Source organism: Stegodyphus dumicola, chromosome 11 (genome assembly GCF_044657685.1).
Source record: "Stegodyphus dumicola isolate Sdum_Otavi_A_Nest chromosome 11, ASM4465768v1".
In the NCBI taxonomy this organism is placed as follows: Eukaryota; Metazoa; Arthropoda; class Arachnida; order Araneae; family Eresidae; genus Stegodyphus; species Stegodyphus dumicola.
Window position 1 is genome coordinate 87,908,638 of NC_140778.1, and position 72,089 is coordinate 87,980,726.

The 72,089-nt window shown below is 32.8% G+C and overlaps 7 non-coding genes across 7 annotated transcripts; all 7 read right to left on the minus strand.

Moving 5' to 3' along the window:
• Positions 1–3,322: 3,322 nt before the first annotated feature.
• LOC146994188 (U4 spliceosomal RNA) lies at positions 3,323–3,463 on the minus strand. Its single transcript, XR_015044177.1, has one exon. It is a non-coding gene; the product is annotated as a U4 spliceosomal RNA (small nuclear RNA).
• Positions 3,464–11,366: 7,903 nt separating this feature from the next.
• LOC146994189 (U4 spliceosomal RNA) lies at positions 11,367–11,507 on the minus strand. Its single transcript, XR_015044175.1, has one exon. It is a non-coding gene; the product is annotated as a U4 spliceosomal RNA (small nuclear RNA).
• A 7,893-nt stretch (positions 11,508–19,400) lies between these two features.
• On the minus strand, positions 19,401–19,540 carry LOC146994190 (U4 spliceosomal RNA). The gene has a single exon (XR_015044181.1). It is a non-coding gene; the product is annotated as a U4 spliceosomal RNA (small nuclear RNA).
• Positions 19,541–27,433: 7,893 nt separating this feature from the next.
• LOC146994191 (U4 spliceosomal RNA) lies at positions 27,434–27,574 on the minus strand. Its single transcript, XR_015044170.1, has one exon. It is a non-coding gene; the product is annotated as a U4 spliceosomal RNA (small nuclear RNA).
• A 5,269-nt stretch (positions 27,575–32,843) lies between these two features.
• Positions 32,844–32,984, minus strand: LOC146994192 (U4 spliceosomal RNA). The gene has a single exon (XR_015044171.1). It is a non-coding gene; the product is annotated as a U4 spliceosomal RNA (small nuclear RNA).
• Positions 32,985–40,908: 7,924 nt separating this feature from the next.
• LOC146994193 (U4 spliceosomal RNA) lies at positions 40,909–41,049 on the minus strand. Its single transcript, XR_015044176.1, has one exon. It is a non-coding gene; the product is annotated as a U4 spliceosomal RNA (small nuclear RNA).
• A 7,952-nt stretch (positions 41,050–49,001) lies between these two features.
• On the minus strand, positions 49,002–49,142 carry LOC146994194 (U4 spliceosomal RNA). The gene has a single exon (XR_015044180.1). It is a non-coding gene; the product is annotated as a U4 spliceosomal RNA (small nuclear RNA).
• Between the last annotated feature and the right edge of the window lie 22,947 nt (positions 49,143–72,089).

Sequence of the window (72,089 nt, forward strand, 5' to 3'; positions counted from 1 at the left end):
CAGTATATACCATAGAATTATAGCAAAAATAAGAATTATTATAAAGAAGAATGCATTTTAAACCTATCGAAAAATAGTACCCATTGTAAAGATAATTAAATATCTTCAAAGTATATGTACTTCACCCCAAAAAGTTCATTCCAAACAGTTGCTTAGTACAGTCAAAAACAAAAATTCTCCAGAAAAGCCCCTGATTACTCAGGTTCTCTAAACTAGAAGATTTATCCGATAAGAACACAATAATAGATTGGTAAAGGCCCTCACGGGTCGTACACCGCTTACAAACGTGATGGTCTATGGTCTACATGTTTTTGCAAGACACTGAGGAAGGAGGACACTCAGCCGTAGTACCTACGAGGAGAAAGTTATGCCAAAGTTTTTATGCTACAGATGTGTTAAATTTTTTTAACGATGTGAAAGTTATGCTTCAGATGTTAAATTGCTATTTTGCCGAAGTTATGCCACTGTTACATACTGCCACATTGGATGTCATTCAACACTTCAAGTGTACAGGTTTATTCCAATATTTGGAAAAAAATTTTTTTTTTTTTTTTTTTTTTTTTTTTTTTCACTTTTAGGATTCCTACTAAGGACAGTTATCGATACGTAAAGACTTCACGGTCGTATACCTATTGAATAAGCGAAGACCTAAGACCTAAGAGATGGAATATCCCATTGGGCGGGGCGCGCGTCACCGACCGACGGCAAGAAAGAGTAGGCACGATCTGGTTTACTTTAAAACTGAAACCTATGGCGTTTGTATCACATAATTGTTTTTAATTTTTAAATGTGATGCGCTGTATAGTGATGAGATTATGAAAGTCACAATTTTTTTTTTTTTTTTTTTTTTTTTTGTCAAATACGATTTAATATATCTCATTAAAGCACGTTTTACTGCATTTCCTGCATTTTTTCACTCGTAATTCTTGTACAATAGGTAAAAACTCTAACCACAAATTTTATGAACTTAATTTTACGTAAAAATAAAGAAAAATTAAATAAGATTGATAGTACGTGACGCTTTGAAATAAATAAGGTAAAATTAAACAAGATCTGATAATTTAAAAAAAAAATTTAATGAACATTTTCAGGCAGTGATTTTCAAAACTATAATTACATTACAAAATGATCATTTATTTGATTATATCGTCATTAAATTATTAACATTAAAGTATATTATTTATTTTAGTAATTTATAAAATTCGGAGCATAAAATTTTCAGAGCATAATGAAGGAAAAAAAATAGATAAAATAAAACTTAGAAGCAATCAGATTTTATATTATGCCCAAAAGGAACCTTTTTTACTCGTTCTGTGTGTTACCTATATTTACTGAATATCATGTTCTTCGCCCGTAAACCACATACATTTGAAAACAACATATGTTTGGAATTTCCGCACTGGAGATAAAAATATTATTTTCCATTAAGTGTTACCATTGCTCGCTGTGAACACATTGAATTTGTTAATCAAAAATTCGTTAAAGTTTTACAAAATATGAAACAGATTAAAACAAATTCGAAATACGGCCGTCCAGATGCCCATGTTCGAGTGGAGGATTACATTATTCAAAATTTGATGGCTCTAGATACTGTCCTTTTTGTCAAAGTGTAAGAAACATACGTGTATTCATGCAGATTCCTTCATTATTTAAATTCTTTACATATAATACAAGGCGATAATATTTGGTAACAACAATTTGCAAGGAGACACGGACACTTATAGTAAAACAGCGCAAAATGCAGTTTCGATACTAACAGCCTTTCTAGGCGACCGCCGCTTTGGGTTAATAAATTAAATTAACAGTAAATAAAAAAAAAAATCTTATGCAGAACTAAAAGTAAATTTAAAAAAATAGTCACTATAAAATACAAGCAAAAATAATTATTACGGTTAAATACAATTTTAATATTAGAATTAATGTATAAAAATTTTTAAGGCATCAAAAGTGTTTATCACTATGAAGTATTATGAAAGATAATTGAAATAAAATTCCTTTATAGAAATTGTGCTATAATACTCACCTACAGTTTTAAAAAAGAAGCACAATTTAGAATTTTAAACAAAACTTTCAAAAATTCGTTTTTAAATATTTTAGTACTTTTTACTTATTTACACCAATAAAAAGCCTAAAAATTGCAAGAGAAAATTGCTTGTTTGAAATTTTCTCTTAGTTCAGATTTAAAATATTATTTCCTAAAAGAAGTAGTTACAAATTTCCTTACAGCATACGAAAAGCTAAAAAAATATCCAACACTGAAAGCATGCAATAGCTTTATAATTATTTGAAACGTTAATTATGCTTGATAAATATGCTAAAGTTTTAAAAATCAATCTCAATTTCAAAAATAAAAATATATAGAAATTCTAATTTGTGAAATGAGGCGCTACATACAGCTTTTTCTTGATAATTATACACGCTGCAATAGGCAACCAATGTTAAATTTCTGCTAGTCGTCCCTACTCCTCCGGATGTGATCAAGGTGACAGCCGGCAACGCCTCAGACGAGGGAGAAAACCCGTTTGGGTTTGTCTATTTCTTATAAGGTCCATGCTTGATACCAGATGACGTTTATCAGTTGTTCCCATAAAGTAAGCCCTTACACGACGTGGCTTATTTCTTCCCCCCGCGTCACACTCCTCGTACTACGATAGCAGCCATCTCCATGTATTCTTTCTGTTGATCAAGCACCCAAAATACTTTCCCCTTTTCTGGAACATACTTTTAACATAAACGTTGATGTTATATATATGGTTTCCTTAAATTCAGGGCGACATTTCTCACACAGTTTCTAGTTATGGCGTTAATTATATTTTCCTTACGTCTTTCATGCTCTTGGAATAGACACACAAAAATTTAAGTTTGCCTTCGCAGTTTCCTAATGTCGGTTAAGCTTGCAAATACAATCAATTCTGCATTTGAAGCTTTTATTTATGTACTTGTTAAACGCGAAAACCTGCAAGTACTTCACCTCAAATTGAAAATCTAGCAAAATGTCCGTCAAATGAAAATGAGCGGAATCTAATTCTTCAGATAAATAACTGTATATTCGTATAAATTAAAACTAAAGTAACAAAATTTTGTTTCTAATCAGCATTCATGTATGACTTTATTTCAACAATTAACCATTAAAATCAAAATAAAATGATCGTAAAATTCAATCCTGTCTTCTTTCATGATTAAGAAGCTAAATTTGAATTTCTTATGCTAACAATCCTCAAATAATAAAGAAACAAGGAAAGTAACTCATCGTTTTAGAAAAACGACGACAGTGCGAGATCATTTCTCATAGTCATCATAACTCTACTGTTAAATTAAAAAACCCCCGAAAGGGATCCCAAAAATTGCCTGAGCCGACGGTATTACACGTCGACACGGCGGGGTATTGGGAAAAGTTTTCAACTAGCAATAGTCACGCCTCGGGAGAACCTCACTGGCTATGACACTGCCTCTGCGCAAAGCTAACAGGAACATGTCTATTGGATTTATCAGTATACCTTTTTTGTATTTAAAAAGCGGGAGCGTTCTTTAAAAAGCGTTAGCTTGCTTTCCCTATTCTTATCAACTACTATTAATAGATGTAATCGACTTGGTTATAAGGAAATCAGATAGTAAGAGAGCATTTTTTCTGTTAAATTTGTTAGTCTCTAAATATTCGCTTCGTATCAGAAATGGAGTATGGTTATTCTTTTTTGGAATAAACATTTTCGCTAGTTACACTAAATTAAAGGATACTCAGTTCACAAAGCCTGCATTATTACATTTAATTTATGTGTATTAAAAAAATTAATTTGCCAACCTACCCAACTAGTTATTAAATATTCCTTCAATTTCAAGCAGTTTTTTGATAAAAGTTCGGATATTCATATGCGTGAACTTATTTTATTTAATTTTATCATGGAACAAGTATTCTGTCTAAATATTCCATGTGTAATGTGAATATAAGCCAGTTTTTCTCAGAAAGTTCTCCACCAAGGCATCCTTCCCCTAGCAGATAACGTTTGTGTTCTTTTGCTATTCGAATAACCTAATCTATTTAAATATCCACACTTGTTCTCTTTTACACAAGGTAAACATAGATGTCTTCAGAAAATATTGGACACTCATCAACTATTAATGTTAAAGGTTTAAGCAAAAACTTTAAGCATAATAAAAAAAAAAAAAAAATGCAAGAATTGAACTTACAAATAACACAGAATTTTGTATTTTTCATAATACATTTTTCTTCCTGCATTATATGAATTCTCTATTAACCGTTTTTGTGTAATAATTTTCATTATGGATTACATAATATGCATCTCTAAATGTGCTAAGAAATTGGGACTGCCACTACCCACAGACGCCTACTCCTTAAAGTGATTACTGATCATAATTTCTGAAGGAATAAGCAAGTTTCTGAGTGGATATTTTGGTATCAATACTGTAAATAACTACTTCGTAATATAAAAGAATATTTTTTTCTGCCATAAAAACTCTTTTTTCATATATAACTTCTCATTTATACTTTACTGAAACATAAACTTTATCTTAAATCAGCTCACTGCAATTTTTCTTCCAGAATTTTTGCGATATCGCAAAATTACTCTTTTTTAAAATGATTATAATAACTCTTCTAGCGATGACAAATCGATTGCGACAAATATTATCAATAAATTTCTCTCTGTTTATACATGCATATATGTATTAATACATATATGTATGTATTCATATAGTATAAGTTTCAAGGAAGCCTATAAGAATATAAAATACGAGATTAGCAAATAAATAAAATACGATCGACTGTAATTACAGTTTCAAGATTTTCCTTCAGCATTTAATTCTTAATGATTTATTTCTCTGATAGTGTTGATTTATATATAGTTAGCTATTTTAATCTTATTATATGTTTATTGCGTCTTGTATTTTTCATTTTGTTCATGGTTTTCCTTTCCTTAGCCTGGCAAATTTCTGGCATTGCCCCTTCCCCATAAGTTCTACGCGAAGTTTCTATAATTGATTCATTACATTACTCGACTTTTTATACTTACCTTTTCATTTCCTATCAGTGCAGACTAACGTGATAGATTGACTACAACGATTACAATTGTTAATAAACAGTTATGATTTCATGATAACGTTTGATTAGAGAGAGGATGCTGAAAACATACTTAGACTCCGCCCATACTTTTGAACCTGAGATTTGTTTCGTTTTCTACGTGACATGTATTTATTTCTTGCTGCATTTTTATACGTTAATCAACAGTTTGGTTTATTCTCATTGCAAACATAATCCATTATTTACTTTAGCTTTATTCATTATAGTATTTTTTAACTGGAAGTTAATGCAGAATTCTTTCAATTCACGATTCCTCTTGCTGCGTTTACTATTCGCGACTTTGCACTTGATGCTTCATAATGGATTATTTATTTGACAATGTCCAACAGCATTATGTCCTTAGTAAGCAATTCCAGCACATCGGAATCCACCAATGGTTAAACGAGAAACTTGTTAAAATGTGATTGTTCGACCCGGTCTCAAGTCTCGCGAAAAAGGCTACCTGTATCCTGTATGGTCGTTTTTCGTGGTTTACTTCATGTGTAATGTAGATAGAGACCAATTTTCCTTAAAAACCTTTTCACGAAGGCATTTCTCTCTTAGGCAGATAGCTCTAGTGTGTTTCGAAACCAAACCATCTCCTAATAGTAGTATGTGTAAATGGAATTATGTGCAAACCAAAAACCCAAAATGATAGAAATCGTTTCTTATAAGCTCTGGGATTAAATAATTAAGTTTTAATTTAAGAAGTTCTGTGTCCCCTAATTTCTTTTATGACACTCAAACCATTTTAGAAGAGAACTAAGAAAGCAAAGAAGATAATCTAAATCGAATTTCACTGCATATGTTTTTGAAATTACTGAACAAAATTGATAATTTATGTCTTATACGTTTCTTTTTATGTGCTTCTATATGCGTGAATAGGGCTTTGTACGTGAGTTTATTTTGCATATATTAAAGTGTTGTTGAATTACAATATTTGAAATTATTGAAAATAAAATAATTCATTTGCAAACTTATTTTGGTTACATTATTTGTTAGGATTAATTTGTAATTTCATTAACATAATATTATTATTAAATTTATATATTAGCAGCCCTTTTACTTAATTTTTTTTTAATTTTATTTTTTATGCCTATTTGAATCTTGGAAAAAAAAAATAAGGACAAGAAGAAGAAAGAACTTTACATGCGAGAAGTTTAGTATGCAAATCAATAAGGTTCGTCACAAAATTTCAGCATCTGTAAGATGATTGTCTCCATAATAGTTTGGAACTAAGAACTGTCTATCGAAATACATAACAAAAGATTCAGTAACAGCCTCCCAGAGGAGAAATGTTGCTAACCTTCTCCTTGCACATTCCATGTATTCTTGTGATATTGACTCTGACTGAAGGCATAGGTTCAGTACTGAAGGGACCAGGTTCAATTAACTTCTTACGAAAGATCACAGCTGCATTTTATGTTTATTCGTAACGAAGATTTGCATAAACACCTCAAAACTGAAGATATAAAATCTCACATCAAAAGGATAAATAATAATCTTTCCACTAAAGCAGTCAGTAACAACACCATACACTACGCAGACAACTTTAAATTACTTAGCAAAGATTTCAACTTAAGACCATATGTCACTCATCTATTTAGGTTTGACATTTAATCTTACCATAAGCTCACATCTCAGTGCAACACCAACACAGATCAACACAGATATACAGGGTTATCCAAATTTAAGTTCCCCAACTCCGAAGCCTGTGCAGAGTGTTGTATGGGTTATAATGTGATACGATACTGCAATCATCTGTAATTCTCTAAATCCGGATCTTGCTATTCAAAAACTACAAAATGCAACAAATTAGCTTTCTCCATGGTATAAAGAATGGAAGATCAAAATCAACGCAGCCAAATCAACAGTTATAATCTTCAGAAGAACCCACTCAAAACGCACATATAATGACATAAAATTTGACAACAATATCATTCCTCGAAAAGCAACAACGAAGTATTTAGGAGTTTTCCTGGACGAAAAGCTCACATTTAAAGACCATATAATAGAAGTAAGAAATAAAGCCCTCAAAGCATTAATGTCAATATATCCACTCATAGGAAGAAATTCACCCCTAAATATAAACACAAAAATAATCCTCTACCTACAAAGTGTTCGCCCTATTCTACTTTACGCAGCACCGGCATGGGCACTCGCTGCAAAAACAATCAAGAAATTCTGCAAAAAATCCAAAATAAAGCTCTCCGATTAATAACAAACGCACCATGGTTTGTAAGAAACTCCACTCTGCATAGAGATCTAAAAATCAAAATTTTAAATTCTGAAATCCTCATCCATTCACATAACTTCTTTCAAAACCTAGACAATAGCAATCATGATGTACTCAAAAAATTAGGAAAATATGACTATACAGTCTCTCAGCCATTTAAACGACCCAGAACCATCTACCACAACAGCAAATGGTGAAAAAACAAGAAGAGCTCCGTAGCCGAGCTGTAAAAACCATTACCACTGCGCTTCTCGTAGCATCCAGGGTTCGACCCTCAGCGGAACCTTAAAATGCAAAGGACTTGTAAATATTTTAAGTATCAAATTTTTAGCATATAATCAAGAAAACCTTTTATCTTGGATCAAATGCAATTATGTACATAGAATAAAAAATTTTATAGTTATACTCATCATGTCAAGAGTTAGTATAAAAAGAATTATTGAAAAGAAAAAAATGCACCTTATTTACTCAAGAAAAATGCACTCAAGAATAATGTAAAAGACCTATTGTAAAGAAAAAATGTACCATATTTACTAATGCGACGTACCGTGTTGTAAAAATAAATTACAAATTACCGCAAAAATGTATTTGTATAGGAAATAAATGTACAGTATATACCCAAGAATTATAGCAAAAAGAATTATTATTAAGAATGTACCATATTTATAATGCAACGTGCCGTGTCATAAAAATATATTACAAATTACCGCAAAAAGTATTTTGTATAGGAAATAAATATACAGTATATACCATAGAATTATAGCAAAAATAAGAATTATTATAAAGAAGAATGCATTTTAAACCTATCGAAAAATAGTACCCATTGTAAAGATAATTAAATATCTTCAAAGTATATGTACTTCACCCCAAAAAGTTCATTCCAAACAGTTGCTTAGTACAGTCAAAAACAAAAATTCTCCAGAAAAGCCCCTGATTACTCAGGTTCTCTAAACTAGAAGATTTATCCGATAAGAACACAATAATAGATTGGTAAAGGCCCTCACGGGTCGTACACCGCTTACAAACGTGATGGTCTATGGTCTACATGTTTTTCCAAGACACTGAGGAAGGAGGACACTCAGCCGTAGTACCTACGAGGAGAAAGTTATGCCAAAGTTTTTATGCTACAGATGTGTTAAATTTTTTTAACGATGTGAAAGTTATGCTTCAGATGTTAAATTGCTATTTTGCCGAAGTTATGCCACTGTTACATACTGCCACATTGGATGTCATTCAACACTTCAAGTGTACAGGTTTATTCCAATATTTGGAAAAAATTTTTTTTTTTTTTTTTTTTTTTTTTTTTTTCACTTTTAGGATTCCTACTAAGGACAGTTATCGATAGGTAAAGACTTCACGGTCGTATACCTATTGAATAAGCGAAGACCTAAGACCTAAGAGATGGAATATCCCATTGGGCGGGGCGCGCGTCACCGACCGACGGCAAGAAAGAGTAGGCACGATCTGGTTTACTTTAAAACTGAAACCTATGGCGTTTGTATCACATAATTGTTTTTAATTATTAAATGTGATGCGCTGTATAGTGATGAGATTATGAAAGTCACAATTTTTTTTTTTTTTTTTTTGTCAAATACGATTTAATATATCTCATTAAAGCACGTTTTACTGCATTTCCTGCATTTTTTCACTCGTAATTCTTGTACAATAGGTAAAAACTCTAACCACAAATTTTATGAACTTAATTTTACGTAAAAATAAAGAAAAATTAAATAAGATTGATAGTACGTGACGCTTTGAAATAAATAAGGTAAAATTAAACAAGATCTGATAATTTAAAAAAAAAATTTAATGAACATTTTCAGGCAGTGATTTTCAAAACTATAATAACATTACAAAACGATCATTTATTTGATTATATCGTCATTAAATTATTAACATTAAAGTATATTATTTATTTTAGTAATTTATAAAATTCTGAGCATAAAATTTTCAGAGCATAATGAAGGAAAAAAAATAGATAAAATAAAACTTAGAAGCAATCAGATTTTATATTATGCCCAAAAGGAACCTTTTTTACTCGTTCTGTGTGTTACCTATATTTACTGAATATCATGTTCTTCGCCCGTAAACCACATACATTTGAAAACAACATATGTTTGGAATTTCCGCACTGGAGATAAAAATATTATTTTCCATTAAGTGTTACCATTGCTCGCTGTGAACACATTGAATTTGTTAATCAAAAATTCGTTAAAGTTTTACAAAATATGAAACAGATTAAAACAAATTCGAAATACGGCCGTCCAGATGCCCATGTTCGAGTGGAGGATTACATTATTCAAAATTTGATGGCTCTAGATACTGTCCTTTTTGTCAAAGTGTAAGAAACATACGTGTATTCATGCAGATTCCTTCATTATTTAAATTCTTTACATATAATACAAGGCGATAATATTTGGTAACAACAATTTGCAAGGAGACACGGACACTTATAGTAAAACAGCGCAAAATGCAGTTTCGATACTAACAGCCTTTCTAGGCGACCGCCGCTTTGGGTTAATAAATTAAATTAACAGTAAATAAAAAAAAAAAAATCTTATGCAGAACTAAAAGTAAATTTAAAAAAATAGTCACTATAAAATACAAGCAAAAATAATTATTACGGTTAAATACAATTTTAATATTAGAATTAATGTATAAAAATTTTTAAGGCATCAAAAGTGTTTATCACTATGATGTATTATGAAATATAATTGAAATAAAATTCCTTTATAGAAATTGTGCTATAATACTCACCTACAATTTTAAAAAAGAAGCACAATTTAGAATTTTAAACAAAACTTTCAAAAATTCGTTTTTAAATATTTTAGTACTTTTTACTTATTTACACCAATAAAAAGCCTAAAAATTGCAAGAGAAAATTGCTTGTTTGAAATTTTCTCTTAGTTCAGATTTAAAATATTATTTACTAAAAGAAGTAGTTACAAATTTCCTTACAGCATACGAAAAGCTAAAAAAATATCCAACACTGAAAGCATGCAATAGCTTTATAATTATTTGAAACGTTAATTATGCTTGATAAATATGCTAAAGTTTTAAAAATCAATCTCAATTTCAAAAATAAAAATATATAGAAATTCTAATTTGTGAAATGAGGCGCTACATACAGCTTTTTCTTGATAATTATACACGCTGCAATAGGCAACCAATGTTAAATTTCTGCTAGTCGTCCCTACTCCTCCGGATGTGATCAAGGTGACAGCCGGCAACGCCTCAGACGAGGGAGAAAACCCGTTTGGGTTTGTCTATTTCTTATAAGGTCCATGCTTGATACCAGATGACGTTTATCAGTTGTTCCCATAAAGTAAGCCCTTACACGACGTGGCTTATTTCTTCCCCCCGCGTCACACTCCTCGTACTACGATAGCAGCCATCTCCATGTATTCTTTCTGTTGATCAAGCACCCAAAATACCTTCCCCTTTTCTGGAACATACTTTTAACATAAACGTTGATGTTATATATATGGTTTCCTTAAATTCAGGGCGACATTTCTCACACAGTTTCTAGTTATGGCGTTAATTATATTTTCCTTACGTCTTTCATGCTCTTGGAATAGACACACAAAAATTTAAGTTTGCCTTCGCAGTTTCCTAATGTCGGTTAAGCTTGCAAATACAATCAATTCTGCATTTGAAGCTTTTATTTATGTACTTGTTAAACGCGAAAACCTGCAAGTACTTCACCTCAAATTGAAAATCTAGCAAAATGTCCGTCAAATGAAAATGAGCGGAATCTAATTCTTCAGATCAATAACTGTATATTCGTATAAATTAAAACTAAAGTAACAAAATTTTGTTTCTAATCAGCATTCATGTATGACTTTATTTCAACAATTAACCATTAAAATCAAAATAAAATGATCGTAAAATTCAATCCTGTCTTCTTTCATGATTAAGAAGCTAAATTTGAATTTCTTATGCTAACAATCCTCAAATAATAAAGAAACAAGGAAAGTAACTCATCGTTTTAGAAAAACGACGACAGTGCGAGATCATTTCTCATAGTCCTCATAACTCTACTGTTAAATTAAAAAACCCCCGAAAGGGTTCCCAAAAATTGCCTGAGCCGACGGTATTACACGTCGACACGGCGGGGTATTGGGAAAAGTTTTCAACTAGCAATAGTCACGCCTCGGGAGAACCTCACTGGCTATGACACTGCCTCTGCGCAAAGCTAACAGGAACATGTCTATTGGATTTATCAGTATACCTTTTTTGTATTTAAAAAGCGGGAGCGTTCTTTAAAAAGCGTTAGCTTGCTTTCCCTATTCTTATCAACTACTATTAATAGATGTAATCGACTTGGTTATAAGGAAATCAGATAGTAAGAGAGCATTTTTTCTGTTAAATTTGTTAGTCTCTAAATATTCGCTTCGTATCAGAAATGGAGTATGGTTATTCTTTTTTGGAATAAACATTTTCGCTAGTTACACTAAATTAAAGGATACTCAGTTCACAAAGCCTGCATTATTACATTTAATTTATGTGTATTAAAAAAATTAATTTGCCAACCTACCCAACTAGTTATTAAATATTCCTTCAATTTCAAGCAGTTTTTTGATAAAAGTTCGGATATTCATATGCGTGAACTTATTTTATTTAATTTTATCATGGAACAAGTATTCTGTCTAAATATTCCATGTGTAATGTGAATATAAGCCAGTTTTTCTCAGAAAGTTCTCCACCAAGGCATCCTTCCCCTAGCAGATAACGTTTGTGTTCTTTTGCTATTCGAATAACCTAATCTATTTAAATATCCACACTTGTTCTCTTTTACACAAGGTAAACATAGATGTCTTCAGAAAATATTGGATACTCATCAACTATTAATGTTAAAGGTTTAAGCAAAAACTTTAAGCATAATAAAAAAAAAAAAAAAAATGCAAGAATTGAACTTACAAATAACACAGAATTTTGTATTTTTCATAATACATTTCTCTTCCTGCATTATATGAATTCTCTATTAACCGTTTTTGTGTAATAATTTTCATTATGGATTACATAATATGCATCTCTAAATGTGCTAAGAAATTGGGACTGCCACTACCCACAGACGCCTACTCCTTAAAGTGATTACTGATCATAATTTCTGAAGGAATAAGCAAGTTTCTGAGTGGATATTTTGGTATCAATACTGTAAAGAACTACTTCGTAATATAAAAGAATATTTTTTTCTGCCATAAAAACTCTTTTTTCATATATAACTTCTCATTTATACTTTACTGAAACATAAACTTTATCTTAAACTCAGCTCACTGCAATTTATCTTCCAGAATTTTTGCGATATCGCAAAATTACTGTTTTTTTAAAATGATTATAATAACTCTTCTAGCGATGACAAATCGATTGCGACAAATATTATCATTAAATTTCTCTCTGTTTATACATGCATATATGTATTAATTAATACATATATGTATGTATTCATATAGTATAAGTTTCAAGAAAGCCTATAAGAATATAAAATACGAGATTAGCAAATAAATAAAATACGATCGACTGTAATTACAGTTTCAAGATTTTCCTTCAGCATTTAATTCTTAATGATTTATTTCTCTGATAGTGTTGATTTATATATAGTTAGCTATTTTAATCTTATTATATGTTTATTGCGTCTTGTATTTTTCATTTTGTTCATGGTTTTCCTTTCCTTAGCCTGGCAAATTTCTGGCATTGCCCCTTCCCCATAAGTTCTACGCGAAGTTTCTATAATTGATTCATTACATTACTCGACTTTTTATACTTACCTTTTCATTTCCTATCAGTGCAGACTAACGTGATAGATTGACTACAACGATTACAATTGTTAATAAACAGTTATGATTTCATGATAACGTTTGATTAGACAGAGGACGCTGAAAACATACTTAGACTCCGCCCATACTTTTGAACCTGAGATTTGTTTCGTTTTCTACGTGACATGTATTTATTTCTTGCTGCATTTTTATACGTTAATCAACAGTTTGGTTTATTCTCATTGCAAACATAATCCATTATTTACTTTAGCTTTATTCATTATAGTATTTTTTAACTGGAAGTTAATGCAGAATTCTTTCAATTCACGATTCCTCTTGCTGCGTTTACTATTCGCGACTTTCCACTTGATGCTTCATAATGGATTATTTATTTGACAATGTCCAACAGCATTATGTCCTTAGTAAGCAATTCCAGCACATCGGAATCCACCAATGGTTAAACGAGAAACTCGTTAAAATGTGATTGTTCGACCCGGTCTCAAGTCTCGCGAAAAAGGCTACCTGTATCCTGTATGGTCGTTTTTCGTGGTTTACTTCATGTGTAATGTAGATAGAGACCAATTTCCCTTAAAAACCTTTTCACGAAGGCATTTCTCTCTTAGGCAGATAGCTCTAGTGTGTTTCGAAACCAAACCATCTCCTAATAGTAGTATGTGTAAATGGAATTATGTGCAAACCAAAAACCCAAAATGATAGAAATCGTTTCTTATAAGCTCTGGGATTAAATAATTAAGTTTTAATTTAAGAAGTTCTGTGTCCCCTAATTTCTTTTATGACACTCAAACCATTTTAGAAGAGAACTAAGAAAGCAAAGAAGATAATCTAAATCGAATTTCACTGCATATGTTTTTGAAATTACTGAACAAAATTGATAATTTATGTCTTATACGTTTCTTTTTATGTGCTTCTATATGCGTGAATAGGGCTTTGTACGTGAGTTTATTTTGCATATATTAAAGTGTTGTTGAATTACAATATTTGAAATTATTGAAAATAAAATAATTCATTTGCAAACTTATTTTGGTTACATTATTTGTTAGGATTAATTTGTAATTTCATTAACATAATACTATTATTAAATTTATATATTAGCAGCCCTTTTAGTTAATTTTTTTTTAATTTTATTTTTTATGCCTATTTGAATCTTGGAAAAAAAAAATAAGGACAAGAAGAAGAAAGAACTTTACATGCGAGAAGTTTAGTATGCAAATCAATAAGGTTCGTCACAAAATTTCAGCATCTGTAAGATGATTGTCTCCATAATAGTTTGGAACTAAGAACTGTCTATCGAAATACATAACAAAAGATTCAGTAACAGCCTCCCAGAGGAGAAATGTTGCTAACCTTCTCCTTGCACATTCCATGTATTCTTGTGATATTGACTCTGACTGAAGGCATAGGTTCAGTACTGAAGGGACCAGGTTCAATTAACTTCTTACGAAAGATCACAGCTGCATCTTATGTTTATTCGTAACGAAGATTTGCATAAACACCTCAAAACTGAAGATATAAAATCTCACATCAAAAGGATAAATAATAATCTTTCCACTAAAGCAGTCAGTAACAACACCATACACTACGCAGACAACTTTAAATTGCTTAGCAAAGATTTCAACTTAAGACCATATGTCACTCATCTATTTAGGTTTGACATTTAATCTTACCATAAGCTCACATCTCAGTGCAACACCAACACAGATCAACACAGATATACAGGGTTATCCAAATTTAAGTTCCCCAACTCCGAAGCCTGTGCAGAGTATTGTATGGGTTATAATGTGATACGATACTGCAATCATCTGTAATTCTCTAAATCCGGATCTTGCTATTCAAAAACTACAAAATGCAACAAATCAGCTTTCTCTATGGTATAAAGAATGGAAGATCAAAATCAACGCAGCCAAATCAACAGTTATAATCTTCAGAAGAACCCACTCAAAACGCACATATAATGACATAAAATTTGACAACAATATCATTCCTCGAAAAGCAACAACGAAGTATTTAGGATTTTTCCTGGACGAAAAGCTCACATTTAAAGACCATATAATAGAAGTAAGAAATAAAGCCCTCAAAGCATTAATGTCAATATATCCACTCATAGGAAGAAATTCACCCCTAAATATAAACACAAAAATAATCCTCTACCTACAAAGTATTCGCCCTATTCTACTTTACGCAGCACCGGCATGGGCACTCGCTGCAAAAACAATCAAGAAATTCTGCAAAAAATCCAAAATAAAGCTCTCCGATTAATAACAAACGCACCATGGTTTGTAAGAAACTCCACTCTGCATAGAGATCTAAAAATCAAAATTTTAAATTCTGAAATCCTCATCCATTCACATAACTTCTTTCAAAACCTAGACAATAGCAATCATGATGTACTCAAAAAATTAGGAAAATATGACTATACAGTCTCTCAGCCATTTAAACGACCCAGAACCATCTACCACAACAGCAAATGGTGAAAAAACAAGAAGAGCTCCGTAGCCGAGCTGTAAAAACCATTACCACTGCGCTTCTCATAGCATCCAGGGTTCGACCCCCAGCGGAACCTTAAAATGCAAAGGACTTGTAAATATTTTAAGTATCAAATTTTTAGCATATAATCAAGAAAACCTTTTATCTTGGATCAAATGCAATTATGTACATAGAATAAAAAATTTTATAGTTATACTCATCATGTCAAGAGTTAGTATAAAAAGAATTATTGAAAAGAAAAAAATGCACCTTATTTACTCAAGAAAAATGCACTCAAGAATAATGTAAAAGACCTATTGTAAAGAAAAAATGTACCATATTTACTAATGCGACGTACCGTGTTGTAAAAATAAATTACAAATTACCGCAAAAATGTATTTGTATAGGAAATAAATGTACAGTATATACCCAAGAATTATAGCAAAAAGAATTATTATTAAGAATGTACCATATTTATAATGCAACGTGCCGTGTCATAAAAATATATTACAAATTACCGCAAAAAGTGTTTTGTATAGGAAATAAATATACAGTATATACCATAGAATTATAGCAAAAATAAGAATTATTATAAAGAAGAATGCATTTTAAACCTATCGAAAAATAGTACCCATTGTAAAGATAATTAAATATCTTCAAAGTATATGTACTTCACCCCAAAAAGTTCATTCCAAACAGTTGCTTAGTACAGTCAAAAACAAAAATTCTCCAGAAAAGCCCCTGATTACTCAGGTTCTCTAAACTAGAAGATTTATCCGATAAGAACACAATAATAGATTGGTAAAGGCCCTCACGGGTCGTACACCGCTTACAAACGTGATGGTGTATGGTCTACATGTTTTTCCAAGACACTGAGGAAGGAGGACACTCAGCCGTAGTACCTACGAGGAGAAAGTTATGCCAAAGTTTTTATGCTACAGATGTGTTAAATTTTTTTAACGATGTGAAAGTTATGCTTCAGATGTTAAATTGCTATTTTGCCGAAGTTATGCCACTGTTACATACTGCCACATTGGATGTCATTCAACACTTCAAGTGTACAGGTTTATTCCAATATTTGGAAAAAAAATTTTTTTTTTTTTTCACTTTTAGGATTCCTACTAAGGACAGTTATCGATAGGTAAAGACTTCACGGTCGTATACCTATTGAATAAGCGAAGACCTAAGACCTAAGAGATGGAATATCCCATTGGGCGGGGCGCGCGTCACCGACCGACGGCAAGAAAGAGTAGGCACGATCTGGTTTACTTTAAAACTGAAACCTATGGCGTTTGTATCACATAATTGTTTTTAATTATTAAATGTGATGCGCTGTATAGTGATGAGATTATGAAAGTCACAATTTTTTTTTTTTTTTTTGTCAAATACGATTTAATATATCTCATTAAAGCACGTTTTACTGCATTTCCTGCATTTTTTCACTCGTAATTCTTGTACAATAGGTAAAAACTCTAACCACAAATTTTATGAACTTAATTTTACGTAAAAATAAAGAAAAATTAAATAAGATTGATAGTACGTGACGCTTTGAAATAAATAAGGTAAAATTAAACAAGATCTGATAATTTAAAAAAAAAATTTAATGAACATTTTCAGGCAGTGATTTTCAAAACTATAATAACATTACAAAACGATCATTTATTTGATTATATCGTCATTAAATTATTAACATTAAAGTATATTATTTATTTTAGTAATTTATAAAATTCTGAGCATAAAATTTTCAGAGCATAATGAAGGAAAAAAAATAGATAAAATAAAACTTAGAAGCAATCAGATTTTATATTATGCCCAAAAGGAACCTTTTTTACTCGTTCTGTGTGTTACCTATATTTACTGAATATCATGTTCTTCGCCCGTAAACCACATACATTTGAAAACAACATATGTTTGGAATTTCCGCACTGGAGATAAAAATATTATTTTCCATTAAGTGTTACCATTGCTCGCTGTGAACACATTGAATTTGTTAATCAAAAATTCGTTAAAGTTTTACAAAATATGAAACAGATTAAAACAAATTCGAAATACGGCCGTCCAGATGCCCATGTTCGAGTGGAGGATTACATTATTCAAAATTTGATGGCTCTAGATACTGTCCTTTTTGTCAAAGTGTAAGAAACATACGTGTATTCATGCAGATTCCTTCATTATTTAAATTCTTTACATATAATACAAGGCGATAATATTTGGTAACAACAATTTGCAAGGAGACACGGACACTTATAGTAAAACAGCGCAAAATGCAGTTTCGATACTAACAGCCTTTCTAGGCGACCGCCGCTTTGGGTTAATAAATTAAATTAACAGTAAATAAAAAAAAAAAATCTTATGCAGAACTAAAAGTAAATTTAAAAAAATAGTCACTATAAAATACAAGCAAAAATAATTATTACGGTTAAATACAATTTTAATATTAGAATTAATGTATAAAAATTTTTAAGGCATCAAAAGTGTTTATCACTATGATGTATTATGAAAGATAATTGAAATAAAATTCCTTTATAGAAATTGTGCTATAATACTCACCTACAATTTTAAAAAAGAAGCACAATTTAGAATTTTAAACAAAACTTTCAAAAATTCGTTTTTAAATATTTTAGTACTTTTTACTTATTTACACCAATAAAAAGCCTAAAAATTGCAAGAGAAAATTGCTTGTTTGAAATTTTCTCTTAGTTCAGATTTAAAATATTATTTACTAAAAGAAGTAGTTACAAATTTCCTTACAGCATACGAAAAGCTAAAAAAATATCCAACACTGAAAGCATGCAATAGCTTTATAATTATTTGAAACGTTAATTATGCTTGATAAATATGCTAAAGTATTAAAAATCAATCTCAATTTCAAAAATAAAAATATATAGAAATTCTAATTTGTGAAATGAGGCGCTACATACAGCTTTTTCTTGATAATTATACACGCTGCAATAGGCAACCAATGTTAAATTTCTGCTAGTCGTCCCTACTCCTCCGGATGTGATCAAGGTGACAGCCGGCAACGCCTCAGACGAGGGAGAAAACCCGTTTGGGTTTGTCTATTTCTTATAAGGTCCATGCTTGATACCAGATGACGTTTATCAGTTGTTCCCATAAAGTAAGCCCTTACACGACGTGGCTTATTTCTTCCCCCCGCGTCACACTCCTCGTACTACGATAGCAGCCATCTCCATGTATTCTTTCTGTTGATCAAGCACCCAAAATACCTTCCCCTTTTCTGGAACATACTTTTAACATAAACGTTGATGTTATATATATGGTTTCCTTAAATTCAGGGCGACATTTCTCACACAGTTTCTAGTTATGGCGTTAATTATATTTTCCTTACGTCTTTCATGCTCTTGGAATAGACACACAAAAATTTAAGTTTGCCTTCGCAGTTTCCTAATGTCGGTTAAGCTTGCAAATACAATCAATTCTGCATTTGAAGCTTTTATTTATGTACTTGTTAAACGCGAAAACCTGCAAGTACTTCACCTCAAATTGAAAATCTAGCAAAATGTCCGTCAAATGAAAATGAGCGGAATCTAATTCTTCAGATCAATAACTGTATATTCGTATAAATTAAAACTAAAGTAACAAAATTTTGTTTCTAATCAGCATTCATGTATGACTTTATTTCAACAATTAACCATTAAAATCAAAATAAAATGATCGTAAAATTCAATCCTGTCTTCTTTCATGATTAAGAAGCTAAATTTGAATTTCTTATGCTAACAATCCTCAAATAATAAAGAAACAAGGAAAGTAACTCATCGTTTTAGAAAAACGACGACAGTGCGAGATCATTTCTCATAGTCCTCATAACTCTACTGTTAAATTAAAAAAACCCCGAAAGGGTTCCCAAAAATTGCCTGAGCCGATGGTATTACACGTCGACACGGCGGGGTATTGGGAAAAGTTTTCAACTAGCAATAGTCACGCCTCGGGAGAACCTCACTGGCTATGACACTGCCTCTGCGCAAAGCTAACAGGAACATGTCTATTGGATTTATCAGTATACCTTTTTTGTATTTAAAAAGCGGGAGCGTTCTTTAAAAAGCGTTAGCTTGCTTTCCCTATTCTTATCAACTACTATTAATAGATGTAATCGACTTGGTTATAAGGAAATCAGATAGTAAGAGAGCATTTTTTCTGTTAAATTTGTTAGTCTCTAAATATTCGCTTCGTATCAGAAATGGAGTATGGTTATTCTTTTTTGGAATAAACATTTTCGCTAGTTACACTAAATTAAAGGATACTCAGTTCACAAAGCCTGCATTATTACATTTAATTTATGTGTATTAAAAAAATTAATTTGCCAACCTACCCAACTAGTTATTAAATATTCCTTCAATTTCAAGCAGTTTTTTGATAAAAGTTCGGATATTCATATGCGTGAACTTATTTTATTTAATTTTATCATGGAACAAGTATTCTGTCTAAATATTCCATGTGTAATGTGAATATAAGCCAGTTTTTCTCAGAAAGTTCTCCACCAAGGCATCCTTCCCCTAGCAGATAACGTTTGTGTTCTTTTGCTATTCGAATAACCTAATCTATTTAAATATCCACACTTGTTCTCTTTTTCACAAGGTAAACATAGATGTCTTCAGAAAATATTGGATACTCATCAACTAGTAATGTTAAAGGTTTAAGCAAAAACTTTAAGCAAAAAAAAAAAAAAAAAAAAAAAAAAATGCAAGAATTGAACTTACAAATAACACAGAATTTTGTATTTTTCATAATACATTTCTCTTCCTGCATTATATGAATTCTCTATTAACCGTTTTTGTGTAATAATTTTCATTATGGATTACATAATATGCATCTCTAAATGTGCTAAGAAATTGGGACTGCCACTACCCACAGACGCCTACTCCTTAAAGTGATTACTGATCATAATTTCTGAAGGAATAAGCAAGTTTCTGAGTGGATATTTTGGTATCAATACTGTAAAGAACTACTTCGTAATATAAAAGAATATTTTTTTCTGCCATAAAAACTCTTTTTTCATATATAACTTCTCATTTATACTTTACTGAAACATAAACTTTATCTTAAACTCAGCTCACTGCAATTTATCTTCCAGAATTTTTGCGATATCGCAAAATTACTGTTTTTTTAAAATGATTATAATAACTCTTCTAGCGATGACAAATCGATTGCGACAAATATTATCATTAAATTTCTCTCTGTTTATACATGCATATATGTATTAATTAATACATATATGTATGTATTCATATAGTATAAGTTTCAAGAAAGCCTATAAGAATATAAAATACGAGATTAGCAAATAAATAAAATACGATCGACTGTAATTACAGTTTCAAGATTTTCCTTCAGCATTTAATTCTTAATGATTTATTTCTCTGATAGTGTTGATTTATATATAGTTAGCTATTTTAATCTTATTATATGTTTATTGCGTCTTGTATTTTTCATTTTGTTCATGGTTTTCCTTTCCTTAGCCTGGCAAATTTCTGGCATTGCCCCTTCCCCATAAGTTCTACGCGAAGTTTCTATAATTGATTCATTACATTACTCGACTTTTTATACTTACCTTTTCATTTCCTATCAGTGCAGACTAACGTGATAGATTGACTACAACGATTACAATTGTTAATAAACAGTTATGATTTCATGATAACGTTTGATTAGACAGAGGACGCTGAAAACATACTTAGACTCCGCCCATACTTTTGAACCTGAGATTTGTTTCGTTTTCTACGTGACATGTATTTATTTCTTGCTGCATTTTTATACGTTAATCAACAGTTTGGTTTATTCTCATTGCAAACATAATCCATTATTTACTTTAGCTTTATTCATTATAGTATTTTTTAACTGGAAGTTAATGCAGAATTCTTTCAATTCACGATTCCTCTTGCTGCGTTTACTATTCGCGACTTTCCACTTGATGCTTCATAATGGATTATTTATTTGACAATGTCCAACAGCATTATGTCCTTAGTAAGCAATTCCAGCACATCGGAATCCACCAATGGTTAAACGAGAAACTCGTTAAAATGTGATTGTTCGACCCGGTCTCAAGTCTCGCGAAAAAGGCTACCTGTATCCTGTATGGTCGTTTTTCGTGGTTTACTTCATGTGTAATGTAGATAGAGACCAATTTTCCTTAAAAACCTTTTCACGAAGGCATTTCTCTCTTAGGCAGATAGCTCTAGTGGGTTTCGAAACCAAACCATCTCCTAATAGTAGTATGTGTAAATGGAATTATGTGCAAACCAAAAACCCAAAATGATAGAAATCGTTTCTTATAAGCTCTGGGATTAAATAATTAAGTTTTAATTTAAGAAGTTCTGTGTCCCCTAATTTCTTTTATGACACTCAAACCATTTTAGAAGAGAACTAAGAAAGCAAAGAAGATAATCTAAATCGAATTTCACTGCATATGTTTTTGAAATTACTGAACAAAATTGATAATTTATGTCTTATACGTTTCTTTTTATGTGCTTCTATATGCGTGAATAGGGCTTTGTACGTGAGTTTATTTTGCATATATTAAAGTGTTGTTGAATTACAATATTTGAAATTATTGAAAATAAAATAATTCATTTGCAAACTTATTTTGGTTACATTATTTGTTAGGATTAATTTGTAATTTCATTAACATAATATTATTATTAAATTTATATATTAGCAGCCCTTTTACTTAATTTTTTTTTAATTTTATTTTTTATGCCTATTTGAATCTTGGAAAAAAAAAATAAGGACAAGAAGAAGAAAGAACTTTACATGCGAGAAGTTTAGTATGCAAATCAATAAGGTTCGTCACAAAATTTCAGCATCTGTAAGATGATTGTCTCCATAATAGTTTGGAACTAAGAACTGTCTATCGAAATACATAACAAAAGATTCAGTAACAGCCTCCCAGAGGAGAAATGTTGCTAACCTTCTCCTTGCACATTCCATGTATTCTTGTGATATTGACTCTGACTGAAGGCATAGGTTCAGTACTGAAGGGACCAGGTTCAATTAACTTCTTACGAAAGATCACAGCTGCATCTTATGTTTATTCGTAACGAAGATTTGCATAAACACCTCAAAACTGAAGATATAAAATCTCACATCAAAAGGATAAATAATAATCTTTCCACTAAAGCAGTCAGTAACAACACCATACACTACGCAGACAACTTTAAATTGCTTAGCAAAGATTTCAACTTAAGACCATATGTCACTCATCTATTTAGGTTTGACATTTAATCTTACCATAAGCTCACATCTCAGTGCAACACCAACACAGATCAACACAGATATACAGGGTTATCCAAATTTAAGTTCCCCAACTCCGAAGCCTGTGCAGAGTGTTGTATGGGTTATAATGTGATACGATACTGCAATCATCTGTAATTCTCTAAATCCGGATCTTGCTATTCAAAAACTACAAAATGCAACAAATCAGCTTTCTCCATGGTATAAAGAATGGAAGATCAAAATCAACGCAGCCAAATCAACAGTTATAATCTTCAGAAGAACCCACTCAAAACGCACATATAATGACATAAAATTTGACAACAATATCATTCCTCGAAAAGCAACAACGAAGTATTTAGGAGTTTTCCTGGACGAAAAGCTCACATTTAAAGACCATATAATAGAAGTAAGAAATAAAGCCCTCAAAGCATTAATGTCAATATATCCACTCATAGGAAGAAATTCACCCCTAAATATAAACACAAAAATAATCCTCTACCTACAAAGTATTCGCCCTATTCTACTTTACGCAGCACCGGCATGGGCACTCGCTGCAAAAACAATCAAGAAATTCTGCAAAAAATCCAAAATAAAGCTCTCCGATTAATAACAAACGCACCATGGTTTGTAAGAAACTCCACTCTGCATAGAGATCTAAAAATCAAAATTTTAAATTCTGAAATCCTCATCCATTCACATAACTTCTTTCAAAACCTAGACAATAGCAATCATGATGTACTCAAAAAATTAGGAAAATATGACTATACAGTCTCTCAGCCATTTAAACGACCCAGAACCATCTACCACAACAGCAAATGGTGAAAAAACAAGAAGAGCTCCGTAGCCGAGCTGTAAAAACCATTACCACTGCGCTTCTCGTAGCATCCAGGGTTCGACCCTGAGCGGAACCTTAAAATGCAAAGGACTTGTAAATATTTTAAGTATCAAATTTTTAGCATATAATCAAGAAAACCTTTTATCTTGGATCAAATGCAATTATGTACATAGAATAAAAAATTTTATAGTTATACTCATCATGTCAAGAGTTAGTATAAAAAGAATTATTGAAAAGAAAAAAATGCACCTTATTTACTCAAGAAAAATGCACTCAAGAATAATGTAAAAGACCTATTGTAAAGAAAAAATGTACCATATTTACTAATGCGACGTACCGTGTTGTAAAAATAAATTACAAATTACCGCAATAATGTATTTGTATAGGAAATAAATGTACAGTATATACCCAAGAATTATAGCAAAAAGAATTATTATTAAGAATGTACCATATTTATAATGCAACGTGCCGTGTCATAAAAATATATTACAAATTACCGCAAAAAGTATTTTGTATAGGAAATAAATATACAGTATATACCATAGAATTATACCAAAAATAAGAATTATTATAAAGAAGAATGCATTTTAAACCTATCGAAAAATAGTACCCATTGTAAAGATAATTAAATATCTTCAAAGTATATGTACTTCACCCCAAAAAGTTCATTCCAAACAGTTGCTTAGTACAGTCAAAAACAAAAATTCTCCAGAAAAGCCCCTGATTACTCAGGTTCTCTAAACTAGAAGATTTATCCGATAAGAACACAATAATAGATTGGGAAAGGCCCTCACGGGTCGTACACCTCTTACAAACGTGATGGTCTATGGTCTACATGTTTTTCCAAGACACTGAGGAAGGAGGACACTCAGCCGTAGTACCTACGAGGAGAAAGTTATGCCAAAGTTTTTATGCTACAGATGTGTTAAATTTTTTTAACGATGTGAAAGTTATGCTTCAGATGTTAAATTGCTATTTTGCCGAAGTTATGCCACTGTTACATACTGCCACATTGGATGTCATTCAACACTTCAAGTGTACAGGTTTATTCCAATATTTGGAAAAAAATTTTTTTTTTTTTTTTTTTCACTTTTAGGATTCCTACTAAGGACAGTTATCGATAGGTAAAGACTTCACGGTCGTATACCTATTGAATAAGCGAAGACCTAAGACCTAAGAGATGGAATATCCCATTGGGCGGGGCGCGCGTCACCGACCGACGGCAAGAAAGAGTAGGCACGATCTGGTTTACTTTAAAACTGAAACCTATGGCGTTTGTATCACATAATTGTTTTTAATTATTAAATGTGATGCGCTGTATAGTGATGAGATTATGAAAGTCACAATTTTTTTTTTTGTCAAATACGATTTAATATATCTCATTAAAGCACGTTTTACTGCATTTCCTGCATTTTTTCACTCGTAATTCTTGTACAATAGGTAAAAACTCTAACCACAAATTTTATGAACTTAATTTTACGTAAAAATAAAGAAAAATCAAATAAGATTGATAGTACGTGACGCTTTGAAATAAATAAGGTAAAATTAAACAAGATCTGATAATTTAAAAAAAAAATTTAATGAACATTTTCAGGCAGTGATTTTCAAAACTATAATAACATTACAAAACGATCATTTATTTGATTATATCGTCATTAAATTATTAACATTAAAGTATATTATTTATTTTAGTAATTTATAAAATTCTGAGCATAAAATTTTCAGAGCATAATGAAGGAAAAAAAATAGATAAAATAAAACTTAGAAGCAATCAGATTTTATATTATGCCCAAAAGGAACCTTTTTTACTCGTTCTGTGTGTTACCTATATTTACTGAATATCATGTTCTTCGCCCGTAAACCACATACATTTGAAAACAACATATGTTTGGAATTTCCGCACTGGAGATAAAAATATTATTTTCTATTAAGTGTTACCATTGCTCGCTGTGAACACATTGAATTTGTTAATCAAAAATTCGTTAAAGTTTTACAAAATATGAAACAGATTAAAACAAATTCGAAATACGGCCGTCCAGATGCCCATGTTCGAGTGGAGGATTACATTATTCAAAATTTGATGGCTCTAGATACTGTCCTTTTTGTCAAAGTGTAAGAAACATACGTGTATTCATGCAGATTCCTTCATTATTTAAATTCTTTACATATAATACAAGGCGATAATATTTGGTAACAACAATTTGCAAGGAGACACGGACACTTATAGTAAAACAGCGCAAAATGCAGTTTCGATACTAACAGCCTTTCTAGGCGACCGCCGCTTTGGGTTAATAAATTAAATTAACAGTAAATAAAAAAAAAAATCTTATGCAGAACTAAAGTAAATTTAAAAAAATAGTCACTATAAAATACAAGGAAAAATAATTATTACGGTTAAATACAATTTTAATATTAGAATTAATGTATAAAAATTTTTAAGGCATCAAAAGTGTTTATCACTATGATGTATTATGAAAGATAATTGAAATAAAATTCCTTTATAGAAATTGTGCTATAATACTCACCTACAATTTTAAAAAAGAAGCACAATTTAGAATTTTAAACAAAACTTTCAAAAATTCGTTTTTAAATATTTTAGTACTTTTTACTTATTTACACCAATAAAAAGCCTAAAAATTGCAAGAAAAAATTGCTTGTTTGAAATTTTCTCTTAGTTCAGATTTAAAATATTATTTACTAAAAGAAGTAGTTACAAATTTCCTTACAGCATACGAAAAGCTAAAAAAATATCCAACACTGAAAGCATGCAATAGCTTTATAATTATTTGAAACGTTAATTATGCTTGATAAATATGCTAAAGTTTTAAAAATCAATCTCAATTTCAAAAATAAAAATATATAGAAATTCTAATTTGTGAAATGAGGCGCTACATACAGCTTTTTCTTGATAATTATACACGCTGCAATAGGCAACCAATGTTAAATTTCTGCTAGTCGTCCCTACTCCTCCGGATGTGATCAAGGTGACAGCCGGCAACGCCTCAGACGAGGGAGAAAACCCGTTTGGGTTTGTCTATTTCTTATAAGGTCCATGCTTGATACCAGATGACGTTTATCAGTTGTTCCCATAAAGTAAGCCCTTACACGACGTGGCTTATTTCTTCCCCCCGCGTCACACTCCTCGTACTACGATAGCAGCCATCTCCATGTATTCTTTCTGTTGATCAAGCACCCAAAATACCTTCCCCTTTTCTGGAACATACTTTTAACATAAACGTTGATGTTATATATATGGTTTCCTTAAATTCAGGGCGACATTTCTCACACAGTTTCTAGTTATGGCGTTAATTATATTTTCCTTACGTCTTTCATGCTCTTGGAATAGACACACAAAAATTTAAGTTTGCCTTCGCAGTTTCCTAATGTCGGTTAAGCTTGCAAATACAATCAATTCTGCATTTGAAGCTTTTATTTATGTACTTGTTAAACGCGAAAACCTGCAAGTACTTCACCTCAAATTGAAAATCTAGCAAAATGTCCGTCAAATGAAAATGAGCGGAATCTAATTCTTCAGATCAATAACTGTATATTCGTATAAATTAAAACTAAAGTAACAAAATTTTGTTTCTAATCAGCATTCATGTATGACTTTATTTCAACAATTAACCATTAAAATCAAAATAAAATGATCGTAAAATTCAATCCTGTCTTCTTTCATGATTAAGAAGCTAAATTTGAATTTCTTATGCTAACAATCCTCAAATAATAAAGAAACAAGGAAAGTAACTCATCGTTTTAGAAAAACGACGACAGTGCGAGATCATTTCTCATAGTCCTCATAACTCTACTGTTAAATTAAAAAACCCCCGAAAGGGTTCCCAAAAATTGCCTGCGCCGACGGTATTACACGTCGACACGGCGGGGTATTGGGAAAAGTTTTCAACTAGCAATAGTCACGCCTCGGGAGAACCTCACTGGCTATGACACTGCCTCTGCGCAAAGCTAACAGGAACATGTCTATTGGATTTATCAGTATACCTTTTTTGTATTTAAAAAGCGGGAGCGTTCTTTAAAAAGCGTTAGCTTGCTTTCCCTATTCTTATCAACTACTATTAATAGATGTAATCGACTTGGTTATAAGGAAATCAGATAGTAAGAGAGCATTTTTTCTGTTAAATTTGTTAGTCTCTAAATATTCGCTTCGTATCAGAAATGGAGTATGGTTATTCTTTTTTAGAATAAACATTTTCGCTAGTTACACTAAATTAAAGGATACTCAGTTCACAAAGCCTGCATTATTACATTTAATTTATGTGTATTAAAAAAATTAATTTGCCAACCTACCCAACTAGTTATTAAATATTCCTTCAATTTCAAGCAGTTTTTTGATAAAAGTTCGGATATTCATATGCGTGAACTTATTTTATTTAATTTTATCATGGAACAAGTATTCTGTCTAAATATTCCATGTGTAATGTGAATATAAGCCAGTTTTTCTTAGACAGTTCTCCACCAAGGCATCCTTCCCCTAGCAGATAACGTTTGTGTTCTTTTGCTATTCGAATAACCTAATATATTTTAATATCCACACTTGTTCTCTTTTACACAAGGTAAACATAGATGTCTTCAGAAAATATTGGATACTCATCAACTATTAATGTTAAAGGTTTAAGCAAAAACTTTAAGCATAATAAAAAAAAAAAAAAATGCAAGAATTGAACTTACAAATAACACAGAATTTTGTATTTTTCATAATACATTTTTCTTCCTGCATTATATGAATTCTCTATTAACCGTTTTTGTGTAATAATTTTCATTATGGATTACATAATATGCATCTCTAAATGTGCTAAGAAATTGGGACTGCCACTACCCACAGACGCCTACTCCTTAAAGTGATTACTGATCATAATTTCTGAAGGAATAAGCAAGTTTCTGAGTGGATATTTTGGTATCAATACTGTAAAGAACTACTTCGTAATATAAAAGAATATTTTTTTCTGCCATAAAAACTCTTTTTTCATATATAACTTCTCATTTATACTTTACTGAAACATAAACTTTATCTTAAACTCAGCTCACTGCAATTTTTCTTCCAGAATTTTTGCGATATCGCAAAATTACTCTTTTTTAAAATGATTATAATAACTCTTCTAGCGATGACAAATCGATTGCGACAAATATTATCATTAAATTTTTCTCTGTTTATACATGCATATTTGTATTAATACATATATGTATGTATTCATATAGTATAAGTTTCAAGGAAGCCTATAAGAATATAAAATACGAGATTAGCAAATAAATAAAATACGATCGACTGTAATTACAGTTTCAAGATTTTCCTTCAGCATTTAATTCTTAATGATTTATTTCTCTGATATATATAGTTAGCTATTTTAATCTTATTATATGTTTATTGCGTCTTGTATTTTTCATTTTGTTCATGGTTTTCCTTTCCTTAGCCTGGCAAATTTCTGGCATTGCCCCTTCCCCATAAGTTCTACGCGAAGTTTCTATAATTGATTCATTACATTACTCGACTTTTTATACTTACCTTTTCATTTCCTATCAGTGCAGACTAACGTGATAGATTGACTACAACGATTACAATTGTTAATAAACAGTTATGATTTCATGATAACGTTTGATTAGACAGAGGACGCTGAAAACATACTTAGACTCCGCCCATACTTTTGAACCTGAGATTTGTTTCGTTTTCTACGTGACATGTATTTATTTCTTGCTGCATTTTTATACGTTAATCAACAGTTTGGTTTATTCTCATTGCAAACATAATCCATTATTTACTTTAGCTTTATTCATTATAGTATTTTTTAACTGGAAGTTAATGCAGAATTCTTTCAATTCACGATTCCTCTTGCTGCGTTTACTATTCGCGACTTTCCACTTGATGCTTCATAATGGATTATTTATTTGACAATGTCCAACAGCATTATGTCCTTAGTAAGCAATTCCAGCACATCGGAATCCACCAATGGTTAAACGAGAAACTCGTTAAAATGTGATTGTTCGACCCGGTCTCAAGTCTCGCGAAAAAGGCTACCTGTATCCTGTATGGTCGTTTTTCGTGGTTTACTTCATGTGTAATGTAGATAGAGACCAATTTTCCTTAAAAACCTTTTCACGAAGGCATTTCTCTCTTAGGCAGATAGCTCTAGTGTGTTTCGAAACCAAACCATCTCCTAATAGTAGTATGTGTAAATGGAATTATGTGCAAACCAAAAACCCAAAATGATAGAAATCGTTTCTTATAAGCTCTGGGATTAAATAATTAAGTTTTAATTTAAGAAGTTCTGTGTCCCCTAATTTCTTTTATGACACTCAAACCATTTTAGAAGAGAACTAAGAAAGCAAAGAAGATAATCTAAATCGAATTTCACTGCATATGTTTTTGAAATTACTGAACAAAATTGATAATTTATGTCTTATACGTTTCTTTTTATGTGCTTCTATATGCGTGAATAGGGCTTTGTACGTGAGTTTATTTTGCATATATTAAAGTGTTGTTGAATTACAATATTTGAAATTATTGAAAATAAAATAATTCATTTGCAAACTTATTTTGGTTACATTATTTGTTAGGATTAATTTGTAATTTCATTAACATAATATTATTATTAAATTTATATATTAGCAGCCCTTTTACTTAATTTTTTTTTAATTTTATTTTTTATGCCTATTTGAATCTTGGAAAAAAAAAATAAGGACAAGAAGAAGAAAGAACTTTACATGCGAGAAGTTTAGTATGCAAATCAATAAGGTTCGTCACAAAATTTCAGCATCTGTAAGATGATTGTCTCCATAATAGTTTGGAACTAAGAACTGTCTATCGAAATACATAACAAAAGATTCAGTAACAGCCTCCCAGAGGAGAAATGTTGCTAACCTTCTCCTTGCACATTCCATGTATTCTTGTGATATTGACTCTGACTGAAGGCATAGGTTCAGTACTGAAGGGACCAGGTTCAATTAACTTCTTACGAAAGATCACAGCTGCATCTTATGTTTATTCGTAACGAAGATTTGCATAAACACCTCAAAACTGAAGATATAAAATCTCACATCAAAAGGATAAATAATAATCTTTCCACTAAAGCAGTCAGTAACAACACCATACACTACGCAGACAACTTTAAATTGCTTAGCAAAGATTTCAACTTAAGACCATATGTCACTCATCTATTTAGGTTTGACATTTAATCTTACCATAAGCTCACATCTCAGTGCAACACCAACACAGATCAACACAGATATACAGGGTTATCCAAATTTAAGTTCCCCAACTCCGAAGCCTGTGCAGAGTGTTGTATGGGTTATAATGTGATACGATAGTGCAATCATCTGTAATTCTCTAAATCCGGATCTTGCTATTCAAAAACTACAAAATGCAACAAATCAGCTTTCTCCATGGTATAAAGAATGGAAGATCAAAATCAACGCAGCCAAATCAACAGTTATAATCTTCAGAAGAACCCACTCAAAACGCACATATAATGACATAAAATTTGACAACAATATCATTCCTCGAAAAGCAACAACGAAGTATTTAGGAGTTTTCCTGGACGAAAAGCTCACATTTAAAGACCATATAATAGAAGTAAGAAATAAAGCCCTCAAAGCATTAATGTCAATATATCCACTCATAGGAAGAAATTCACCCCTAAATATAAACACAAAAATAATCCTCTACCTACAAAGTATTCGCCCTATTCTACTTTACGCAGCACCGGCATGGGCACTCGCTGCAAAAACAATCAAGAAATTCTGCAAAAAATCCAAAATAAAGCTCTCCGATTAATAACAAACGCACCATGGTTTGTAAGAAACTCCACTCTGCATAGAGATCTAAAAATCAAAATTTTAAATTCTGAAATCCTCATCCATTCACATAACTTCTTTCAAAACCTAGACAATAGCAATCATGATGTACTCAAAAAATTAGGAAAATATGACTATACAGTCTCTCAGCCATTTAAACGACCCAGAACCATCTACCACAACAGCAAATGGTGAAAAAACAAGAAGAGCTCCGTAGCCGAGCTGTAAAAACCATTACCACTGCGCTTCTCGTAGCATCCAGGGTTCGACCCTCAGCGGAACCTTAAAATGCAAAGGACTTGTAAATATTTTAAGTATCAAATTTTTAGCATATAATCAAGAAAACCTTTTATCTTGGATCAAATGCAATTATGTACATAGAATAAAAAATTTTATAGTTATACTCATCATGTCAAGAGTTAGTATAAAAAGAATTATTGAAAAGAAAAAAATGCACCTTATTTACTCAAGAAAAATGCACTCAAGAATAATGTAAAAGACCTATTGTAAAGAAAAAATGTACCATATTTACTAATGCGACGTACAGTGTTGTAAAAATAAATTACAAATTACCGCAAAAATGTGATCAAGGTGACAGCCGGCAACGCCTCAGACGAGGGAGAAAACCCGTTTGGGTTTGTCTATTTCTTATAAGGTCCATGCTTGATACCAGATGACGTTTATCAGTTGTTCCCATAAAGTAAGCCCTTACACGACGTGGCTTATTTCTTCCCCCCGCGTCACACTCCTCGTACTACGATAGCAGCCATCTCCATGTATTCTTTCTGTTGATCAAGCACCCAAAATACCTTCCCCTTTTCTGGAACATACTTTTAACATAAACGTTGATGTTATATATATGGTTTCCTTAAATTCAGGGCGACATTTCTCACACAGTTTCTAGTTATGGCGTTAATTATATTTTCCTTACGTCTTTCATGCTCTTGGAATAGACACACAAAAATTTAAGTTTGCCTTCGCAGTTTCCTAATGTCGGTTAAGCTTGCAAATACAATCAATTCTGCATTTGAAGCTTTTATTTATGTACTTGTTAAACGCGAAAACCTGCAAGTACTTCACCTCAAATTGAAAATCTAGCAAAATGTCCGTCAAATGAAAATGAGCGGAATCTAATTCTTCAGATCAATAACTGTATATTCGTATAAATTAAAACTAAAGTAACAAAATTTTGTTTCTAATCAGCATTCATGTATGACTTTATTTCAACAATTAACCATTAAAATCAAAATAAAATGATCGTAAAATTCAATCCTGTCTTCTTTCATGATTAAGAAGCTAAATTTGAATTTCTTATGCTAACAATCCTCAAATAATAAAGAAACAAGGAAAGTAACTCATCGTTTAAGAAAAACGACGACAGTGCGAGATCATTTCTCATAGTCCTCATAACTCTACTGTTAAATTAAAAAACCCCCGAAAGGGTTCCCAAAAATTGCCTGCGCCGACGGTATTACACGTCGACACGGCGGGGTATTGGGAAAAGTTTTCAACTAGCAATAGTCACGCCTCGGGAGAACCTCACTGGCTATGACACTGCCTCTGCGCAAAGCTAACAGGAACATGTCTATTGGATTTATCAGTATACCTTTTTTGTATTTAAAAAGCGGGAGCGTTCTTTAAAAAGCGTTAGCTTGCTTTCCCTATTCTTATCAACTACTATTAATAGATGTAATCGACTTGGTTATAAGGAAATCAGATAGTAAGAGAGCATTTTTTCTGTTAAATTTGTTAGTCTCTAAATATTCGCTTCGTATCAGAAATGGAGTATGGTTATTCTTTTTTAGAATAAACATTTTCGCTAGTTACACTAAATTAAAGGATACTCAGTTCACAAAGCCTGCATTATTACATTTAATTTATGTGTATTAAAAAAATTAATTTGCCAACCTACCCAACTAGTTATTAAATATTCCTTCAATTTCAAGCAGTTTTTTGATAAAAGTTCGGATATTCATATGCGTGAACTTATTTTATTTAATTTTATCATGGAACAAGTATTCTGTCTAAATATTCCATGTGTAATGTGAATATAAGCCAGTTTTTCTTAGACAGTTCTCCACCAAGGCATCCTTCCCCTAGCAGATAACGTTTGTGTTCTTTTGCTATTCGAATAACCTAATATATTTTAATATCCACACTTGTTCTCTTTTACACAAGGTAAACATAGATGTCTTCAGAAAATATTGGATACTCATCAACTATTAATGTTAAAGGTTTAAGCAAAAACTTTAAGCATAATAAAAAAAAAAAAAAATGCAAGAATTGAACTTACAAATAACACAGAATTTTGTATTTTTCATAATACATTTTTCTTCCTGCATTATATGAATTCTCTATTAACCGTTTTTGTGTAATAATTTTCATTATGGATTACATAATATGCATCTCTAAATGTGCTAAGAAATTGGGACTGCCACTACCCACAGACGCCTACTCCTTAAAGTGATTACTGATCATAATTTCTGAAGGAATAAGCAAGTTTCTGAGTGGATATTTTGGTATCAATACTGTAAAGAACTACTTCGTAATATAAAAGAATATTTTTTTCTGCCATAAAAACTCTTTTTTCATATATAACTTCTCATTTATACTTTACTGAAACATAAACTTTATCTTAAACTCAGCTCACTGCAATTTTTCTTCCAGAATTTTTGCGATATCGCAAAATTACTCTTTTTTAAAATGATTATAATAACTCTTCTAGCGATGACAAATCGATTGCGACAAATATTATCATTAAATTTTTCTCTGTTTATACATGCATATTTGTATTAATACATATATGTATGTATTCATATAGTATAAGTTTCAAGGAAGCCTATAAGAATATAAAATACGAGATTAGCAAATAAATAAAATACGATCGACTGTAATTACAGTTTCAAGATTTTTCTTCAGCATTTAATTCTTAATGATTTATTTCTCTGATATATATAGTTAGCTATTTTAATCTTATTATATGTTTATTGCGTCTTGTATTTTTCATTTTGTTCATGGTTTTCCTTTCCTTAGCCTGGCAAATTTCTGGCATTGCCCCTTCCCCATAAGTTCTACGCGAAGTTTCTATAATTGATTCATTACATTACTCGACTTTTTATACTTACCTTTTCATTTCCTATCAGTGCAGACTAACGTGATAGATTGACTACAACGATTACAATTGTTAATAAACAGTTATGATTTCATGATAACGTTTGATTAGACAGAGGACGCTGAAAACATACTTAGACTCCGCCCATACTTTTGAACCTGAGATTTGTTTCGTTTTCTACGTGACATGTATTTATTTCTTGCTGCATTTTTATACGTTAATCAACAGTTTGGTTTATTCTCATTGCAAACATAATCCATTATTTACTTTAGCTTTATTCATTATAGTATTTTTTAACTGGAAGTTAATGCAGAATTCTTTCAATTCACGATTCCTCTTGCTGCGTTTACTATTCGCGACTTTCCACTTGATGCTTCATAATGGATTATTTATTTGACAATGTCCAACAGCATTATGTCCTTAGTAAGCAATTCCAGCACATCGGAATCCACCAATGGTTAAACGAGAAACTCGTTAAAATGTGATTGTTCGACCCGGTCTCAAGTCTCGCGAAAAAGGCTACCTGTATCCTGTATGGTCGTTTTTCGTGGTTTACTTCATGTGTAATGTAGATAGAGACCAATTTTCCTTAAAAACCTTTTCACGAAGGCATTTCTCTCTTAGGCAGATAGCTCTAGTGTGTTTCGAAACCAAACCATCTCCTAATAGTAGTATGTGTAAATGGAATTATGTGCAAACCAAAAACCCAAAATGATAGAAATCGTTTCTTATAAGCTCTGGGATTAAATAATTAAGTTTTAATTTAAGAAGTTCTGTGTCCCCTAATTTCTTTTATGACACTCAAACCATTTTAGAAGAGAACTAAGAAAGCAAAGAAGATAATCTAAATCGAATTTCACTGCATATGTTTTTGAAATTACTGAACAAAATTGATAATTTATGTCTTATACGTTTCTTTTTATGTGCTTCTATATGCGTGAATAGGGCTTTGTACGTGAGTTTATTTTGCATATATTAAAGTGTTGTTGAATTACAATATTTGAAATTATTGAAAATAAAATAATTCATTTGCAAACTTATTTTGGTTACATTATTTGTTAGGATTAATTTGTAATTTCATTAACATAATATTATTATTAAATTTATATATTAGCAGCCCTTTTACTTAATTTTTTTTTAATTTTATTTTTTATGCCTATTTGAATCTTGGAAAAAAAAAATAAGGACAAGAAGAAGAAAGAACTTTACATGCGAGAAGTTTAGTATGCAAATCAATAAGGTTCGTCACAAAATTTCAGCATCTGTAAGATGATTGTCTCCATAATAGTTTGGAACTAAGAACTGTCTATCGAAATACATAACAAAAGATTCAGTAACAGCCTCCCAGAGGAGAAATGTTGCTAACCTTCTCCTTGCACATTCCATGTATTCTTGTGATATTGACTCTGACTGAAGGCATAGGTTCAGTACTGAAGGGACCAGGTTCAATTAACTTCTTACGAAAGATCACAGCTGCATCTTATGTTTATTCGTAACGAAGATTTGCATAAACACCTCAAAACTGAAGATATAAAATCTCACATCAAAAGGATAAATAATAATCTTTCCACTAAAGCAGTCAGTAACAACACCATACACTACGCAGACAACTTTAAATTGCTTAGCAAAGATTTCAACTTAAGACCATATGTCACTCATCTATTTAGGTTTGACATTTAATCTTACCATAAGCTCACATCTCAGTGCAACACCAACACAGATCAACACAGATATACAGGGTTTTAAATTTAAGTTCCCCAACTCCGAAGCCTGTGCAGAGTGTTGTATGGGTTATAATGTGATACGATAGTGCAATCATCTGTAATTCTCTAAATCCGGATCTTGCTATTCAAAAACTACAAAATGCAACAAATCAGCTTTCTCCATGGTATAAAGAATGGAAGATCAAAATCAACGCAGCCAAATCAACAGTTATAATCTTCAGAAGAACCCACTCAAAACGCACATATAATGACATAAAATTTGACAACAATATCATTCCTCGAAAAGCAACAACGAAGTATTTAGGAGTTTTCCTGGACGAAAAGCTCACATTTAAAGACCATATAATAGAAGTAAGAAATAAAGCCCTCAAAGCATTAATGTCAATATATCCACTCATAGGAAGAAATTCACCCCTAAATATAAACACAAAAATAATCCTCTACCTACAAAGTATTCGCCCTATTCTACTTTACGCAGCACCGGCATGGGCACTCGCTGCAAAAACAATCAAGAAATTCTGCAAAAAATCCAAAATAAAGCTCTCCGATTAATAACAAACGCACCATGGTTTGTAAGAAACTCCACTCTGCATAGAGATCTAAAAATCAAAATTTTAAATTCTGAAATCCTCATCCATTCACATAACTTCTTTCAAAACCTAGACAATAGCAATCATGATGTACTCAAAAAATTAGGAAAATATGACTATACAGTCTCTCAGCCATTTAAACGACCCAGAACCATCTACCACAACAGCAAATGGTGAAAAAACAAGAAGAGCTCCGTAGCCGAGCTGTAAAAACCATTACCACTGCGCTTCTCGTAGCATCCAGGGTTCGACCCTCAGCGGAACCTTAAAATGCAAAGGACTTGTAAATATTTTAAGTATCAAATTTTTAGCATATAATGAAGAAAACCTTTTATCTTGGATCAAATGCAATTATGTACATAGAATAAAAAATTTTATAGTTATACTCATCATGTCAAGAGTTAGTATAAAAAGAATTATTGAAAAGAAAAAAATGCACCTTATTTACTCAAGAAAAATGCACTCAAGAATAATGTAAAAGACCTATTGTAAAGAAAAAATGTACCATATTTACTAATGCGACGTACAGTGTTGTAAAAATAAATTACAAATTACCGCAAAAATGTATTTGTATAGGAAATAAATGTACAGTATATACCCAAGAATTATAGCAAAAATAATTATTATTAAGAATGTACCATATTTATAATGCAACGTGCCGTGTCATAAAAATATATTACAAATTACCGCAAAAAGTATTTTGTATAGGAAATAAATATACAGTATATACCATAGAATTATAGCAAAAATAAGAATTATTATAAAGAAGAATGCATTTTAAACCTATCGAAAAATAGTACCCATTGTAAAGATAATTAAATATCTTCAAAGTATATGTACTTCACCCCAAAAAGTTCATTCCAAACAGTTGCTTAGTACAGTCAAAAACAAAAATTCTCCAGAAAAGCCCCTGATTACTCAGGTTCTCTAAACTAGAAGATTTATCCGATAAGAACACAATAATAGATTGGTAAAGGCCCTCACGGGTCGTACACCTCTTACAAACGTGATGGTCTATGGTCTACATGTTTTTCCAAGACACTGAGGAAGGAGGACACTCAGCCGTAGTACCTACGAGGAGAAAGTTATGCCAAAGTTTTTATGCTACAGATGTGTTAAATTTTTTTAACGATGTGAAAGTTATGCTTCAGATGTTAAATTGCTATTTTGCCGAAGTTATGCCACTGTTACATACTGCCACATTGGATGTCATTCAACACTTCAAGTGTACAGGTTTATTCCAATATTTGGAAATTTTTTTTTTTTTTTTTTTTTTTTTTTTTTTTTTTTCACTTTTAGGATTCCTACTAAGGACAGTTATCGATAGGTAAAGACTTCACGGTCGTATACCTATTGAATAAGCGAAGACCTAAGACCTAAGAGATGGAATATCCCATTGGGCGGGGCGCGCGTCGCCGACCGACGGCAAGAAAGAGTAGGCACGATCTGGTTTACTTTAAAACTGAAACCTATGGCGTTTGTATCACATAATTGTTTTTAATTATTAAATGTGATGCGCTGTATAGTGATGAGATTATGAAAGTCACAATTTTTTTTTTTTTTTTTTTTTTTTTTTTTTTTTGTCAAATACGATTTAATATATCTCATTAAAGCACGTTTTACTGCATTTCCTGCATTTTTTCACTCGTAATTCTTGTACAATAGGTAAAAACTCTAACCACAAATTTTATGAACTTAATTTTACGTAAAAGTAAAGAAAAATTAAATAAGATTGATAGTACGTGACGCTTTGAAATAAATAATTTAAAATTAAACAAGATCTGATAATTTAAAAAAAAAATTTAATGAACATTTTCAGGCAGTGATTTTCAAAACTATAATAACATTACAAAACGATCATTTATTTGATTATATCGTCATTAAATTATTAACATTAAAGTATATTATTTATTTTAGTAATTTATAAAATTCGGAGCATAAAATTTTCAGAGCATAATGAAGGAAAAAAAATAGATAAAATAAAACTTAGAAGCAATCAGATTTTATATTATGCCCAAAAGGAACCTTTTTTACTCGTTCTGTGTGTTACCTATATTTACTGAATATCATGTTCTTCGCCCGTAAACCACATACATTTGAAAACAACATATGTTTGGAATTTCCGCACTGGAGATAAAAATATTATTTTCCATTAAGTGTTACCATTGCTCGCTGTGAACACATTGAATTTGTTAATCAAAAATTCGTTAAAGTTTTACAAAATATGAAACAGATTAAAACAAATTCGTAATACGGCCGTCCAGATGCCCATGTTCGAGTGGAGGATTACATTATTCAAAATTTGATGGCTCTAGATACTGTCCTTTTTGTCAAAGTGTAAGAAACATACGTGTATTCATGCAGATTCCTTCATTATTTAAATTCTTTACATATAATACAAGGCGATAATATTTGGTAACAACAATTTGCAAGGAGACACGGACACTTATAGTAAGACAGCGCAAAATGCAGTTTCGATACTAACAGCCTTTCTAGGCGACCGCCGCTTTGGGTTAATAAATTAAATTAACAGTAAATAAAAAAAAAAAAAAAATCTTATGCAGAACTAAAAGTAAATTTAAAAAAATAGTCACTATAAAATACAAGCAAAAATAATTATTACGGTTAAATACAATTTTAATATTAGAATTAATGTATAAAAATTTTTAAGGCATCAAAAGTGTTTATCACTATGATGTATTATGAAAGATAATTGAAATAAAATTCCTTTATAGAAATTGTGCTATAATACTCACCTACAATTTTAAAAAAGAAGCACAATTTAGAATTTTAAACAAAACTTTCAAAAATTCGTTTTTAAATATTTTAGTACTTTTTACTTATTTACACCAATAAAAAGCCTAAAAATTGCAAGAGAAAATTCCTTGTTTGAAATTTTCTCTTAGTTCAGATTTAAAATATTATTTCCTAAAAAAAGTAGTTACAAATTTCCTTACAGCATACGAAAAGCTAAAAAAATATCCAACACTGAAAGCATGCAATAGCTTTATAATTATTTGAAACGTTAATTATGCTTGATAAATATGCTAAAGTTTTAAAAATCAATCTCAATTTCAAAAATAAAAATATATAGAAATTCTAATTTGTGAAATGAGGCGCTACATACAGCTTTTTCTTGATAATTATACACGCTGCAATAGGCAACCAATGTTAAATTTCTGCTAGTCGTCCCTACTCCTCCGGGTGTGATCAAGGTGACAGCCGGCAACGCCTCAGACGAGGGAGAAAACCCGTTTGGGTTTGTCTATTTCTTATAAGGTCCATGCTTGATACCAGATGACGTTTATCAGTTGTTCCCATAAAGTAAGGGCAGCGTTGTCCTGCCCTTACACGACGTGGCTTATTTCTTCCCCCCGCGTCACACTCCTCGTACTACGATAGCAGCCATCTCCATGTATTCTTTCTGTTGATCAAGCACCCAAAATACCTTCCCCTTTTCTGGAACATACTTTTAACATAAACGTTGATGTTATATATATGGTTTCCTTAAATTCAGGGCGACATTTCTCACACAGTTTCTAGTTATGGCGTTAATTATATTTTCCTTACGTCTTTCATGCTCTTGGAATAGACACACAAAAATTTAAGTTTGCCTTCGCAGTTTCCTAATGTCGGTTAAGCTTGCAAATACAATCAATTCTGCATTTGAAGCTTTTATTTATGTACTTGTTAAACGCGAAAACCTGCAAGTACTTCACCTCAAATTGAAAATCTAGCAAAATGTCCGTCAAATGAAAATGAGCGGAATCTAATTCTTCAGATCAATAACTGTATATTCGTATAAATTAAAACTAAAGTAACAAAATTTTGTTTCTAATCAGCATTCATGTATGACTTTATTTCAACAATTAACCATTAAAATCAAAATAAAATGATCGTAAAATTCAATCCTGTCTTCTTTCATGATTAAGAAGCTAAATTTGAATTTCTTATGCTAACAATCCTCAAATAATAAAGAAACAAGGAAAGTAACTCATCGTTTTAGAAAAACGACGACAGTGCGAGATCATTTCTCATAGTCCTCATAACTCTACTGTTAAATTAAAAAACCCCCGAAAGGGTTCCCAAAAATTGCCTGAGCCGACGGTATTACACGTCGACACGGCGGGGTATTGGGAAAAGTTTTCAACTAGCAATAGTCACGCCTCGGGAGAACCTCACTGGCTATGACACTGCCTCTGCGCAAAGCTAACAGGAACATGTCTATTGGATTTATCAGTATACCTTTTTTGTATTTAAAAAGCGGGAGCGTTCTTTAAAAAGCGTTAGCTTGCTTTCCCTATTCTTATCAACTACTATTAATAGATGTAATCGACTTGGTTATAAGGAAATCAGATAGTAAGAGAGCATTTTTTCTGTTAAATTTGTTAGTCTCTAAATATTCGCTTCGTATCAGAAATGGAGTATGGTTATTCTTTTTTGGAATAAACATTTTCGCTAGTTACACTAAATTAAAGGATACTCAGTTCACAAAGCCTGCATTATTACATTTAATTTATGTGTATTAAAAAAATTAATTTGCCAACCTACCCAACTAGTTATTAAATATTCCTTCAATTTCAAGCAGTTTTTTGATAAAAGTTCGGATATTCATATGCGTGAACTTATTTTATTTAATTTTATCATGGAACAAGTATTCTGTCTAAATATTCCATGTGTAATGTGAATATAAGCCAGTTTTTCTCAGAAAGTTCTCCACCAAGGCATCCTTCCCCTAGCAGATAACGTTTGTGTTCTTTTGCTATTCGAATAACCTAATCTATTTAAATATCCACACTTGTTCTCTTTTTCACAAGGTAAACATAGATGTCTTCAGAAAATATTGGATACTCATCAACTAGTAATGTTAAAGGTTTAAGCAAAAACTTTAAGCAAAAAAAAAAAAAAAAAAAAAAAATGCAAGAATTGAACTTACAAATAACACAGAATTTTGTATTTTTCATAATACATTTCTCTTCCTGCATTATATGAATTCTCTATTAACCGTTTTTGTGTAATAATTTTCATTATGGATTACATAATATGCATCTCTAAATGTGCTAAGAAATTGGGACTGCCACTACCCACAGACGCCTACTCCTTAAAGTGATTACTGATCATAATTTCTGAAGGAATAAGCAAGTTTCTGAGTGGATATTTTGGTATCAATACTGTAAAGAACTACTTCGTAATATAAAAGAATATTTTTTTCTGCCATAAAAACTCTTTTTTCATATATAACTTCTCATTTATACTTTACTGAAACATAAACTTTATCTTAAACTCAGCTCACTGCAATTTATCTTCCAGAATTTTTGCGATATCGCAAAATTACTGTTTTTTTAAAATGATTATAATAACTCTTCTAGCGATGACAAATCGATTGCGACAAATATTATCATTAAATTTCTCTCTGTTTATACATGCATATATGTATTAATTAATACATATATGTATGTATTCATATAGTATAAGTTTCAAGAAAGCCTATAAGAATATAAAATACGAGATTAGCAAATAAATAAAATACGATCGACTGTAATTACAGTTTCAAGATTTTCCTTCAGCATTTAATTCTTAATGATTTATTTCTCTGATAGTGTTGATTTATATATAGTTAGCTATTTTAATCTTATTATATGTTTATTGCGTCTTGTATTTTTCATTTTGTTCATGGTTTTCCTTTCCTTAGCCTGGCAAATTTCTGGCATTGCCCCTTCCCCATAAGTTCTACGCGAAGTTTCTATAATTGATTCATTACATTACTCGACTTTTTATACTTACCTTTTCATTTCCTATCAGTGCAGACTAACGTGATAGATTGACTACAACGATTACAATTGTTAATAAACAGTTATGATTTCATGATAACGTTTGATTAGACAGAGGACGCTGAAAACATACTTAGACTCCGCCCATACTTTTGAACCTGAGATTTGTTTCGTTTTCTACGTGACATGTATTTATTTCTTGCTGCATTTTTATACGTTAATCAACAGTTTGGTTTATTCTCATTGCAAACATAATCCATTATTTACTTTAGCTTTATTCATTATAGTATTTTTTAACTGGAAGTTAATGCAGAATTCTTTCAATTCACGATTCCTCTTGCTGCGTTTACTATTCGCGACTTTCCACTTGATGCTTCATAATGGATTATTTATTTGACAATGTCCAACAGCATTATGTCCTTAGTAAGCAATTCCAGCACATCGGAATCCACCAATGGTTAAACGAGAAACTCGTTAAAATGTGATTGTTCGACCCGGTCTCAAGTCTCGCGAAAAAGGCTACCTGTATCCTGTATGGTCGTTTTTCGTGGTTTACTTCATGTGTAATGTAGATAGAGACCAATTTTCCTTAAAAACCTTTTCACGAAGGCATTTCTCTCTTAGGCAGATAGCTCTAGTGTGTTTCGAAACCAAACCATCTCCTAATAGTAGTATGTGTAAATGGAATTATGTGCAAACCAAAAACCCAAAATGATAGAAATCGTTTCTTATAAGCTCTGGGATTAAATAATTAAGTTTTAATTTAAGAAGTTCTGTGTCCCCTAATTTCTTTTATGACACTCAAACCATTTTAGAAGAGAACTAAGAAAGCAAAGAAGATAATCTAAATCGAATTTCACTGCATATGTTTTTGAAATTACTGAACAAAATTGATAATTTATGTCTTATACGTTTCTTTTTATGTGCTTCTATATGCGTGAATAGGGCTTTGTACGTGAGTTTATTTTGCATATATTAAAGTGTTGTTGAATTACAATATTTGAAATTATTGAAAATAAAATAATTCATTTGCAAACTTATTTTGGTTACATTATTTGTTAGGATTAATTTGTAATTTCATTAACATAATATTATTATTAAATTTATATATTAGCAGCCCTTTTACTTAATTTTTTTTTAATTTTATTTTTTATGCCTATTTGAATCTTGGAAAAAAAAAATAAGGACAAGAAGAAGAAAGAACTTTACATGCGAGAAGTTTAGTATGCAAATCAATAAGGTTCGTCACAAAATTTCAGCATCTGTAAGATGATTGTCTCCATAATAGTTTGGAACTAAGAACTGTCTATCGAAATACATAACAAAAGATTCAGTAACAGCCTCCCAGAGGAGAAATGTTGCTAACCTTCTCCTTGCACCCTCCATGTATTCTTGTGATATTGACTCTGACTGAAGGCATAGGTTCAGTACTGAAGGGACCAGGTTCAATTAACTTCTTACGAAAGATCACAGCTGCATCTTATGTTTATTCGTAACGAAGATTTGCATAAACACCTCAAAACTGAAGATATAAAATCTCACATCAAAAGGATAAATAATAATCTTTCCACTAAAGCAGTCAGTAACAACACCATACACTACGCAGACAACTTTAAATTGCTTAGCAAAGATTTCAACTTAAGACCATATGTCACTCATCTATTTAGGTTTGACATTTAATCTTACCATAAGCTCACATCTCAGTGCAACACCAACACAGATCAACACAGATATACAGGGTTATCCAAATTTAAGTTCCCCAACTCCGAAGCCTGTGCAGAGTGTTGTATGGGTTATAATGTGATACGATACTGCAATCATCTGTAATTCTCTAAATCCGGATCTTGCTATTCAAAAACTACAAAATGCAACAAATCAGCTTTCTCCATGGTATAAAGAATGGAAGATCAAAATCAACGCAGCCAAATCAACAGTTATAATCTTCAGAAGAACCCACTCAAAACGCACATATAATGACATAAAATTTGACAACAATATCATTCCTCGAAAAGCAACAACGAAGTATTTAGGAGTTCTCCTGGACGAAAAGCTCACATTTAAAGACCATATAATAGAAGTAAGAAATAAAGCCCTCAAAGCATTAATGTCAATATATCCACTCATAGGAAGAAATTCACCCCTAAATATAAACACAAAAATAATCCTCTACCTACAAAGTATTCGCCCTATTCTACTTTACGCAGCACCGGCATGGGCACTCGCTGCAAAAACAATCAAGAAATTCTGCAAAAAATCCAAAATAAAGCTCTCCGATTAATAACAAACACACCATGGTTTGTAAGAAACTCCACTCTGCATAGAGATCTAAAAATCAAAATTTTTAATTCTGAAATCCTCATCCATTCACATAACTTCTTTCAAAACCTAGACAATAGCAATCATGATGTACTCAAAAAATTAGGAAAATATGACTATACAGTCTCTCAGCCATTTAAACGACCCAGAACCATCGACCACAACAGCAAATGGTGAAAAAACAAGAAGAGCTCCGTAGCCGAGCTGTAAAAACCATTACCACTGCGCTTCTCATAGCATCCAGGGTTCGACCTTCAGCGGAACCTTAAAATGCTAAGCACTTGTAAATATTTTAAGTATCAAATTTTTAGCATATAATCAAGAAAACCTTTTATCTTGGATCAAATGCAATTATGTACATAGAGTAAAAAAATTTTATAGTTATACTCATCATGTCAAGAGTTAGTATAAAAAGAATTATTGAAAAGAAAAAAATGCACCTTATTTACTCAAGAAAAATGCACTCAAGAATAATGTAAAAGACCTATTGTAAAGAAAAAATGTACCATATTTACTAATGCGACGTACCGTGTTGTAAAAATAAATTACAAATTACCGCAAAAATGTATTTGTATAGGAAATAAATGTACAGTATATACCCAAGAATTATAGCAAAAAAGAATTATTATTAAGAATGTACCATATTTATAATGCAACGTGCCGTGTCATAAAAATATATTACAAATTACCGCAAAAATGTATTTTGTATAGGAAATAAATATACAGTATATACCATAGAATTATAGCAAAAATAAGAATTATTATAAAGAAGAATGCATTTTAAACCTATCGAAAAATAGTACCCATTGTAAAGATAATTAAATATCTTCAAAGTATATGTACTTCACCCCAAAAAGTTCATTCCAAACAGTTGCTTAGTACAGTCAAAAACAAAAATTCTCCAGAAAAGCCCCTGATTACTCAGGTTCTCTAAACTAGAAGATTTATCCGATAAGAACACAATAATAGATTGGTAAAGGCCCTCACGGGTCGTACACCTCTTACAAACGTGATGGTCTATGGTCTACATGTTTTTCCAAGACACTGAGGAAGGAGGACACTCAGCCGTAGTACCTACGAGGAGAAAGTTATGCCAAAGTTTTTATGCTACAGATGTGTTAAATTTTTTTAACGATGTGAAAGTTATGCTTCAGATGTTAAATTGCTATTTTGCCGAAGTTATGCCACTGTTACATACTGCCACATTGGATGTCATTCAACACTTCAAGTGTACAGGTTTATTCCAATATTTGGAAAAAATTTTTTTTTTTTTTTTCACTTTTAGGATTCCTACTAAGGACAGTTATCGATAAGTAAAGACTTCACGGTCGTATACCTATTGAATAAGCGAAGACCTAAGACCTAACAGATGGAATATCTCATTGGGCGGGGCGCGCGTCACCGACCGACGGCAAGAAAGAGTAGGCACGATCTGGTTTACTTTAAAACTGAAACCTATGGCGTTTGTATCACATAATTGTTTTTAATTATTAAATGTGATGCGCTGTATAGTGATGAGATTATGAAAGTCACAATTTTTTTTTTTTGTCAAATACGATTTAATATATCTCTTTAAAGCACGTTTTACTGCATTTCCTGCATTTTTTCACTCGTAATTCTTGTACAATAGGTAAAAACTCTAACCACAAATTTTATGAACTTAATTTTACGTAAAAATAAAGAAAAATTAAATAAGATTGATAGTACGTGACGCTTTGAAATAAATAAGGTAAAATTAAACAAGATCTGATAATTTAAAAAAAAAATTTAATGAACATTTTCAGGCAGTGATTTTCAAAACTATAATAACATTACAAAACGATCATTTATTTGATTATATCGTCATTAAATTATTAACATTAAAGTATATTATTTATTTTAGTAATTTATAAAATTCTGAGCATAAAATTTTCAGAGCATAATGAAGGAAAAAAAATAGATAAAATAAAACTTAGAAGCAATCAGATTTTCTATTATGCCCAAAAGGAACCTTTTTTACTCGTTCTGTGTGTTACCTATATTTACTGAATATCATGTTCTTCGCCCGTAAACCACATACATTTGAAAACAACATATGTTTGGAATTTCCGCACTGGAGATAAAAATATTATTTTCCATTAAGTGTTACCATCGCTCGCTGTGAACACAATGAATTTGTTAATCAAAAATTCGTTAAAGTTTTACAAAATATGAAACAGATTAAAACAAATTCGAAATACGGCCGTCCAGATGCCCATGTTCGAGTGGAGGATTACATTATTCAAAATTTGATGGCTCTAGATACTGTCCTTTTTGTCAAAGTGTAAGAAACATACGTGTATTCATGCAGATTCCTTCATTATTTAAATTCTTTACATATAATACAAGGCGATAATCTTTGGTAACAACAATTTGCAAGGAGACACGGACACTTATAGTAAAACAGCGCAAAATGCAGTTTCGATACTAACAGCCTTTCTAGGCGACCGCCGCTTTGGGTTAATAAATTAAATTAACAGTAAATAAAAAAAAAAAAATCTTATGCAGAACTAAAAGTAAATTTAAAAAAATAGTGACTATAAAATACAAGCAAAGTAATTATTACGGTTAAATACAATTTTAATATTAGAATTAATGTATAAAAATTTTTAAGACATCAAAAGTGTTTATCACTATGATGTATTATGAAAGATAATTGAAATAAAATTCCTTTATAGAAATTGTGCTATAATACTCACCTACAGTTTTAAAAAAGAAGCACAATTTAGAATTTTAAACAAACCTTTCAAAAATTCGTTGTTAAATATTTTAGTACTTTTTACTTATTTACACCAATAAAAAGCCTAAAAATTGCAAGAGAAAATTGCTTGTTTGAAATTTTCTCTTAGTTCAGATTAAAAATATTATTTACTAAAAGAAGTAGTTACAAATTTCCTTACAGCATACGAAAAGCTAAAAAAATATCCAACACTGAAAGCATGCAATAGCTTTATAATTATTTGAAACGTTAATTATGCTTGATAAATATGCTAAAGTTTTAAAAATCAATCTCAATTTCAAAAATAAAAATATATAGAAATTCTAATTTGTGAAATGAGGCGCTACATACAGCTTTTTCTTGATAATTATACACGCTGCAATAGGCAACCAATGTTAAATTTCTGCTAGTTGTCCCTACTCCTCCGGATGTGATCAAGGTGACAGCTGGCAACGCCTCAGACGAGGGAGAAAACCCGTTTGGGTTTGTCTATTTCTTATAAGGTCCATGCTTGATACCAGATGACGTTTATCAGTTGTTCCCATAAAGTAAGGGCAGCTTTGTCCTGCCCTTACACGACGTGGCTTATTTCTTCCCCCCCCCCGCGTCACACTCCTCGTACTACGATAGCAGCCATCTCCATGTATTCTTTCTGTTGATCAAGCACCCAAAATACCTTCCCCTTTTCTGGAACACACTCTTAACATAAACGTTGATGTTATATATGTCGTTTCCTTATATTCAGGACGACATTTATCACACAGTTTCTAGTTATGGCGTTAATTATATTTTCCTTACGTCTTTCATGCTCTTGGAATAGACACACAAAAATTTAAGTTTGCCTTCGCAGTTTCCTAATGTCGGTTAAGCTTGCAAATACAATCAATTCTGCATTTGAAGCTTTTATTTATGTACTTGTTAAACGCGAAAACCTGCAAGTACTTCACCTCAAATTGAAAATCTAGCAAAATGTCCGTCACATGAAAATGAGCGGAATCTAATTCTTCAGATCAATAACTATATATTCGTATAAATTAAAACTAAAGTAACAAAATTTTGTTTCTAATCAGCATTCATGTATGACTTTATTTCAACAATTAACCATTAAAATCAAAATAAAATGATCGTAAAATTCAATCCTGTCTTCTTTCTTGATTAAGAAGCTAAATATGAATTTCTTACGCTAACAATCCTAAAATAATAAAGAAACAAGGGAAGTAACTCATCGTTTTACAGAAGGATCGTTCTGTAAAACGATGAGAGTACGAGATCATTTCTCATGGTCCTCATAACTCGACGCTAAGTGTTTGATGTTTAACTCTATTGTTTAATTAAAAAACCCCCGAAAGGGTTCCCAAAAATTGCCTGAGCCAACGGTATTTCACGTCGACACGGCGGGGTATTGGGAAAAGTTTTCAACTAGCAGTAGTCACGCCTCGGTAGATCCTCACTGGCTATGACACTGCCTCTGCGCAAAGCTAACACTAACAATCGAAATCGAGTCAATGGCTAGGCGGCAATTAGTAGCCAACCGCTACTTTAACCGTCTCTGTTGGTAAATTGCCCTAAGGCGTTGGTACTTAAGTTTTTAATTAAGGCGATTTACGCCGCGCCAACTAGGCGAAACTTGTCAAATTTTGTGAAATGTAGGTGAGTAAGGGAGCCGCGTGACAGGCAGGAGCCTGTCACGCGGGTGGTCACCAGCTTACGCGTACAATGAGAAATATTGGAAATATTAATAATTATCAAGTTTTGAAACAGGTTATCTAGATTGGAATAATTAAACTAATATCACGATCTAAATGAAGACAAATGGCACAACTAAGTGCAACAGATTAGCTAAACAAAATTTTCAAATTCATCCTTTCTGTAAAACACGGATTGGACAGTGGTAGTCACGTGGGAGTCACCCTCCCGTGAACTGTCCACAGCCCAATGCATCTTGAAATAGTAGATATCACAATTCAGTGAAGTCTTGGTCTGAGAAATTAAACACTAAAGTTCTTGTACAACACTGAGGCACATGAGTTACTGTAACTATACACTATGTACAATAAATTCTGCAATAAATTCTGTAACGTTCAGTAGTTGGTGCACGGTACTGTGACCGGCTCTAAAACCAAACTGCTCTTTACATATAATTTCCTTATCCTCTAGATGTCGAGTTAATCTCTTTTGGAGCACACGCTCAAATACCTTTCCCAAACTGGGGAGAAGGCTGATCGGACGGTAGGAGTTTAAGTTCTTTGGGTTTTTCCCCGGCTTGACAAACGTAATTATCTGCGCGTGCTTCCACTGTTGCGGAAAGTAATTGAGCCTCATACAAGCATTGACTATGTTTGTAATGAGGACTATGTAGGTTCCTGGGAGAGCTTTGAGAACCGTATTGGTGATGCTATCGTAGCCGGGAGCTTTCCTGGACTTTAAGTTGCTAATTATATTACTTATTTCTGCTGGAGAAGTTGGGTTGAAGTGATTATTACAATTTCTGTCAGCTAGGTGGTTAATGAAATTATCGACTTCTTCATCTGTCTCATCATTATTAGAGGCATGATTGGTGAACGTCTTTTCTAGATGCTGCGCAAGGGCTTCAGCCATGTCATGTTCAGAATAAGCAATTCCACTACTGGTGTGGAGAGGACCAATATTTCTGTTATTAGTATTCCTTAAGGAATTTCCAATACGCCAGACTGTATTCGGAGAGAAATCCATGGAGTCTAAGAAATCGTCCCAACAATTTGATCTGTACTCTAGGAGGAGGGTCTTGATGTTCCTCATTTTTCTGTTCAGATTTCTTTTAACAGTGGGATCGCCTGTTCTTCGCCAGATTTTTGCTGTGCGGTTTTTGTCTTTTATTTTCTCAATGATGTGGTCGGGGAGCTTATCTTTCTTATAATCTTTGAATTTGGTGGAATCATCAAGGGCTTTCTTAATTTTACTATTGATCTTAGTGATATTGTACTCAATGTCTACAATATCGGCAAGAGCCGGGTGTGCAGGTAATTGTTCTAGAGAATTATTAAATTTCTGCCAGTTTATAATTTTCTTTAAAGGCAAGGTCTTCTCAAAGCCATGGTAAGTAAATTTAACAGGGAGATGGTCAGAGGTTAATTGATTAATCACCTTTAGGAAAGGGATTTGCTGGATATTTTTTGTAATAACAATGTCGAGAACATCCGAGCTGCCTGTATGATGATACCTGGTAGGTTCCGTTGGTCCAAAAATTCTAAGGTCATTCGTAAGAGCATAGTTGTAAAGTTTGTTGCCATTTGTGTTATTTCTTTGAGAATTCCAGCTATGATGTTTAGAATTCAGGTCCCCCGCTATAACAACAGGGTGAGTGATATTGTTAAAAATTTGCAAGTCATTGTTGGTGAGGATGTTTCTGGGGGGATTATAAGCCGAGATGATGCTAACACTTACATCTCTATTGGATTTATCAGTATACCTTTTTTGTATTTAAAAAGCGGTAGCATTCTTTAAAAAGCGTTAGCTAGCTTTCCGCATTCTTATCAACTACTATTAATAGATGTAATCGACTTGGTTATAAGGAAATCAGATAGTAAGAGAGCAATTTTTCTGTTAAATTTGTTAGTCTCTAAATCTTCGCTTCGTATCAGAAATGGAGTATGGTTGTTCTTTTTTGGAGTAAACATTTACGCTAGTTACACTAAATTAAAGGGATACTCAGTTCACAAAGCCTGCATTATTACATTTAATTTATGTGTATTAAAAAAATTAATTTGCTAACCTACCCAACTAGTTATTAAATATTCCTTCAATTTCAAGCAGTTTTTTGATAAAAGTTCGGATATTCATATGCGTGAACTTATTTTATTTAATTTTATCATGGAACAAGTATTTTGTCTAAATATTCCATGTGTAATGTGAATATAAGCCAGTTTTTCTCAGAAAGTTCTCCACCAAGGCATCCTTCCCCTAGCAGATAACGTTTGTGTTCTTTTGCTATTCGAATAACCTAATCTATTTAAATATCCACACTTGTTCTCTTTTTCACAAGGTAAACATAGATGTCTTCAGAAAATATTGGATACCCATCAACTAGTAATGTTAAAGGTTTAAGCAAAAACTTTAAGCAAAAAAAAAAATGCAAGAATTGAACTTACAAATAACACAGAATTTTGTATTTTACATAATACATTTCTCTTCTTGCATTATATGAATTCTCTATTAACCGTTTTGTGTAATAATTTTCATTATGGATTACATAATATGCATCTCTAAATGTGCTAAGAAATTGGGACTGCCACTACCCACAGACGCCTACTCCTTAAAGTGATTACTGATCATAATTTCTGAAGGCATAAGCAAGTTTCTGAGTGGATATTTTGGTATCAATACTGTAAAGTACTACTTCGTAATATAAAAAAATATTTTTTCTGCCATAAAAACTCTTTTTTCATATATAACTTCTCATTTATACTTTGCTGAAACATAAACTTTATCTTAAACTCAGCTCACTGCAATTTATCTTCCAGAATCTATTGCGATTTCGCAAAATTACTGTTTCTTTAAACTGATTATAATAACTCTTCTAGCGATGACAAATCGATTGCGACAAACATTATCATTAAATTTCTCTCTGTTTATATATGTATATATGTATTAGTACATATATGTATGTATTCATATAGTATAAGTTTCAAGAAAGCGTATAAGAATATAAAATACGAGATAAACAAATAAATAAAATATGATCGACTGTAATTATAGTGTTGCGTGCGTACGGGTTCGCTATGAAATGAATGCACAAATCCGATGAAAAAGGAACAAAAATTTATTATTATCACAACAAAAATGCTTAAATTTTCTAAAATTATCATGCAGTATTACAATATCTCACAGTAGTTATCTTTTAACTACTCAAATATCCAATAGAAGGCAATTCAAAACAGCTAAAGAACGCTAATCCGCGAATTCGCTACAATCAACAAGAGCAGTTTTCTAAACAACAACAAACTAAGCAACTACTACAAACTGAGATGTTTTCCTCCTTTTATAAGATATTAAAATCACGCGCTAGAATTTTCCAGTACTTTCTCGAAATCAAAAAGAGATATTTATTTATTTAACGCACGCGCTCTTGTATTTTTAATTTTTCCGGCTTAGCTTTCTTTTAATATTCGTCACGCGCTGCACTGCGCGAGAAATAAAACCATTTAATTTATAATTGAACTAACATTAGCTTTTTAAATACCAAATTCGTAACAATAGTTTCAAGATTTTCCTTCAGCATTTAATTCTTAATGATTTATTTCTCTGATAGTGTTGATTTATATATAGTTAGCTATTTTAATCTTATTATATGTTTATTGCGTCTTGTATTTTTCATTTTGTTCATCGTTTTCATTTCCTTAGCCTGGCAAATTTCTGGAGTTCACAATGAATGAGAAGAATGGTACCTGAGACAAATAATTGTCTTGTTATATGCAAAAAAACGAAATGCATTTAAAACCATTAATCTGTAGTAGTCAGAAATTATACATTTCTTTTTATAAAAATATTTTTATTTAGAAAGAAAGCATGAAATTTCAAGTTATCCCAATTTTTTTTTCATATATAACCTTCACCTACTTGATTCTGATTTTAATTCCTGCTTGCAGACGCTATTTTGAATTGTACTTATTAGAGTTACCTATTATAATTTAAGGCTAATATAGAGCACATGTTTCACTTTTAAATTATTTATATAGTACGAAATTAGAAGGTAGCTTCAGAACATAAACTATTTCAGCGCAAAATTTTCATCATATTAATATTAGTGGTCCTGCGCAACAAAATAATTTGGAGCCACTATTAAATATGTAATTAGAAAGTTAATAAATAATGATCTAAAATTTCTTAATATATAAGAGCAAAAGTTTTACTAAAAGAGATTTGGTTTTAGCTACTAAGATTTTTTTCTTTTTTTTAATTAATATAAAATACTTTTTTAGGATATATTAAAAAAAAAAAAAAAAAAAAAGATTTTAAATAATGCAGATTTAGAGCTCTGAAGAGTAAACGCAACACTACAGATATTCAAAATAATACCAATAATATTTCAATATCACCAAGTATTTCAATATCACCGGCAGCATATAATAATAACATGTATGACATTAATCACAATGATTCATATACTCCCTCTGTGCCAAATTAGTTGCGACATTTGGGTACTGATTATTGATGCAGAAGATTTTTTGATTTTCTTTGTTCATTTCTCCAGAAATTTCAGGGCGCTACGTTATCAACCAACAATAACTTTACTTACCAAGCATTCTCTCCTTAATTCAGTACCAAATTAGTTTCAAATATCCAGCTTTCACCCACCCTTATGCCACGCCCTATTTTGTAAGTAATCCATCAGTAATCGCCTAAAATCTTCAGGCTAATTAAATGTAAATTCAATGATTTGACTTGTCTATACGAGCCAGTTTTCCTTAGAAATTCCTCCACGGAGGCATCCCTCAGGCAGACAACCCTCGAGGCTTTGCCTTAATCACATACACAGGATCTCTCTGAAATACGGTCGGTATAGTCATTACAAAATAGGGCGTGCCTTAAGAGCATACAAACCCTCTAAATTTGCGTCGATAAAATTGTCCCAAAATAAGTGCTACATTTGTGGAAAGTAAAAACTGAGAAAGAAAAACCTAGTATGCAAGCATTACATTTTTTGTAGTATACCTTATACTTTTACTGATGTCGAACTACAAAACTGCATCGAAATTTATTTATGACTCCACCTACTTGAAATATAGCACCTAATTTGGGACAAAAACTTTCGACCTAAGTGTAGCAACTAGTTTGGAAAGGAGTGAATATAAAATTTTGAGACTGTTAGTGTTCAATACCAAGTGTTTGAATATCATTGACACCATATTTAAAAAAAAAAAATAAAGCTATATATATTATATAATTACATATATATGTGGATTCGACATGAATCTGTACTGCTTCAATTGCAATCACAAAACACTCAACCAAGTAGACACAAATTCGTGCACAGCATATTGATACATCTTACTTCCACGAAGATCCACTAATTAAAATGAGATAAGCGCTTTAAATTCTTTAAGCTAGTACAGTAAGCATTCAAATGTTTCTGGATCAAAGATAACAAATACAAGAGCTAAAAAGTAATAAATTTCATAAAAAAGCCAACGCAACTAGCATTTCTTATTATATATATATATATATATATATATGATAGGTTAAAACATTATTTATGCAGAAAACAGAGATCATCTCCAGTATGATAAAAAAAATTATATTTTTGTTTCAGGAAGACGAAAAAATAACGTGAAGCTGAACACACGCACACACACATATTAAGAAGCTTGTTTATATACAAAAGCTGAGCGAAAGAAACATAGCAAAAGAATTTTAAAGCCTTTAAAATTTTACGTGACGATAGTTTTTGTTTAAGAAATTTTGTATTATGTATTTGTATTAAATCTGTATTACATGAAACTGATGGAAATGCTATCCGTCCAACAGTTATATGTTGCGAATAATTATTAAATACAATCGTAAACATTTTTTTAAAAGGAAGAAAACTTTATAGTATAGCACGGAACAATATACCATCCAATGTTACTATTAGTTACAGCGGCACGTTTTAATAAAATACACTTTTTGTTAATAACGAGTCACATTACAAACAGGGAAGGTGTAGCAGAATGCGAGCGCCACCTAGTGATGAATTTCGCGAAAGCCTGAAAACTGGGAACCGGAATTTCGTTCAGTCTGGCAGGCCTTGAATATAAGTTGGCCTTGATTTGTAATTTGCCTCGTTTTTAACAAAAAGTGTATGTGAAAAATTGTATCTTTCAAATAGTTACAAACGTAAATTATTATTTTGTTTATATTTTATTTTTATCTTTGAATAATGCGTGCTGAATTTTATTTTTGACATGTTTGTAAGTTCGCGATTTTTTAGTAGTTAAATTCTGGCAACAGTAAAATATTCTTAAATCTGTTCTATTCTTTTTTATTTTAAGAGTATAATTTATGCTGTGTTTTTGAGATATAAGAAGAAAAGGCATCTTTTTGTGATATTTAAAGATGCACATATTGAGTTTCGATGTGCTTACGAGTAATAAATGTGTTTTATTAAACAACTTGGAGTTTTAATGAATCCTTACTGACTTTGGAGTATTTTTGAGAGGCAATTATTTGTCAGTGTATTTTATTAAAACGTGGCGCTGTAACTAATAGTAACATAGGATGTTATATTGTTGCTTGCTATACTGCAAAATTTTCTTCCTTTTAAAAAAATGTTTACTATTGTAGGTACTTACGTATTAACGCAACCAGGCCAAAATTCGCATAAATCGCCAAATTTGGCGAGCCTACTTACGGCAACCCTACGTGTTTAGACGAAAGTTTATTTGTAAAAAGAAAAAATAACACTGGGCGTGTACTACCACAGCAATGGGTTTTCGGCGGAATTTGCCGAGAAAAGAAAGAGACTTTTTTGGTTACTGTACCTAACAGAAGCGCCATTACCCTCATGGGAAAAATTAGCGAAAACATGCAGGAGGGAAGCATCATTTATTCGGATTGCTGGAAAGTATACAATACAAGTGAGTTCGAAAATGCTGGATTTCTGCATGGAACTGTTAATCACAAATATAACTTTGTGGATCCTAACACGGGCGTTCACACACAACATGTAGAGCGCATGTGGGGTTCAGCCAAATGGCGCAACAAAAAAACAGAGAGGAACAGCCCGTCATCATCTTGACTCATACCTTATCGAATTTATATGGCGCCAAGCTCAAGCTGTTAATGGCGAAGACGGTTTTCAATCAGTGCTAAAAGCAATAGCCAAAAGATTTCCGCCGAAAAAATAATTCTGCAACTTATTCAAATTCGAAACCGGAAGGGTTTAATTGCTATTTTATATTTTAAAAGAAAATAATATAAAAAAACTGTATTAAAAATTATCTGTAATTAATAAATGTACATTTTATTTCTATTCATACTTTTTTACTCAAACTTACAAATCGCGCCAACCTGGTTGCGATAATACGTAAGTACCCGATTGTATTTAAATAATTATTCGCAACATATAACTGTCGGACGGATAGCATTTCCATCAGTTTCATGTAATACAGATTTAATACAAATACATAATTTCCTAACATTCCTAAGTGCGCAGGGTCGCATAAAACTCAAAATTGCTCTGCGAAGCGATTAGAAAATGTAATGATGTAATGTGTTGTAATTGTCGTCAGTAGGGACATACCGTGAATTGCCGTGGATGTCCCAAATTTCCTAAATTGTATAAAAATCCTAATCTGAAAAATGTTAATGATAACAATGATGCCAAACCCTCTAGTGATACTAATTTCCAGTTCAGACCAACTGCAAAAAATGTTATAAATACTGCTAATGTATCATCTGGTGTAAGTTATGCAAATGCAACTAAAGGCATATCGAAAGTGTTTAAAGAAATCTGTGAAATATTTAAAGGCTTCTCTGTTATGAGTATTCTAAAAAAGATTTAAGGAAAAATGCCTGAACTGCAAAGTGCAGAACATGCTACTGATAAACTATTTGTATTGTTTTCAATGTTCGAACAAATTTTTAGTTCAACTAGCAATGTGTATCATCATAACGGCTATGGCCATTCTTAGAGACACTATTGATTAAGTTCAACTATATTGGTTACCTATATTGGTATGGCATGTGTTTGTATTGTGTGTTACAGTTACCTCTAACTTGCACTGCTTATGTAAATTATTCTATGACTGTATTCATATTTTCTTGCATTTACCAAATTTTTGCGTGATAATTACTATGTGCTGCTCTTTCTGTTCCTACTAGCTTGAAGGACCTTGCAGCTTTTCTGGATGACATTTTCTTCACAGAATATGTACACTTTAATTGATCATTAATATTCGTCCTAAATTCGCTTATTAAGCCCATAATTTATTCGAAAAAAATTATATATATATATATATAGAGAGAGATGTACACAATTTAATTTATATATATATATATATATATATATATATAAAATAGATATCTTGGACATATTTTTACTTTGCATTGTGTTCGAATTAGCGTATTTTCGATTGGGGGTAGGGTCTTTTGACCCAGGTACGCCGGTGATTGGGGGTAGGGTCTTTTGACCCAGGTACGCCGGGTCGTACTCGTTGGCGTACGAGGGCTATCCATGTGCATGTCAAGAATGGAGCGGACATTAAGAAAATGACAAAACTCTTAAGTGATAAAGCCATTGCTTTTCATACGTTCCAACCGCAGTGTGAGAGGAACATCAGGGCGATCATTAAAGATCTACCGGTTTCTATCAAGGTAGAGCCTAACCTGTACGCCCTAACTAGACGCAAATTTCCTGTAATCAAAGTGAAGCAGTTCGTGAGCAAAAAGAAAGGCACCCAAGTGAAGTTCCCTGTTTTCTTTATTGAACTTAAACGTAACCTGGAAGGAGATCATATTTACCAACTGATTCAGTTTTGACATTCGCGTAGAAAAGCCAAGGAATAGACCTGTACAGTGCTTTCGCTGCCAGGCCTTTGGTCATAACCAGCACTTATGTAATAATCCTGAGCGATGTGTGAAATGTGGGGAAGTCCATCGGAGCAATATGTGCAACATAAAACCTGACGAGAAGCCATGCTGTATCTACTCCGGCAGGGGTCGCCAAACTTTTTTGATCATCGCCCCTATATAATTTTTCGAAATCTCCATAGTCCCCCACAAAGGTAGTTTTCAGGTAATTAAAATAAAACTATATATTAGTCTAAATATTTAATAAATCAGAAACAGTAAGTAAAGTAGCTACAGATTTTTTACTTCTTAATGAGATGAGTGTGCGTGGTGTTTCTTGGCAAGGTTCGCTATATTGGGTTCGAAATTAGTCAATTTTAACCGTAAATCCCCTCGAAGCTCCACATTTAATTTATTTCTGTTTTTAGTTAAAATTGAATTAACGTGACTGAAACCGGCTTCAACCATATACGAACTTGGAAACGCCAGCATAAATGGCTGAACCATTTCGTAAAGTTTCACATACTTTTGCTTTATATTTATATTAGTCCAAAATTTATGTATTGTCAAATTTTTAATAAGCGTTTTTGCTTCAAGATCGGACAATAGTTCAGCAAGCTCATCTTGTATGTTGATGTCGACGTTATCAATTTTCGCCGAAAATGGCGCAATAATCCAATCAGGGATGTCGATGTTTTCCAAATCAACAAGGCGCAGTTTAAAAGCGTCGCTTAATTTTTGAAGATGATTTGTATATATTTCCAAGTCTTCTTCTTTTATTTTTAATTGTTGCAGATTTGAAAAATACTTATAATCCTTACGTAGCAATGAAGATCTAAATAAATTTAATTTTACTTGGAAGCCTAACAGCATTGTTCGAGCTTGGATAATTGTTACATCTTTTCCTTGCAGTTTTGTTTGAACGTCATTAAATTTTCAAAATAAGTCTGCTAAATAAAAAATATGGTTCTTATTGTTTTGGAGTTCATGGCTTAGAACAGGATTTATTTCGTTCAGAAATTCTGTCGGGGAGTCAAATAAATTGACGAGCCGTTTCAAACATACACCTCTAGACCAGTGGTGCGCAAACTTTTTTCGACTGCGACCCCTTTTGTAGAGAGAAAATTTTTGGCGACCCCTAGAGATAAATGTTCACAAATACGATGTATATTTCGCGGATTTCTTTTGCCCTTTAATGAGATGTATGTGGCTGCAAGTTTCTAATTATCTCATCGATGTTTAGATTGTATGTTGCTAATTGCAATTGGCATATCATCTTCAGGGTCTAAACGCGAGCGGTATTTAGTTTTTATTGAAACTAGTTTGTTAAATCCAGTTTCACATAAATTCGTTGATGCAAATTGTATTAACACTCTGATGGCATTCTTGCATAAAACGTGATATTGTTTTTCCACGGATAGCCAACATTTTTGGCAAGGCTGAGTCTTAAATTGATTTCGAAGAGTATAATCACTAATTAGATCTATCAATTGCTCTTTCTCACTAATTTGAATTGTTGAACTGCATATGTCAAAGGAAAACGGATCACGAATCCAACCAAGATCATTTTCTGGAAAATCCTCGAATCTTCTAGAAAAATTTTTCTTTAACTTTTCAATGTGATTGGAAGTGATATTTTTAAATGTAAATATATCTATATTATTTTCCTTGATAAAATCGTTAAAGCAAGGGAACATGTAGGTGTTGTTTTTATTCAGCTCAATTTACCAGAGACCAAGCTTATTCTTAAAAGCTTGAATTTTACTGGCTGAAGTTATGATAGTTGAATTCTCACCCTGCAAGCTCAAATTTAAGTCGTTAAGTTTTTCGAAAATATCAACTAAATAGCTCAGCTTCCCTAGCCAAACTTCATTGATATAATAACTTGCCAATCTATGTTTCGTTTCGATTAAAAACATGTACACTTCATTTCTCAAATCAAATATCCGTCGTAGTATTTTCCCACGTGAAAACCATCTGACTTCGGTGTGTAACAGTAATCTCTCATACGTTGAGCCCATCTCATTGCAAAGTATTGAAAAGATACGGCTGTTGTGGCTGTTGCATTTAATGTAGTTAATTGAATTCACAGCGTCTTGTAATATGTTGGGCAACTCTTCATCCATATCTTTTGCAACAAGAGCTTGCCGATGAATCACGCAGTGATTAAATACCATATGAGGCGCCACCTTCTGAATTAAGCCTCTGAGCCCTTTATTCGAACCTGTTAATGCTGCAGCACCATCAGTACAAACCGCAACACAGTTTGCCTAGGTAAGGGACTTTGTTTCAAAATATTCATTTATTACTTCGAATATTTTTTCTCCAGTTGTTTTTCCTTCCAAACTTTTGCAACATAAAAACGTTTCTGTTATATCTTCATTAAAAATAAACCTGACGTAAATAATTAGTTGTGACATTTTAGTAATATCGGTAGTCTCGTCCAGTTGTAAAGCAAATACAGATGAATTTTGAATGCGTTTTATGACTTCTGACTCGATATTTCGTGACATTTCGGAAATCCGCCGAGACACGGTATCTCTTAATAATGGTATTGTTTTTAGTTCATTTCCATATTTATCGCCATTCATAATTAATGTCATCTTAGTTGCTGCAGGAAGGATAAGGGATTCTCCTGCTGTATTTCCTATTAGATAAGAAACTTCTAAAGAAGCTCGTAATGCTTTCTGAGGTATTGTTGTAAATTTCTTTAAATGTGCACTTTGGATTTTCAGATTTTCAGCTCGTCTTTGAAAAAAATCGGCATGTTTATTTTGAAGTTCTTTATGTTTAGTTTCCATGTGCCTTTTTAATTTAGCTGGTTTCATGCTCTCATTTGCTAATTTTTCGTTGCAAATGGGACATATCAGGCGTTCTTCATCATCAACAACACAAAATGTAAAACCATACTTAATAAATTCCTCATTGTATTTTCTTATTTTTTTAGATCGGGCATTTAGTTCAGTATTTTGCGACTCCTCATCAGTATTTGTTCGTTTATTAGCTGATGATGTACCTGGTGTACGTATTACCCATTTATCCATTATGAAGATGGGTTAAATTATTTAAACTAAAATAATATATAAAATTTTATCATTTTTTTCGAGAAATTCAATAAAATTAACAGAGATCTTTCTCTAATGATAGTACATACCTGATAACAAAGAGTAGCAAAGCCCGATAAAAATATAAAAAATCATAATTACACAACGTCACATGATAAAACTCGTGGATAAAACTGCTACATGCTACAACTTCATGCGAACACTTCACGATCTACCGGAGAGTGAAAAACTTGCGTCTTCACACTTTACATATATTACGCATTACGGTCAAAGAAAGAGCGGACAGCATGAGATTTCAATTAAACAGTGAGTGACGGCGCTTCACTCTTTATATGTACACTGTATGGTATACAGCATGCAGGCATAATGCATTTCATAAAAATTTGGCGACCCCTAGTTTGCGCACCACTGCTCTAGACAACCATCTAACCTCGGTGTGCAGAAGTAATTGGTTAAATAACTCATTGTTTTCCTCACAAAGTTTGGCAAATAATCTTGATTTAAGAGGTTGATCTTTAATTTGATTAATAGATTTAATACAACACTGTAAAGCTTCATGTAACTCTGAACTCAGATATTGTGCTACTAAGTTGTGTCTATGCAACACACAATGAATAGTACAAATACCGGGCACTTTTCTTTGAGGCATGTAGCAAAACCTCGGTAACTCTCTACCATAGAAGGTGCGCCATCTGTGGCTACTGCTATTATATTTTCAAGCGGAATGTCATATTTATTTAAATATTCTTGTAAACATCTAAAAATTGTCACTCCCTTCCCATCGGTTTCAAGATATTTAGCAAATAAAAATTCATCAATGACTTCTTTAATTTTACTGAAATATCTAACATACGCCATAAGAATAGCAGAAACGCCAAAAACAGATTCATCAATTTGTATAGAGAACTTGCAATTTTTTAGCTCCGAAACTACTGTGTTTTCTATTTCTTCGGCCATTTCGTCAATACGCCGTTTTACAGAATTTGCACTTAATGGCAAAGACTTTAAAACATTAGTAGAGTCTTTTTTCATCACATTCTCAATGACGTCTTTAATTGCAGGTACTACAATTTCTTCTGCGATTGTGTGGGGTTTTCCCCTCTTTGCTATATTAAGCGAAATCTTGTACGAATCAATTAATCCTCCTTCATTTTCAGTTTCAGTAGACTGTTTCATAAAACGTTTTAGAGTTGGTCGACATGTGAATTTTTCTTTGAGTTTTCTGAAAAATTCTAATTCTTCATTTTTTTTTTTTATCTGAATGAAGCCTTTCAAGATGATCTTTCATTTTTGACGGTTTCATGTATTCATTTCCAAAAGTTTTTTCGCATAAAAGACACATAGGAATAGTTTCATTTGTCGGTGAACAAATAAATCCAAATTTTAAGTAATCCAATGAATAATACCGACATTTCTTTTTAGATACTGAAGCTGTCATTTTTAAATTAGGGTTCTGTAAATAAGTTAAAATTAAGTTGGTATATTATACTAATCCACATTATTAAAGCTTACCTTTTCACAAGTAACAATAATTAAAATTGATATCAAAACTAAACGAATAGTTTTATAGAAACAATAACTCATTATCCAATGGTAGATATAATAGTAGTAATAATGACACTACAAGCATTTAATACTGTTCACAGTTCACAAAGATAGCTGAAAATGCATATGATATTTGCGTTTGTAGCATCCAGTGTATAATTGGACAAGCGCACATATGCATCTGACTCATATGCAAGGCTCGTATGGTTTGCGATGGAGACAAAGGGCGAACCAACGAAACGATGCGTAACTGCCGTATAAAAAAGAAAAAAACTAAAAGAACTAAAACCACACACATAAGAAGAAAGAAAACGGAGTATTGAATATTCCCTTCGCGCTTAATGCATAGAAAGCCAACGGCAGTGTCGTCGCTCGCCAAGTCTGCGCCAAAGGCTCCTAATTGGTTGATGGGTTCGCCAGCAAGAGACACGGATAAGCCTCAATCGCTCTTCTGGCTACATACAATGAGTCGTGCAAATTACAAACTGGTCACAAGGTCAAGTTGTGACGTCACGGTATGCATACGAAAACCCATAAGGAAAAAAGGCGCAGATTGTTTTCTGATTTATTATTTTATTTTCTATAAAGAACATAATATTAAGTCAATTATAAAAATATTTTAAATTTTTACGTATGCAGTTAGATATGTGTGATTTGCGTATTAAGAACTGTTTTTCCTTCGTGTCCCAATAGACCCCCATTCGACCCCTTGGGTCAGATAGACCCCTACTGTGTTAAATAGACCCCTAGGGGTCTATATAGACCACTTTGAGGACCCCTGTACTACGGAAAGGACCACGTGAGTAGCTTTCGTGGGTGCGAAGCCTACAAGACGATATTCGAGAAGAAAACCAAACCAAGAATCCAGAGACAACCTGCTCCAGAAGTGTCACTTGCCAACTTTCCTGAGCTACCTAGGAAGGACAATCGCCCAGCTCAGATTACTAGCAAAATCCCCTATAGTGACAAAGTGAGAAACAGATCAATGCCAGTGACTAGCATTTTCGATGGACTTCTATCGTGTCTTCCTAATCCAAACATCCAGGAACTTAATAAAGTTATTCTCGAGATATTTGGTTTCCTGAAAAATGTGAACATCGCGGAGATGCTGTGATCAGCACTCCAAACTGTGCAGAAGCTCATGACTACACTGCTTGTGAGTAACTATTTTTTCCTGAACTTTACGTTTTAGTAACCATCACTTGTTCAAAAGCTCGACGGCTTTTCTTGGCCCTCTATTATTAGTGTATAACTTATCCTTAAAAATTGCAATTTAATTATTCTTTAGTTTTCCCCTTTTTCAAAATTTTTACTGGCATCATTTGACTTAGTTCTTTTTAACAAAGTTTCTAAATTTTTAACTTAACTAAATTTTAAAAAGAAATAGGTTACTTTTTGTCATCATTCGCAATGTTAAAATTGTTCTACAAGGTAACAATTACTACTACAAGGTACCTTCGGCACAGGTACCCTGGTGTCACGACACACCGTTCCACTGGAGGCAAAGCAGGCTCTTAGTAAGCAAGACATAGAAAGAGTAAGGCAAATTTGCTTAATTCTTCCTAAGGTGTTTTTGCTTTTCAAGCTAAATGTGCTTTACACTCTTTGTTTTTGCCTCTCTCTAAGCCGTGTCTGAATGTGCTTTACTTTTCCTAATTTTTGATGCTTTAGTTGCGTATTCTGGTGTGCAGTAGGAATTTATCCTGCTTTTACCACAGCTTATCAAGAAATCTTGTTAGTGGCCTCACACATAAAGGCTCTTCATAATAGTTTCACCATAAAGATGTGAACACTTGAGCTTAAAAGAAATGAGACACGTTGTCTCTGCAGACTCACTGACAGTGAGAGTGTGATGAACTAAAGTCCAATCTGGTGCGAGAAAATAGTCATTTGAAACCTAGTAAGCAAGCTTCAAAAGTAGTAAAGTCCTGAGTATGCTTTTCAATACAGATAATTTGAGTGAAATACTCCTATTATGCGGGCCAGGCGGCACGCTGTCTGGTGCTGATGTCATGGCTCTTCATTTTATGACTATCGTGAAGAAATGCTCCGTAGGGCCTTATATTCCTGTCCTCTTCGCTTATTTCATAGGCAAAAATGTCCGAGAGGCAAGTTGACGTATTTCTGATGGCCTTGTGATAAAATGTTGAGTTTAGACTGTGCAGAAACTCGGAGATGAGCCGAACTTTGAGGTCATCGTGAAGATTTTTATTTCGTACGTAGTACGGGGTTCCAGTGATTATTCTGAGAATCTTATTCTGTTTACCTGCAGAGACTGGATATCCTTTTCACTGGCATTTGTCCATGTTGGAAAGGCATATGTAAATATGGGCCGAATAACAGAAAGGTAAATATGCTTTTTGCGATTTAGCATAAGTTGATCTTTAAGGAAGGGGTATAGTCTCATGGAAACTCCCCAGGCCTTGCTACGAGCTCATGTGCGTTGACCAGGTGAATGAGCGGTTTAACATAACTCCTAGCTGAACAGCCTGCTTAGCGACTTTGAGACCTAACAATTTCTTCTTTGTGTCTTATACACTAGTGAAATAAATTAAGAGAATTTGCATATTTTATCGAATTGCATGAAATGAAGGGAACTGAAGGAAAAACCACTGCTTCTACATAAAAAGGCAAATCTTGTACTGCAAATACGTAAACGTACACGGGTTCTGACCACCTACCTGTCATAGCAATTCTTGGAATTCCCAAAGTTTCTACTAGCATAACCAGAACTCACACTGACGGGCAGCTATTTGAGAACTTAATGAAAGATTGGACTTTCGCCCAAAGTAACTTAAAGACAGTGACTGAACAAAGAAATCTCGACTATAACTAACAAAATTAAAAATGCTACTAATGAAGCTAGTGATGTAATCACCGAAAGAGAAAAACTCTGTAAACTGCCAACTCCTATTCGTTCTCTTATGAGACAACGGAATAGGCTTCGGAAAAGATATCACCTGACTTGGTCTCCTGCAATCAAACGAGAGATTAAGCAACTCAGCAAAGAAATGCAGAAATTAATCAAGCAACATAAAGAGGATTTGTGGCAAGAAAAAACGCTTAATTAATACAAGGACGGAACATTTTGGAACCTTATCAACTTAAAAACTACGTACTCTAGTAATCGTCCCTTGCACTTTAAGAACAATATTGCTACTTCCAATCGCTAAAAAGCTGCTGTATTCGCTTCACATTTGGAAGAACAATTCTCGCCAAAAGATTGGCCAGTGCATACTGAATTTGAAAAGAAAACATTGTTTAAAGTGAGAGATTGGTTAAACTTTCCCCACTGCCAACAATTTAATGAAATTAACTGCTCCTTCGGAAGTCATGAATATTATCAAACATTTGAGAACTAAAAACGCCCCAGGACTAGATGGTATTGCGAACACTGCAATCAAGAATCTTCCAGATAATGTTATATGCAGAATTACGTCGATCCTTAATGCCTGTATGACGAATTTGTACTTGAACAATGGAATGTTGCGAAAATTATCATGATCCCCAAGCCCGAAAGGATCATACGCAAGCAGACGGATTTCGACCCATTAGCCTATTACTTTTATTTGCTAAAATGTATGAAAAATTTTACTAGCTAGGATGAAATCTCATTTTAGACAACTTCCGCCGGAGCAATTTGGCTTCCGTGAGCAGCTATCTACAACAAAGCAATTAGTGAGAATTACTGAATTTGTGGGCCAAGCACTCCACTTGAATTTAAATAAAGCTATCCTCATGCTAGATGTGGCGAAAGCGATCGACCGCGTCTAGCATGAGGGACTAATTTACAAGCTGATCGATCAAAATTTTGAAAGAGAAATGATCCTTGTGCTTCTTTCATTTATTTCCTGCAGAACTTTTAGAGTCTCTTTACGAGACACGCTCCGCATCGTGAGATATATGCAAAGCGGTATTCCACAGGGTTCTGTGCTTGGGTCGATTCTTTATTTATATGAATTGCGATGCTTTCTGGCGCTTCACTAAAATGCCTAAGCGCACGCACCAATGCGACAGGCCTGTAGTTGCACACTTCCCGAATTATGTTGCAGACTTCCCGAAAAATCCACTACAGTAATAGTGCAATTCTAGTATGCTATAGTAACGACACTTCTCTTGCAGTTAGGTCAGCAAATATTAATCATGCAATTAAAAAACCGCAAGACAATGTACCTTTCATTGAAGTAAGCGCTGGAAAGTGCGAATTAACGCAAAAACATCGCAGCTCCTCATTGTGAAAAAGAAAATGAGAAATGCCCCCCTAAAGAAGGACTTGTACTTTTTAACGAACCTGTGCCGATTGTCAGTAAAGCTAAATTCCTTGGTATCATAATTAACAGTCTGCTAACTTGGAATACTCATATCCAAAACTTCTGAAACCAAGCATTGAGAGTTATGAAATGCCTCTGTCTAATCATTGGGAAGTACTCCAAATTGAGCCTCCAGAAAAAGAGACTGATTTATCTTTCAACAGTAACAGTGGGGGCTGCAAGTATAAGCTACCCAACTACTAAGACTTACACAGATTGGACGATGTTTCATAATGTTGTCAAGAAGCGGCTCCCTAGGCCAGGAGTACTTAAAACCCAAAATGACATCGGCAGGGAAATTGACTCTCTCACTGCATGCTTAAACAACTGTTACTACGAGTCTACCAAAATCACTCAGATGACAGGTAAGCTTACTAAGTTCCCTAAATTTATTAAGGCACTCAAGACGGAAAGAAACCGGTTACGCAGAAGCTACAATACTCCTGGGATCCAAACACGAAAGCCGAGCTCAATAGAATAAGTAAAAGACTCAGGAAGGAAATACAGGATTTCAGGCAAGAAAACTGGAATGACAAAATCGCTGAGCTTGAGATGGATTGCGATGCTTTCTGGCGCTTCACTAAAATGCTTAAGCGCACGCACCAATGCGACAGGCCTGTAGTAGCAAATGGTATGACAGCCTACACTGATAATGATAAATGTAAGATTTTCCCAAATCGCTTAAAGGAGCAATTTAGTCCCAACATAATACCATGCAATAATTCGTTTGCACAGCAAGTTCAAAATGAAGTAAATGAATGGCTGAAGATGCCTACTGCACTTAATGCTAGCGGGCTCACTACTCCGAAGGAGGTTACGAAGATGGTCTCTAAACTTAATCTAGAGAAGGCGCCAGGCATTGACGGGATCACGAATCTCAGGATCAGGAATTTGCCTAAAAGTGGCATTACAAGACTCACAAAGTAATCTTTAACGCTTGTATTATATGTTGCTACTTCCCAGAAAGCTGGAAATGTGCGAAAATATTTTTGCTTCCCAAACCCGCTAAAGACATCACTAAAGTTGAAAATCGCAGGCCGATTAGTCTTTTATCCAATCTTCCCAAGATATTTGAAAGGATTATCTTACAAAAATTTCAGCCCCACTTGCAATTCCTACCTGATGAACAGTTTGGCTTTAGGAGTGAGCTGTCTACTGCGAAACAACTAATTAGACTTGTTGAGTTCATTGGATCCGCACTCCATCATAAAAGCTGCACAGCACTGCTCATGCTAGATGTGGCCAAAGCATTTGACCGCGTCTGGCATGAGGGTCTAATCTACAAATTAATCAAGTTTAATATTGCCAGAGAGCTTATCTTACTGACACATTCTTATATCACAAGCAGATTCTTCACTGTGAGCTGCAGACAGAGTCATTCTGGCTACAAGATGATGTCAGCAGGGTCCCACAGGGGTCCTGTTTGGAGGCAATTCTTTATTTATTCTATGCGGCGGATTTTCCAAGGGACAAATTAAATTGGAACACGCTACTCGCCTACTATGCGGATGATACGGCGGTAGCAGTTAAATCAGTAAATCCTAACAGAGTCATTAGCGTCTTGAAAGATATTGTCCTTGATATTGCAGAATGGTGCTCCAACTAGAGGATTTCTATTAATGCTGATAAGTCTCAACTGCTTATCGTACGCAGGAAGAAATTAAAAGTTGTTATTCAGCCACTGTACCTTTTCGGCCAGCGGCTACCCACAGTTGACAAGGCCAAATATTTAGGCGTTTATCTAAATCAAAGGCTAACGTGGAACACCCATAACAACTATGTAGCTAACAAAACTATAAGTGTTGCGCAGCAGCTGAATTTTCTACTTGGTAGGTGTTCTATATTGGACTTACGCAGGAAGCGACAAATTTATCTTTCCATTTTGCGACCTATCATGTGTTACGCCTCGCCAGTTTGGGCTACGGCAAAGAGCAATGAACTGCACAAATTACAAGTTGTACAAAATAAAATCTTGCGCACCATTACAAACGCACATTTCTATATCAGGAACAAACTACTACATGATGATTTGAAGGTAGAATACATTGATGAGTACCTCCATAGATTAAATAGTAAATTTTATGATAAGGGTTTAAGATGCACGGCGGGGAATTTTAATGCTTCTTTAAACTACATATGCGTCCCAGAAGATGTCGCACTAAGGCCTTTTACTGCTCACAGAATGCAGGACCACAATTTCGTCACTTAAGCACACACTTTGCTGCATTTCTCATTGTAAATATCATTAATTTACACTTTATTTGTTTATTTGTTCATTTTTCTGCAACTTGATATCGCTACATTTGCACATGTATGTTTTGATTACGAATATTTCTCATGACCTCTTTGAAAAGTGGTAGTTATATAACAATTACCTTAGCTTGACTTAGCGTTTCGCGGCCAACGGGCCCTCTTTCCTACCTTGATCTGTTTCCCGGCTGGGATTTAGTTGATAGTTTACACTGTGATGTTCCCTAGAGATTAAAAGAACAAAGCTTATGAAAGCCGCAAGGCTACATAAGCATATGCAATTCGCATTTAAGCATTTCAAAAGTAAGACCGATAATGACATACGCTGCACCTGCTTTGGCCGCTGCAACAACAAAGGACATACAAAAGCTTCAGACAGTGCAAAATAAATTCCTCAAAATCATGACGAATGCACATTATTTTGTTCGGAATCAAGTGTGGCATAATGATTTGAAAATTGATCCTCTGGAAAAATTCATCCAAAAAATCATTACTAACTTCTTTAACGGAGTAGTTAACTGCGATCATCTTTGCTGCATTTTTTATTAAAGAAAAATCATGGCTTTCCCACTTGATTACTTTACTGCTGTAACATTCCTGCGAAGTTACAAAATTCAAGCAGCATGCGTCTGAGCCTTCACTTAAGTGTGTGACCACCCACGTGACCTACGAACTCTATATCATTATGTTTTGTTAACTTTCCTGTTGAACTTTACAGAATTTCCCTTGGAATCCGACAACCAATGCCATGTCTGCTTACAACTCATGTGACAAGCTGTCACGTCTCTTTCACCATCAGCTCCTGCCCTTTCCTCGAACTCCGCAAATGGAGGCTCTGGAGGTAACTATCATCCAAATTTATGTTCAAAATTTACCTCCAATAGCAGTAGCTTCCTGCTGTATGCCTCCGAGAAAGGGTCCTAATTTTATCCCTGATCTGAAAACACTTAGCGGAGTCTTAAATAATATGATTATTGCAGGAGATTTTAATGCCCGTCATAGAAGTTGGGATTGCGTCCCTGCCAACAACTATGGCGATAAGCTTAAAAATTGGGCTCAGGGCGCTCACATCCAAATTGTTGCGCCAGGAGTACCTACGCATTATCAATTCCCTGGAGGCATAGGTGCTGCATCCATTATTGATATGGCATTGTTCAAAAACAAACCATTAACTCATTCGGTACAAGTGATTCCGGAATTGTTAAGCGACCACTACCCGGTTCACCTGCCCCTAAACTGTATCAAAAATTAATCAAAATTTACCGGTGCAAGTCTCCACTAACTGGGACAATTTTTTGCATATTTTGAATTCTAATAAACTACCTACTCTCAAAATTAGCAATAATCATGATGCTGATAACTCTATTGAGCAACAGCACAATCAAAAGTGCATTTGATACGGCCTCATTTCCTAAATTTAGACCCAACTATTCTAAACTCCCGGCTAACATTAAAGAAAAAATGAAAATCAAAAATCATTGGCAAAGAACCCGATTTGAAACTACCAGAACCCAACTACGAAGACTCCAAAACGAGATTAAATCTGATATCTAAAGGTATTCTAATGATAAATGCAATAACTATCTTAAGTACTTAAAGACCACTAATAATAGCCTTTGGGAAGCTAGTGCTGGGCTACGCAAACCAAAAACAGACATCCCCCCTAATGGGCACGGTAAATGACCGAATGGCAATCACTGACACTGACAAGGCTGAACGCCTTGCAGGCAGCCTACATGAACAATTCTCACCTAATACTGGACCTCTGTTCGATACCTGCACTCCGCATGGGCGAGAAATCCAAATACAAGTTGACAATTTTCTCTCCTCAGCACCAGACTCCGGAGAACCCATAAAAACAACAATGACAGAAATAGCGTATGTTATACGTGATTTAACCCCCCAAAAGGCACCAGGTCTGGATAACATTAATCATTGCATGATTAAATACCTCCCTGTTAAATTTATATTTTACCTAGCAGTTTTATTTAACACTATGCTAAGGCTAAAATATTATCATACTAGCTGGAAGAATGCTTGTGTCATTCCCATTCTAAAACCCGCTTCGGACCCAAAAGTCCCTCAAAATTACAGGCCGATCAGCCTCCTGTCTTCACTTAGTAAATTCTACGAAATTATATTGCTTAGACACCTGAAAGATTTCTGCCGAAACCGAAACATCATCATTCCTCAACAATTTGGTTTTCGTGCTAAACACTCCACTCAGGCCCACTACTGAGAGTAGTGGAAATCATTCATACGGGTGCTCACAATGGAATGCCCACAGCAGTCGTCTATTTAGATGTAGCTAAAGCATTCGACAAGTTTTGGCACATCGGCATTAAATACAAGCACATGCGACTTGGATTTTCGGCTGACTTTGTGCGACTAATGCACTCCTATCTCAGTAATCGACACCTTTGTGTAAAAGTTAAAAATTCTCTCTCTTCCCCCGTCCTATTCAGGCCGGTGTCCCTCAGGGCGGAATAATAAGTGCATATTTGTTCAACCTGTATGTAAACGACATCCCACAATCACCTACTGTCGAACTGGCACTTTATGCAGACGACACTGCCATTATTTCACAACACTCAACTCTCCATCACACGCTTCATCATCTTCAGCAATATATGTCAGATTTAGAGTCCTGGCTCGTTGACTGGAAAATAAAAATTAACGTTACCAAAAGTGCTGCCACAGTTTTTTTTTCCAGAAAAAGGAATGTCCACAGCC